Raw genomic sequence first — 72,089 nt, 5'->3', positions numbered from 1 at the left:
GTGGCTTCCTACTACATTAACTTAGCTAAGATGGAACTGCATTTCCCAGAATTCCCTTCCCAGTATGGTTCTAGATTAGGGTTCGTAAAAAGAGAAATTTGTGTGAGATTTGAAAGACAGAAGTAAAGCGGAAGACATTTTTATGCTCTGAAGATTATTGTAGGGCCAGACACTGATCTGCTGGCTCACCACGTAGGCATGGCCAGCAGCCTGGCCTGCAGCTCTCCAGCTCCCACCAGATCTCCTCCTTCAGCTCCTCTGAATTCTCAACTAGGTGCATGTTCAACAGTGTGGCCAAAGGTACTACCTTATCCTACAGGTCACATGTATCACCAAAGTTAGATACAATGAGAGACAAATGCAAGTCCCAATTTGTTCTCACAGGTTCTAGTTTGTCCTCATGGGTTCCAGCTTATCCTCAGCAATTCCAATCTTTTTTTAATCTCCCCCATTTCGTGACCATTTTCCTTCCTGACTGTTGTTCCTGTTGACTTCAGGCCCAACACCAGACATAGAATGCTTAAGAAGCCCCTACAGTTATGTAAGGGCTAATGCCCATAACAATCCCATAGCCTTCATCATTCATAAGGCTTCTGCTTCTCTAACTAAACTGTAACTGATATAGGACTAGTGGTTAAACCTAAGGTATTTAAATTTAAATTATTCTCTTTCAGGTTTAGTTAGATTTGAAGTCATATAAATTAAGGACTTGTGTGCTGCAACTATATTATAAAGACACATTAACACTCACGTTAGAGGTATGAAGACAATGTAATAGGAGTACAAGGAGAGGAACATTATTTGTAATGAGATGATTTGTCTGAATGCTAAGTAAAAAGGTTTGGGCTTTATTTGGAAGTTGTAGATGGTTCCTGAAGGCCTTGGAATAAGATGATGACCTGATCACTCACAGAGTATTATATTCTCCAGTACTGTATTCAGATGAGGTTCATATTTCACTACATGATAAAAAGAATCCATATTTCAGATGGCAACTAAAATCAGAGAAATTTCTGAGGGAGATGAAGGAAATCTACCAGATTAAAAGGGTAAGTGCTAGCCATTGGAAGGCTAGCCACAGGATGATTAATGTTACTGACAATGACAGCTGTTTATAAACTTTTGAGAGATGAAATGGCAAAGATACAACACAACTGATAAAAAGGTAAATTTGCTAATATGACAAATGAGAATATTTTGAGACTAAGCTATAGACAGATCACCCAAAAAGGAAATATAGCAAAACTCATCAAATCAGACTACTTGAAAACAGAGCATTTCAAATAATAGACAGCACACTGTCACCAATCTGCCTGGACGGTCTACAGGATTAAAGTCATACAATAGGACTTCCCATGTTTAATAGATGTGACCTCAATGAATAATAAATATGATAATAATACCCATGTATATAACATTATATATTTATGAATAGAAAGTTGATATTTATGTTATAATCATCTGACCTGCTCCTCTTATAAACATTTTGTAACTTCTTCTTTCTCACATGTATTAAAAATGAAAAATCTGGCATTGAAAACCTGAGCTAACATCTAATATTAGCATAAATAATTTGTACAGCTGAAAGAAATTATATTTCTGAACTTCGGTTTTTCATTGATAAAAGTAGGAATAATGATGATAAATACTAATAGAGGAAATTCCCATATTTTAAAAGAAACAATGGAAAAACTAAAATAAGAAAGATTTTTTGGTTTCCAAAAATTCTAAACTTTCAGTTACTTATCCAATTTCACTATTTTTCAAAGGCAAAATAAAATGTGTATTCTACAGACAAAACAATACTACTTGATTTTTTTTAAATGAAGACTACTGATCAATAAGCAAACTCTGAAAAGAATTGAAATTAGAGGATTTTAAGCAATGTGTGATAAGTTGGTTAGCCAACTCGACTCACACAAAGATTAATTTAAAATGGATTGCCTTGGACGAGGGAGTTCATGGCCATAGCACTACTGTTTGCCTCTTGCTCTGGAAGGCATCCTCCAGGACAGAAAGGCAGCTTCATGATGCTGAACTGGTTCTGAGTCTGATTTACTCCCACATAGCACCTCAAACATGTACTCCCAAGTGGATGTTTCAATGTAGGATCCAGTCCTGGTGAAGCAAGGGGCACATTTGGTCACACCGAGTTCTTCTACTACTCTCTCCAGCCTGGTGAGTGTCTTTATGATCATCGCTTTAAATTCTTTATCAGACATGGGAGAGGAGTTAAGATGGCGGAGGAGTAGGGGTCCCCTTTTTCAGCTGGTCCCCTGAGTCGAGTTGGATAGGTACCAGACCATCCTGAAATCCACAGAATAAGCCTGAGACACAGAAAGATACATCTGGATCTCTACAAATGAACATCTCCAGTGCTGAGTATTGAGGTACGAAGCGGGGAGCCGTGAAACCGTGCACAGATGTCGGAAGGTAAACAGAAGGGGGAGGGAGCCACCACGTTCAGGCGCTGGGAGGCGGTAGCCACCTGCATGGGGGAGCGAGCAGACTCACGGACTGACACCCGTGAGAGAGCAGACTGAGACCGTAAGCTGGGGAACGCAGGCGACCAGTCTGAAAACCGGAGCTCCGGAGTGCGCGTGAACCACACTGAAACGGACCTCCAGAGCACATGGGGGGTGGCTGGCAGTGTTAGAAACACAAAGGACAGAGACGCTCCGGCCCTGGAAGTGAGGGCTAGGACGACTGCTGTGGGGTGCACATCCCAGGACGCTGCAGGGTTGAGCAGCACCAACAGAAACAGAATTAAAGTGGCCAGAACATCAGTGGAGAAGGGTCCGCAATCCCTCTGTTCTGAGACAGAGGCTGAGATTCGGCCACTGCTGCTCTGACTCTCAGAAGAGGCACAGCAAACAGCCAGGGAAAGCCGCCAGAGAACAAAAGCCTGGAAAGACCTGCTCACAGTGTGCCCATCCCCATCCCCCTTCGCAGGGGACACGGAAACTCTACTCAAACAGGGTTGCCTGAGTATCGGTGCGACAGGCCCCTCCCCCAGAAGGCAGGATGAAAAATCAAGAAGCCCACATCCCTAAGATCCCTATAAAACAAGGGAGCACGGCCTGGGTCCCGGTCAGTAATTTGATAATGGATATGGATATAACCAAATTATCAGAAATGGAATTCAGAGTAACAATGGTCAAGATGATGTGTAGACTTGAAAAAAGTATTAAAGAAAATGTTAATGAGAATATATAATCTCTAAGGGCGGAAATGAGAGCGAATCTGGAAGAAATTAAAAATTCTATGAATCAAATGCAGTCAAAACTAGAGGCTCTGACGGCCAGGGTGAATGAGGCAGAAGAACGTATTGGCGACTTGGAGGATGGATTAGTAGAAGAGAACACTAAAATAGAAACGTGGCTCAAAAAAATCCAATCTTAAGAATGTAGGTTACAGGAGATTACTGACTCAATGAAACGATCCAATGTCAGAATAATCAGCATTGAGCCAAATGCAGGCAAAACTAGAGGCTCTGACGGCCAGGGTCGCAGAAGCAGAGGAACGGGTTAGTGAATTGGAGGATGGGTTAATAGAGGAAAAAATGAAAATAGAAGATGGTCTTAAAAAAATCCACGCCCACGAATGTAGGTTACGGGAGATTACTGACTCAATGAAACGATCCAATGTCAGAATCATCGGCATCCCCGAGGGGGTGGAGAAAAACAGAGGTCTAGAAGAGATATTTGAACAAATTGTAGCTGAAAACTTCCCTAATCTAGCAAAGGAAACAAGCATTCGTGTCCAAGAGGCAGAGAGGACCCCTCCCAAGCTCAACCACAACAAACCTACGCGACGTCACGTCATAGTGCAATTCGCAAATATTAGATCCAAGGATACAGTATTGAAAGCGGCCAGGGCAAAGAAATTTCTCACGTACCAAGGCAAAGGCATCAGAATTACGTCAGACCTGTCTACACAGACCTGGAATGAGAGAAAGGGTTGGGGGAGCATATTTAAAGCTCTTTCAGAGAAAAACATGCAGCCAAGGATCCTTTATCCAGCAAGGCTGTCATTCAGAATTGATGGAGAAATAAAGACATTTCAGAATCGCCAGTCACTAACCAATTTTGTAACCACGAAACCAGCCCTACAGGAGATATTACGGGGGGTTCTATAAAAGTAAAAAGGCCCCAAGAGTGATACAGAACAGAAAGTCACAGCCAATACAAACAAAGACTTTACTGGCAACATGGCAACATTAAAATCATATCTCTCAGTAATCAGTCTTAATGTAAATGGTTTGAACCATCCCATAAAACGCCACAGGGTTGCAGATTGGATAAAAAGAAATGACCCATCCATTTGCTGTCTACAAGAGACTCATTTCGAACCCAAAGATGCATTCAGACTGAGAGTAAGGGGATGGAGTACCATCTTTCACGCAAATGGACCTCAAAAGAAAGCTGGGGTAGCAATTCTCATATCAGATAAATTGGATTTTAAACTACAGACTATAGTTAGAGATGCAGAAGGGCACTATATTATTCTTAAAGGATGTATCCAACAAGTGGATATGACAATTATAAATATATATGCCCCCAACAGGGGAGCAGCAAGATACACAAGCCAACTCTTAACCAGAATAAAGACACATATAGATAAAAATACATTAATAGTAAGGGACCTCCACACCCCACTATCAGAAATAGACAGAACACCCTGGCAAAAACTAAGCAAAGAATCAAAGGCTTTGAATGCCATACTCGACGAGTTGGACCTCATAGATATATATAGAACACTACACCACAGAACCAGAGAATACTTATTCTATTCTAATGCCCATGGAACATTCTCAAGAATAGACCATGTTCTGGGACACAAAACAGGTCTCAACCGATACCAAAAGATTGAAATTATCCCCTGCATATTCTCAGACCACAACGCTCTGAAATTAGAACTCAACCACAAGGAAAAATTTGGAAGAAACTCAAACACTTGGAGACTAAGAACCATCCTGCTCAGGAATGACTCGATAAACCAGGAAATCAAAAATCAAATTAAACAATTTATGGAGACCAATGAGAATGAAAATACAACAGTCCAAAACCTATGGGATACTGCAAAGGCAGTCCTAAGGGGGAAATACATAGCCATCCAAGCCTCACTCAAAAGAATAGAAAAATCTAAAATGCAGTTTTTATATTCTCACCTCAAGAAGCTGGAACAGCAACAGAGGGACAGGCCTAATCCACGCACGAGGAAGCAGTTGACCAAAATTAGAGCTGAAATCAATCAAGCAGAAACCAGAAGTATAGTAGAGCAGATCAACAGGACTAGAAGCTGGTTCTTTGAGAGAATCAATAAAATTGACAGACCACTGACAAGACTTATCCAAAAGAAAAGAGAAAGGACCCAGATTATTAAAATTATGAATGAAAAAGGAGAGGTCACGACGAACACCATTGAAATTGGAAGGATTATTAGAAATTTTTATCAACAGCTATATGCCAATAAATTAAGCAATCTGGAAGAGATGGAATCCTTCCTGGAAACCTATAAACTACCGGAGATTGAAACCGGAAGAAATTGATTTCTTAAACAGGCCAATTAATTATGAAGAAATTGAGTCAGTGATAAACAACCTTCCAAATAACAAAACTCCAGGCCCGGACGGTTTTCCTGGGGAATTCTACCAAACATTCAAAGAAGAAATAATACCTATTCTCCTAAAGCTATTTCAAAAAATAGAAACAGAAGGAAAGCTACCAAACTCATTCTATGAGGCCAATATTACCTTGATCCCCAAACCAGGCAAAGACCCCATCAAAAAGGAGAATTACAGACCGATTTCCCTAATGAATATGGACGCCAAAATCCTCAACAAGATACTTGCTAATAGAATCCAACAGTACATTAAAAGGATTATCCATCACGATCAAGTGGGATTCATACCTGGGATGCAAGCGTGGTTCAATATTCGCAAATCAATCAGCGTGATACATCATATCAACAAGAAAAGACTCAGGAACCATATGATCCTCTCAATCGATGCCGAAAAAGCATTTGACAAAATACAGCATCCTTTCCTGATTAAAACCCTTCAGAGTGTAGGAATAGAAGGTACATTTCTCAATCTCATAAAAGCCATCTATGAAAAGCCTACTGCAAATATTATTCTCAATGGGGAAAAGCTGGAAGCCTTTCCCTTAAGATCAGGAACTCGACAAGGATGCCCACTCTCGCCACTATTATTCAACATAGTACTAGAAGTCCTTGCAACAGCAATCAGACGACAAAAAGGGATCAAAGGTATTCAAATTGGCAAAGAAGAAGTCAAAATGTCTCTCTTTGCAGATGACATGATACTCTATATGGAAAACCCAAAAGAAGCCACTCCCAAACTATTAGAAGTTATAGAGCAATTCAGTAACGTGGCGGGATACAAAATCAATGCTCAGAAATCAGTTGCATTTCTATACACGAATAACAAGACTGAAGAAAGAGAAATTAGGGAATCCATCCCATTTACAATAGCACCAAAAACCATACGTTACCTTGGAATTAACTTAACCAGAGACGTAAAGGACCTATATTCTAGAAACTATAAATCACTCTTGAAAGACATTGAGGAAGACATAAAAAGATGGAAAGATATTCCATGCTCATGGATCCGAAGAACGAACATAGTTAAAATGTCCATGCTACCCAGAGCAATCTACACTTTCAATGCTATCCCGATCAAAATACCAAGGACATTTTTCAAAGAACTGGAACAAATAGTCCTTAAATTTGTATGGAAACAGAAAAGGCCCCGAATCTCCAAGGAACTGTTGAAAAGGAAAAACAAAGCTGGGGGCATCACAATGCCGGATTTCGAGCTGTACTACAAAGCTGTGATCACAAAGACAGCATGGTACTGGCACAAAAACAGACACATAGACCAATGGAACAGAATAGAGAGCCCAGAAATGGACCCTCGGCTCTTTGGGCAACTAATATTTGATAAAGCAGGAAAAAACATCCGGTGGGAAAAAGACAGTCTCTTCAATAAATGGTCCTGGGAAAATTGGACAGCTACATGCAAAAGAATGAAACTTGACCACTCTCTCACACCATACACAAAAATAAACTCCAAATGGATGAAAGACCTCGATGTGAGACAGGAATCCATCAAAATTCTAGAGGAGAACATAGGCAGCAACCTCTACGACATCGGCCAAAGCAACCTTTTTCATGACACATCCCCAAAGGCAAGAGAAACAAAAGATAAAATGAATTTATGGGACTTCATCAAGATTAAAAGTTTCTGCACATCCAAGGAAACAGTCAGAAAAACTAAGAGGCAGCCCACGGAATGGGAGAAGATATTTGCAAATGACACTACAGATAAAGGACTGGTATCCAAGATCTACAAAGAACTTCTCAAACTCAATACACGAGAAACAAATAATCAAATCAAAAAATGGGCAGAAGATATGAACAGACACTTTTCCAATGAAGACATACAAATGGCTAACAGACACATGAAAAAATGTTCAAAATCATTAGCCATCAGGGAAATTCAAATCAAAACCACATTGAGATACCACCTTACACCAGTTAGAATAGCAAAAATTGACAAGGCAGGAAACAACAAATGTTGGAGAGGATGTGGAGAAAGGGGATCCCTCTTACACTGTTGGTGGGAATGCAAATTGGTACAGCCACTCTGGAAAACAGTGTGGAGGTCCCTTAAAAAGTTAAAAATTGAGCTAACCTATGACCCAGCAATTGTACTACTGGGTATTTACCCCAAAGATACAGACGTAGTGAAGAGAAGGGCCATATGCATCCCACTGTCCACAATAGCTACATCATGGAAGGAGCCAAGATGCCCCTCAACAGATGACTGGATTAAGAAGATATGGTCCATATATAATGGAATATTACTCAGCCATCAGAAAGAATGATGACACAACATTTGCAGCAATGTGGACAGGACTGGAGGAGATTATTCTAAGTGAAATAAGTCAAGCAGAGAAAGACATTTATCATATGGTTTCACTCATTTATGGAACATAAGAAATAGGAAGATCGGTAGGAGAAGAAGGGAAGAATGAAGGGGGGGTAAACAGAAGGGGGAATGAACCATGAGAGACTGTGGACTCTGGGAAACAAACTGAGAGCTTCAGAGGGGAGGGGGTTGGGGGAATGGGATAGGCTGGTGATGGGTATTAAGGAGGGCACATATTGCATGGAGCACTGGGTGTTATACGGAAATAATGAATCATGGAACATTACATCAAAAACTAAGGATATACTGTATGGTGCCTAATATAACATAATAATTATTATTATTTTAAAAATTAAGAGATGGGAAGATTATGCTGTTTCTTAAACTATTTGATCATAGAAGGTTTTCTTCACAGTATCTAGCAGACTTAGTGTTTTATGGTATGCATATTGAAAAACATATTATGCCATATTCAATAAATTCATATTCATATTTCATATGATACTCATATATCACATTCAAGAAACTGGGAATAAACTGAGGTTTTGGAAAGTATCATTCCCTAGTGAAAACAAAGCCCAAAACACTTCTCAAACCTCAATTTCTTTCTTTATGGATCCTTCTGAAACTCTAAAGTTGGAAGCTACTTAGGGACGCTTAATCAGGGAAGCACTTACATCTCTACAAAGCATACTGCCCTCATATCTTGTTCAGCCTTTCAAAAAAAAAATCTACTGAGCATCTACTGTTTGCTAACAGTTAAAAAGATAGTCAACCTCAAGAAGTTGACTGTCTAACAGGTTAAAAAGACAAGTAAATAGGCAATAACTATTTAGCATGATTAGCTACCACAGAATGCTATAGGATTCCGTGAAAGAAAAGAAAAGAAAAGAAAAGAAAAAAAGAAAAGAAGTGAGATCAAAACTGAGACCTAAGGAGGGATTATAGGAACAAAGGGAATGGAAGAAGAGTATATCATGCAAAACTGAAAAACATGAGCAAAGACCCCTTCAAACCATACACACATGGAATATGAGCAAGTTGGGGTGGGGGAGATGAGTATTAGGAAATAAAGCTGAAGAGGTAAGGAGGATCTGTAATGATTCCTTACTTCATTCTGAAATCGAGAAATTGAAGTATATTAAGCTAGGGATTGAGATGATCGTATCTGTATAGTATAAAGATCACTCCAACTGCAGTGTGGCAAATAGATTAGAGGAAGGAAGGATTAAAAGCAGCAAAGGGACTTTTTAAAAGACTCTTTCAAGGAAGGACTAAACCCTTCCTATTCAAGATGTTGTCAATGGAACAGCAGCAGCAGCAGCAGCAAATGGCAGCATCACCAGGAAGCTTGAAGTGCAGACCCATCCCAAACCTACTGAATCAGAATCTACATTTATAAGGTCCCCAGAAGATTTCTTGGTACAGTAGAGTTTGAGAGGCACTAGCCTAAATAGCACAGTAGATGCAAAAATAAAGAAGTAAACACATTTAAGAACTATTTTGAGGAAGACATGCTAGTACTTAGCATAACCGTTGATTGGATAGGGCAGGAAGGAAAGAGAAATCAATAAAGGTAAAGAAGCCTGATAGAAATTAATGCAATTTCCTAAGGTAAGGGACACTGGGAACAGAGAGGGAGAGGAAAGAGATGAGTTCTGTTTTGTACACAGTTGATCCTTGAACAACATGGGTTTTAACTGTGCAGATCCATTTATACATGGAGTTTTAAAAATAAATACAGTACAGTGCTGTAAATCTAATTTCCTTATGATTACTCTTCTTATGATTTTCTTTCTTTTTTTTAAGATTTTATTTACTTATTTGACAGAGAGAGACAGCCAAGGAGAGAGGGAACACAAGCAGGGGGAGTGGAAAGGAAGAAGCAGGCTCCCAGTGGAGGAGCCTGATGTGGGGCTCGAACCCAGAACGCTGGGATCACGCCCTGAGCCAAAGGCAGAGGCTTAAGCACTGCGCTACCCAGGCACCCCTCTTCTTATGATTTTCTTAATAACATTTTCTCTTCTCTAGCTTATTTATTCTAAGAATATAGTATATAATACATATAACATACAAAATATGTGTTAGTCAACTGTTGACAGTAAGTCTTCCAGTCAATAGTCGGCTATTAGTGGTTAAGTGTTTGGGGAGTCAAAATTTGTAAGTTTTTGACTTATATTTGACCAGAGGGTGGAGGGGCTGGTGCCCCTAACCCCTGTATTATTCAAGGGTCAACTAACTACTGATTTTTAAGTTCCAATAGGAACTTAATGAAGCTTTTCAGGAAACAGCTGGAAATAAAACTCTGGAGTTGAGAAAAGAGATCTGGAGTCATCAAAATGTGTTGAAATAGATTAGATCACTCTAATTAGATTAGCTGCACTCTCTAACATGGTAGCCTCTAGCGTCACGTGAGGACATGAAATGCGATTACTGTGACTGGGAAACTGAATTTTAAAATTTTATTTACTTTTAATTAATTTAAATTTAAAAGTTGGGGCACCTGGGGACATCTGGGTGGCTCAGTCGTTAAGCATCTGCCTTCGGCTCAGGGCGTGATCCTGGGGTCCTGGGATTGAGCCCCACATCAGGCTCTTCCACTGGGAGCCTGCTTCTTCCTCTCCCGCTCCCCCTGCCTGTGTTCCCTCTCTCGCTGGCTGTCTCTCTCTCCGTCAAATAAATAAATAAAATCTTTAAATAAATAAATAAATAAATAAATAAATAAATAAATAATAAAGTTTGGGGCACCTGGGTGGCACAGTGGGTTAAGCATCCAACTCTTGGTTTTTGGCTTAGGTCATGACCTCAGGGTCATGAGATTGGGTCTCACATCAGGCTCCTTGCTCAATGGGGAGCCTGCTTCTCCCTCTGCCTGCCTCCCTCTCTCTCTCTGTCAAATAAATAAATAAAATCTTTAAAAAATAAAAATAAGAAAAATTTAGCATCCAAATTGAGATGAGCTATAATTATAAAAACCAGATTTTGAAGACTTAGTTCAAAAAAAGTAGAATATTTCTTTTTTTTAAGACTTTATTTATTTGACAGAGAGAGAGAGAGAAAGAGAGTACAAGCAGGGGGAGCAGCAGAGGAGAGGGAGAAGCAGTCTCCCCTCTGAGTAAGGAGCCCGATGTGGGGCTCGATCCCAGGATCCTGAGATCATGACCTGAGCCTAAGGCAGATGCTTAACCGACTGAGTCACCCAGGTGCCCCTAAAAGTGGAATATTTCATTTTTTTTATAAATTACATGTTGAAATGATAATATTTTGCATATATTGGGTTAAAACATATTAAAATTAGCTTCACCTGCTTTTTAATTTTTTTAATGTGGCTACTAGAAAAAATTTAATTATATATATGACTCACATTATATTTATATGGGAAACCACTGCTTTAGAAGTATGCAGTGAGAAACATAGAGAGGCTAGGATAACATTCCATGGGATGCCATAGATAGACACGCCCTTGAAAAGAGAGACAGAGAAGGTCGTGTGGCACATGTTATGGCAATCAAGACAAAGCTCAATCATTTCAAGATGGTTATGATTAAGCATGCAATGCCGAGTAAAAGAAAGATTAAAGTGTCCAGAGAAGCCAAAGATGACTTTGTAGATTAAAGTCAGATTGCAAAAGGTTGAGGAGTCAATAAATTGTAAGGAAGTAGAGACAGCAATTCTATTGAGAAATCTGTCTAGGAAGAAGAGTGGACCAAGAGAGGGCAGGGGAATGTCATAGAAGGGCTTTTTGTTTAAGAGAAGAAAGAGGTGAATCTATTTAATTATTGTTGGGAAGAGGCCAAAAGAGGGATAAGATATGCTATTTAAAGGGAACATTGACGCAGGGAGAATCCCTGAGAAGTTAAACCAGGATGGGCTTTGGAATGAAGATGAGCCTTGGACAGGTAGAGAGAGTACATCCATCCATAGTGATAGGAAGAATGGAGAAAAGGATAGGTACAGATGTTGGGCTGCAGGAAGTGGCAAGCATTCCCATCTGATAACATCTACTTTCTCAGAAAGTGACTAGTTGTCAGCTGATGAGAGGGATTAATGAGTAGGAAACATATAAAGAGAGCAGGAGAATTTTAAAAATTGTCATGGGACTTCTGGTGTCCTTTTTGGGATGCAGAAACCTGGACAAAGAGATGCTGCCAAACTTACCATGAGCAAACAAACAGCAAATTCAGAACTTTCTTTAATCTATCCAAGAGTTGAGGTTGTTAGGGTAACCAAAAGAGAGACAAGATATGATACTGGCTTATCTACACAAAGCTGAACAAGAAGAGAAATTCAGCTAAGATGATTGGTTAGAAAGGGTGAAGCCTCTGGAGCTGCAAACACAGGGAGTCTCAACACGGTTATGAGCTTTTCCTCCATGAACCACACTGGGCGCTCACACAAAAGATTTGGAGAATACTGGGAAAGTCTCCTTATTGTGCAAAACTTGGGAGAGGGAACAGCAGCCCTTGCCGGAGGACTTGCTGCAATAGCTTGCTAGGACTCTCCACTTCTATATCTGAGGAACAAAAGCCTTAATTTCTGGCAGACAAAAACTGTCACTCTTAGGGCACTTGTAAAAACCCACTGCAGCCAAGAGAAGAGAACAGGAGGGGGAAAAAATCTATCCCAAGTACAGAGAAAAATGTGTTGGGCTCAGAACTATGCTAGTGGAGGTTCTGCCACCTGAGAGGCACTGAGAAAACCACATCCCCAAGACCCAGGGATGGTGACTGCCTAAGAGTGAGTCTTAATAGAATAGAGTACATCTCCACCCAACTCCCAATCCCCACTGCCAGTTAACTAGCATCAAGCAATAAGTAACTTGTAAGACTTTCTCTGAGGTGCAACAGAAACTGAAAATCTAAATGTGAGAATGGAGAAAAGTAAACCTCTGGTAAACTACCCCTACCCAAAACACAAAGTACAGCCAGGGGAATTTTCAGCCTGTGGTACACTAACAGTAATCTCAAACCCAGCCCAACTACTAACTCTACACTAAAGGCTTAGTAGAAGGACAGGTGTGCCTATTTTCAGGCACACAAACTATCTCAGTCTCTAGTCCTACAGAAGATGTCTGGCTTTCAATAAAAAAATGACAAAGAACACAAAAGCCTCAGAAAAAAAAACCCAATAACTTCCTAAAACAATAGCTTCCTAAGAGACAAAGTAATCATCAGAACTAGAGTCAGATGAACAGGTAAAGATGTGAAACACACACACACTCACACACACACACACACACACACACACACACACACACACACACACACACTGGAATCTTATGCAGCCATCAAAAAAAAAAAAAGAAATCTTGCCACTTGCAATGACATGGATGAAACTAGAGGGTATTATGCTAAGTGAACTAAGTCAATCAGAGAAAGACAATTATCATATGGTCTCATTGATATGTGGAATTTAAGAAACAAGGCAGAAGATCATAGGGGAAGAGAGGAAAAAATGAAACAAGATGAAACCAGAAAGGGAGATAAACCATAAGAGACTCTTAATCTTAGGAAACAAACTGAGGGTTGCTGAAGGGGAGAGGGGGTAACTGGGTGATGGACACTGGGGAGGGTATGTGTTGTAATGAGCACTGGGTATTATGTAAATGAGCACTGGAATTACAGACCTGTACCCCTGAAACAAATAATACATTATATATTAATTAAAAAAAAAAGAACTAGAGTCAGATAGGACATATATGTTGGAATTGATAGGGAATTAAAAATAAGTATGATTAATATGTTAAGTCTCCAATGGAAGAGATGGACAACATGTAAGATCAGATAGATAATGTCAACAGAGGGATGGAAACTATAGAAAAAACCGAATGAAAATACAGAAAAGGGGTGCCTGGGTGGCACAGTTGGTTAAGTGTCCAACTCTTAGTTTTGGCTCAGGTTGTGATCTCAGGGTTGTGAGACTGAGCTGCATGTTGGGCTCCATGCTCAGTGGGGAGTCTACTTGAGATTCTCTCTCCCTCTCCCTCTGCCCCCACCGTCTGCTCATGCAACGCTTTCTCTCTCTAAAATAAATAAATAAGTCTTTAAAAAAGAAAATACTAGAAATTTAAAACTCAGTAATAGAGATGAAGAATGCCTTCACCAGCTTATCAGTAGATTTGACAAGCCAAGGAAAAATTTAGTGAACTTGAATATAGGTCTGTTGAAAATAACCAAACTGAAACACAAAGAGAGAAAAATATGAAAACAAATAGAAAAGAGCTGTGAGGGAATACCAGTGGTCTAACACACACATAACTAGAATCATAAAAAGAACGAGACAGAAAAAATTGGAAGACAATAATGACCAAGAATTTTTCAAAATTAATTTCAGACGTCAAATCACAGATCCAAGAAGCTCAGAAAACATTAAGCAGGATTAAAAAACAAAATAAAAAACGACTTAGGCAAATCATTTGCAAACAGTTGAAAACAAAAGACCAAGGGAAAATTGTAAAACCAGCCAGAGGATAAAATAATGGTTGTGGTGAATGAGATAAAAGAGTTTAATCAAAAAAATATAAGTTAGAAATTGTGGTTACAGGTTTTCTTATGCAACACTCACTGGTCTTTTACCAGAAAAAAAAAAGGAAAGAAAGGAAGAAACAAAGAAAGAAAAAAGGTACATATATTGGACTTATTCAGAATTCAGGTTGATAGATGATAGAAAAGGAACGGAACAAGGGTACTCAGATATTGAATACGCCAAATAATCAGTTGAAATAAAAAATGTGTGAAAACATTTAACCCTACAGTTTACAATGTAATGCAAAATATTATCCCACTATATTTTGAGGAAACTATTTTTAGGGAGATTAATTTTTTTATTTCCTTTAAATGTTGAGCAAGAAAGGATGCAACACATGGTAAATTGTGAAGGAGGATAACATTCTATAGTTTTCCCAAAGACTAATTAAAGAGATTAGACTGATTTCAATATTTAAGTGATGAAAGGATCTTTTAAATCACACAAAAATTGGTAAGCGGCAGGCACAATTGTGCCAGAATTTCGCCTCTTTAAACATAGCCACCATTGAATAACAGTCCTTCTCTCCATTTTCATTAATGTAGGCCAGAGATCAAGTAAAGAAGATAAAGTACATAAGCCCAACAAATTTCACATGCTTTTAGTCTGGATTTAATATCTGACAACTATTGTAATGATCATAGGAAAAACCCTGAAATCAATATGAACTAGCTTCAATAACAACATCAATCTCAGTTAAGAAAAATGTAATCTATAAAGGGAAAAGTGCACATAATGAAACCAAAGGAGATATCCTCAAATGTCACCAACAAATGTTCATAATTCCATGACCTGATGCATTATTAAGATACAACTGAAAATCTAAACTAAGACTAAAATAATACCCAACAAAATATGCTAAAGACCATCACCGTAACTTATGCAATAAATGTATTAGTCTATAAATTTTGTCTTTTAAACTATGGATATTTTCTTGGGGTACTGAGAATTTAAACAGAAACTCCAACTAGCAAAACATATATACATGATTCTCAAGAGATAAACTGTATCAAACCTCAACATGCAAAACAAATTATCTAAGCTCATGCTGACCTATATATTCTAAGATAAGACCTCAAACTGGTGTAACATTAACCGTACCTGGGTTCATGTATACTAAAAACAACTGGCTTTTTTCCTCCAAATTTTTATTTAAATTTAGATGACATACAGTATCTTAGTTTCAGGTGTAGAATTTTGTGATTCATCACTTACATACAACACTCTAAAAACCTGTGACTGTTTCAACAATGTGTCCCTGTCAAGATAATCCAAGACTAATTCCAGCTCCTAAAACCCCTTCCCAATTCTTCCCATTTGAGATGCCCTACTGTCCCCTTAGTGCACACTCTCCCTTGCTACAGCACCCTAATAAACCTAACTTTGTTTGAATAAGAGTTTATGCCTAGTGGTCTTTGTATTATAGACCTTAACAGATTTAGGTTCCCCTGAGATCCCCTGAGATGGTGTGGACCATCAACTGGGTAGTAACATGCACGTCTGAACCCCCTTTAGCTTCCACTTGCTCAAAGTCAATCTTGTGCTGAAATTGCATTCCAGTTATTTCAATGAGTTCTTCAGTGTTGGGTTTTTGGTTTTTGTCCTGGGAAGAAACTCCCCTGGGGCTCTTTGGCTAGCTAATTAGACATTCAATCATTTTCCTTGGTGAATCTCTGACAAATCTTTGATTTACCATTAGCCATTTTGCCTGTCTATAGTACTGCTGCATGTCAAAAAAGAAGTTCACAGAAGACAAAGACCCATTAAATCTGTCTTCCAAACTTCCTTCCCAAAGACTCATGAATTCACAAGGTCTTAATGACCTGGCATCATTCAGGCAAACTTTTTACAATTTAACCATTTTAAGACCATTTAAAAATGCTCTTTAGTCTTGTCTGCATGTGAAGAATTGGCTTCAGGAAAGATATTCTCTTAATATTCCACCTGCCAGGAGGCTGTTGAGCAATGACCCTAGAGAGTCCACAAGCAATACTTTCCCTTTCAACCTAAGTCAGCCTGGTTGTCTTATGACTCATCTGCAAAACACTTGGGCTACCTCTTGGCAGAATTCTGACCTCTATTTTCTCATTTTTGCACATACGTTTCTCAATGACAAATTCACCAAAGGCAATCTGGAATTACAAGTGGCCATTAGGGAAATTTTTGACATGAACAAAATTATTTATTTGAGAAGCACCCTAAATCAGAAGAGGAATGAATCAGATAATAAGGGGAATTTTTTTTTAAACCTACAGAAGCTCCTGTGTTAATTGGTTTATATTATACACCCACATAAATTTAAAGAAATAATTCAAGAAACTCCAAAAAGGGGGGAAAATCACCTAATTCTTTATATTTTTGGTTCTTCTATGGAAAAACATGTTACATCTGTAGCCCTGAAAAAAACTTTTTAGCTGTCATTTGCTAAGCCAAGAGTTATGAGACAAAAAGCAAAGCAAAGCAGAGCTTTTAGCTATAAAGTCTTTTAAATTTGATTTATGAACACAGGTTTACAAATTGTATTAGAAAAAAATTCATTTATTCCTTAAATATAGATGATTTTGTACAAATCTGAGTTAATAATATCTCTTTTCTCCTTTACCACAATGTAAAAATATTCTAGTGGTGGTGGGGGGGGGGGTGGTGCGTGGATGGCTCAGTCGGTTAAGCAGCTGAGGTCATGATTCCAAGGTCCTGGGATGGAGCCCCGAGTTGAGCTCCCTGCTCAGCAGGAAGTCTGCTTCTCCCTCTGCCCCTCCACACCTCATGCTCTCTCTCTCTCTCTCAAATAAATAAATAAAATCTTTAAAAAATATACCCTAGTTGGTACAAGTTTAGGTTTTTTTCCCCCATGGTTTAAATTGTCTATTATATTTATTATACAGGTTTATTATTTATACATTTATATTATTTGTATTATTATAAATTTATTATACAGGTTATATGGGTTAACATTGTTTCCACAAGTCATCTAAATTACAAAAATCTAAAATTGTGTCTAACAAAATGTAATTATAATAATAAAAGTCTTTTTAGAGATTTTAAACTTATGGAATTCTTATGCTACAACCAAAAGGACTTCTAGCAGCTTAATTTGTGATTTCCAGGGTGTTAGTTAAGAATATAAATATTTAATTAATAAGTAATCTTGAGCAACTAGACAATATAATTTTGCTATACATATGCTCTTATTTTAAAATTTTATTTTTTATTTGAGAGAGAGAGCACATGAGCAATGAGGGGGGAGAAACAGAGGGGGAGGAAGAAGGGGGGGAAAGAACCTCAAGCAGACTCTGCACCAAGCATGGAGTCCAAAGCAGGGCTCCATCCCACAACCCTGAGATCATGACCTGAGCCAAAACCAAGAGTCAGACATCCAAACCACTGAGCCACCCAGGTACACCACATGTGCTTTTATTTAATAAATGGAGTAGATGCCTTTAGATTATGTTGGTATGCATATTCATTTTGAAGGAATATAAAAGAATTTGTGTGGGGGGGGGGTGCCTGGGTGGCTCAGTCAGTTAAGCATCTGCCTTTGGCTCAGGTCATAACCCCAGGGTCCTGGGATCAAGTCCTGCATCAGGCTCCCTGCTTAGCTGGCAGCCTGCTTCTCCCTATGCCTGCCACTCCCCCTGCTTGTGCTTGTGTGCTCTCTCTCTCTCTAACCCTCTCTGACAAATAAATAAATAAATAAAATCTTTAAAAAAAATAAAAGAACTTGTGTAGGATGTACATGTAGAGTAGTAATGAATACTTTTTCTACCTAGATAAAAAAATTGTTTTGTCTTAAAGTGTCTTGTTGTGCAAGGTTATAAAAGAGTACTTTTTTAGGGCACCTGGGTGGCTCAGTCAGTTGAGCATCTGCCTTCGGCTCAAGTCATGATCTCAGGGTCCTGGGGTTGAACCCAGCGTCAGGCTCCGTACTGAGTGGGGAGTCTGCTTCTCCCTCTCCCTCTGCTGCTCCCCCTGCTTGTGCTTGTGCTTTCTGTCAAATAAATAAATAAAATCTTTTTTTTTAAAAAGTACTTTTTTGAAAGACAAATTTGAGTGTACAGAAAGTGTAGAAGGTTTGAGGGGTAAACTTTATTCATACGGGTTTATAATGAGGTACAAGTAATCGTTTGGAAAGGATCAATGAATGTGTTAAAACTTTTGACAAAGTTGGTTAAATGCAATGGGTGTATTCACAAGGATGACAGGTTCATGAAGCCATTACTAGGTGTTGATACAAAAAAAATAAAATGAGTAAAACTATAATTTGGATTTTCTTTCTGGTAAAACAAGAAATCTATCACTGTGCTGAGATCAGTGAGGTTTTTTTTATCACTAAATATTCTATGAGCATTTGATATATATACTATTAAATCATTTTTGAAAAAAGCTACCCACTTTTTAAAAGATTAAAGTTCCTGATAATTCTAGTCACCTATTCTTTCATCCTTTACGCTTGTGCACCAAAATGAGCCAAAGTAGACAATGTTTCAACAAGTGGTGTTAGGACTACTGGATATCTACCTGCAAAAGAGTGAACTTGGAGGCCCTATCCAACACCATTCACAAATATTAACTCAAAATGGATCAACGATCTAAATGAAGAGCTAAAACTATACAACTCTTAAAAGAAAACATAGGAATAAACCTTTACAACTGTGGGTAAGCCAATGGTTTCTACAATATGACACCAAAAGCATAAGTGACAAAAGAAAAAAGATAAATTTGTCTATATTAAAACTAAAAACTTCTGTGCTGCAACTATATTCTCATCAAGAAAATGAAGTCAATCCATAGAATGGGGGTGATATTTGCAAATCATATATCTGATAAGGGACTTGTGTCCAGAATATATAATTCAACAATAAGAAAACAAATAACCCAATTAAAAAATGGGCAAAGAATTTGAATATTTTTTCAAAGAACATAAACAAATGGCCAATAAACACAGGAAAATACTCAACACCATTAGTCATTAGAAAATTGCAAATCAAAACCAGATGAGATACCACTTCATACCCACTAGAATGGCCACAATCAAAAGAGACAATAACTAGTGTTGACAGGATGTAGAGATATCAAAACCTTCATACACTGCTCATGGGAATGTAAAATGGTGCAACTGCTCTGGAAAACAGTCCAGCAGCTCTTTAAAAAGTTAAACAGAGTTACCATATAATCCAATAACTCCACTCTTCTTTTTTTTTCACCCCACTCTTCTATACCTAAGAGAAATGAAAGGATAAATCCACATAAGAACTTGTAGATGAGAGCGCCTGGGTGGCTCAGTCAGTTAAGCGTCCGCCTTCAGCTCAGGTCCTGATCTCAGGGTCCTGGGATCGAGTCCTGCACGTTGTGCTCTCTGCTCAGTGGGGAGCCTGCTTTTCCCTCTGTCTCTGCCCTCTGTGTGCTCTCACTCTCAAATAAATAAAATCTTAGAAAAGAAAAAAACCTTGTAGATGAATGTTCATAGCAGCACTGTTCATAGTAGCCAAAAAACAGGGGTGGGGGGATAGGGGGAGGATGTCCATCAACTGACATATGGATTAAATGTGTATATTCATACAACAGAATAATATCAGCAATAAAAAGAAAAGAAGTACTGATACACTATAACATGGATGAATCTACTGATAGGTATGGAACTTCTTCTAGGGAAGATGAAAATGTTCTAAAATTAGATTGATGGTGTTTGCACAAACGTGAATATACTATAAAACACTCAATTGTACACTTAGAGTGAATCTGATGGTATGTGAATTATATATCAGTAAAGCTCTTTTTTAAAATAGGCAAATGCTGAAAGCAGATGTGTACACAGAAGTTACAGAAAGAAATAGAAGACACAGAATGAAAAATTATTTGATCATTCTAACACGTAGTTATAAATCTAAAAATGAAAATGTCTTATAACTATGGAGCTAAGAATACAGTCATTCTATTTTCAACAAAATCATTTGCTGTCAGTTTTCAATTAATTCTTCAAGTATTTGCATTTTGCTGATACAAGTATAAGAACCAGAAAGTAATGATAAGGTAGACCCTATCAGAGATGTATTTGAAATCTAAAATCAACATTTATAAGATGGACATGTTCCAGGTTCATACATGAAATTGACAGTTACATTTAGAAGGCAATGCCCTTATCAGGTACATATATTGTCAAATCTATGAAAATATGAAACATAGTTTGCTACTTTCTCATTATTTAAAATTCTAATAAAGTTGTTTACCATCCTTTTACTTTTTGTTCAAGTAACTTAGAAGCATTTTTTAAAAAGATCCATGGGGCACAGATGGTAAATGGTGTCATTATTTTTTCCTAGTATAGTGAATATAGATATTGGCTGAGATTATTTCTTGCCTTTGGATATTTTTGACTCGTGTTCATATCTTGTTTCCTCTGACATCTCTTTATGATTTTGCCCTTCCCAAATTCAGGCATAGTAAAACTGTTGTCTTTTTTGCCTGAACACTTTGGGTTTCTTTCAGTTTATAGAAGAAATGATAGTAGGAAAAATTAAGTTTATTTGAGAGTTTTTAAAAATCAAAAGAAAAAAAGCTTACAAAACCAAGAGTTCAGCCTTCCTAGATTAAATTATGCATAAGTAAAATGTGTTAATAAAAATGTTTCAGTGTGTCTTAGTCCATTCAAGCTGCTGTAACAAAATACCAGAGACTAGGTAGATTATCAACAAAAATTTGTTTCTCACAGTTCTGGAGGCTGGAAGCCCAGTATCAAGGTGCCCAGTGTGGTCAGATGAAGGCCCTCTTGCAAACTTTTCCATGTATCCTAACACAGTGGATGGGGCAAAGGAGCTCTTCAGGGTCTCTTTTATAAGGGCATTAATCGCATGACCTAATCACTTGCCAAAGGCCCTAATACCATCACATTGGGCATTAGGATTTCAACATACAAATTTTGTAGGAACACACACATTCAGACCATAGCAAATGACTATGTACATTTCAGGTAAAAAGAAATATACTCATGCTTACATAAAGACTGATACAATAACTGCCTCCAGAAAATATAAACTTTATGGGATAAATGACAGGCCTAGAAAACTGACATGGTCCATAATACCTTTGTCGTCTCATAATAGTAATAATAATTTATAATGATCTTATAATTGTGCTATACCTCAACAGTGAATTCAACTCTCCTCCATTCTACAAAAACATCAATGTTCGTAACATCCTCAATCTTCAGCAAATATAGTCTTCTGGAAAAGACATCAGAGAAATGAAAATTGCCTTCAATGAAAAATAAGCTTATCAGATACTGTAACTAGCATGGCAATGAAAGTCCAAGACAATGACTCCTGGATTCATGTTTCCCAACTAAATGACAAATATCTTCTCCAAACAGCTGGACAACGACTCCATCAGGAGACTTTTCAGTGATTCTCAGGGATTCTCCAGAAGCCATTACGTTTCTTCTTCCAAATTTTTATTTAAATTCTAGTTAGTTAACATATAGTGTAACATTGGTTTCAGGAGCAGAATTTAGTGATTCATCACTTACATATAACACCCAGTGCTCACAACAAGTGCCCTCCTTACAGAAGCCATTATCTTTAAAGGAAGACTGCTAATCAAACCCTCAGGTCAAGCAGATGACAACAGAAAATGAACTGTTTCAGCCCAAGGCAAAAAACATGATTAATTTTCTGGTACCTTTGCTCTTTTCCCCTCTTTTTCTTATTACAGTTTGGCACCTCCTAGAGATAACCCTAAAGCTTTCTCAATGTTCTTACATACCTATATCATTAAAGGATTTTATTCTAATCCTCTGTGGGTTTTGGCCACATTAAGAAATGCAAAACTTTTCCGTTTTCTCAGACCACAGCTTCTCTTTGAAACTGTCAAATTCCATTTTAACAGATGTAATACCTATTCCTTCAAACTCTTGAGACCAGTTTCCTCCCAAAAGTCTCTTTGATACTTGAATTTTCCTCTTAATCAGTAGCCCCAGGGGCGCCTGGTTGGCTCAGTCTTTAAGCGTATGCCTTTGGCTCAGGGCGTGATTCTGGTTCTGGGATCCAGCCCTGCATTAGGCTCCTCTGCTGGGAGCCTGCCTCTTCCTCTCCCATTCCCCCTGCTTGTGTTCCCTCTCTCGCTGGCTGTCTATCAAATAAATAAATAAAATCTAAAAAAAATAAAAATTAAAAAAAATCGGTAGCCCCAGCCTTCATTCTTGTAAAAACTGAAAAGTTTACTCCAAGTCAACAAAATGCTTCTGCTATAATCATAACAGCACTGTCAGCAGAACCAAATTCAACAGGGAAGGGAACAAATGCCAGAGCTATTCTCACTGCACTAGTCATTTTCTCCAAACATCTTCCAAACTTCTATGCGGGAACTAAACTCCACTGACAATGTGCTCAGCTCAAGGAAACAATTATTGGCTCATTTCTGCTGTGATAAACACCATTTATATTCCTAACATTATCTGTAACTCACCAGAGATTACTTAGGTCTACACCAGGCTTTTGCCTACCTCCTAAACCCAAACCTATCTTGAGTACAGAGTAATTGTTAAGAAGCTTTCAGATATTTAAAGCCCTTTTCTATTTGGCGTAGCATGTGTCCTTGGAAAGGATAACCAGAGACTTCCAAAATGAACCAGGAATTGCTGCACAAGAGAGTTCTCAGAAGTGTTAACTCTCTTGAATACAACTAGAAAAGGTGGTTCAAATTTTGACTCACGCTGTGGAAGCCCAACAAACCAGTTTAAGTTCACTACCCAGAACTGTCATGGGGAATGACATAGTCTTCTATTTCCTCTTGGCAAGCCAAAGGGCAGTTTGCATTTATTATATTATATATAAAAGTCTATAAAAACTACTAGACAGGTACCATAGTCTTTGACTAAGCTAAAGAAAGAAACTACCTAATTCTATAGTATAGACCCACCTGGACTATGGGACATGTTTTCGTAGCTTGGGTTTTGTAACCTAGGCTCCTGGCTTTGCATTCTGGTAGAATACTCATTTTGCTTCCGACAATTTTATTACAGTTGGCAGATGCTTTCTGTCCTGAGCCTTAAATGCTGTTGTGTAGCCACTGCCAAGTCACATAATTCAACAACGATCAACCATTATTAACATGAAGTCCTGGGACTAAAGCAAGAACTACCATTGGATACCTGATACACAATTATAACCCAGTAAAGAGTAATACTAATCTGGCTTGATCACAACACCAGAAGATAATGGTCTGTCCTTCAACACAGACTGAAGAAAGACCAGAAGAAAACTGAGAATTGAAAGAGAAACTACAATTTGCAAAAATGTACAGCTTGCAAAACACCTAAGTCTACCAAACTTTGACAACACAAGAAATTGCCTAAGCTCAAACTCTTATTGCTAGCTCAATCAGATACATGCTTCAAGATAAAACCACAAACTGATGGAATGATAATTCTGCATAGGCTCATGTGTTTTAACGACACTAAGTGTACCAGCAACTCTCTAGTTTTCAAATTTTCACCAATCCTTGACAAAATGTTTCAAAACTAACCAGAGGCCCCAAACTCCTATATGTACCCTTCCTTTGGAGACACCCCACAGTTCCTCTGGTGTTTGTACTCGCTTGGTACAGCAAGCTAATAAGCCTAGCTTTGATTACTTGGTGATTTTTGGTCAATGGATGTCACTAGTATAAATGAGTCAAGGACTCCCTTATGAATGAGATACAATGGCTTCAACTTCATAGGCAAAGGTATTACACCCTATATTATACACACAAATGCCTCACAACATTACCAGTATTAAATAAAACCTCACCAGTTTTAACCATGGCAATTTTGTTAAACAAATAATGATGTATGAATTTGGAGATATAAAACTGACAGCCAACCTGTGTTAATGGAAAAACTTGTAATCTTAAGAAATACTAACTGAAAATAATTGCTCCGTATGTAAAAATGTATATTTGATATGTTTTTCAAAAAGTCCCCCAAATTTTGATATAGTTGATTTTAAGTTAACTACTCTAGCAAACCACTATAAAAACAAATGAAAGATTATAAATGCAATGGCATTTGGCACACTATTGTTGTGAATATGCTTTATTTTTAAGTAAAAAATGAATCCTAGCCAAAACAAAGTGTTTTGCCTCTGAATATTTTAAGCTTAAGGGAGAAAAACTCTTTAATAAGGAACATATTTTCATTTTTCATGTTTTTAATTTTTTATAAAGATTTTCATTAAGCTTCAGTCAATAAGCAGTTTTTAAACTTAGGCTTCATGATCCTTTTGACTTCGTACTTTTAAATGGAGGCATTTCTCTTCAAAACATGACAAATTTCAGAATCCATTAAAAATTATTTTATTCAAATTATGTTTTCCAAAAGAGAGGGTTCTGTGCTAGTCGTCTTTGAAAGTTTTCATACCTACAAAAGAAAAAACATATTTACAAGAAAATTAAATCTTTCATAATCTACCAAATGACTTATCAAAAAGCAAACAACTTTAGATGTCACTTCTAAAAAGCTAAGATAAAAAACCAAAAAAGCTAAAAAGTTACTCTGGAAGTTTAATTATTCTTATAAAAGGACAGCAAGCATAGTAATTTAGGTATGACTGGCTTGTATCAGAAAGCACAAATCGTAATAAATTTTATTAATTTTTTAACTTCTGCAAATCTGACAGCTAGACCTAAGAAAAAAAATCAAATCTCACTCCTCCTCCCTCATTTCATAGAGGAATAGACGAGAGGAATTTGCTCAAGGTCACGCACCTACATTTTAACAAAGCTTAAACCTAATACCTCCCAGAGCTATCCATGCTACACCATGCTACCACTGCTCAACGAATTCTCATGTATCCCCCACCACTGGGATATTCAAAGTGAAAAGAATACCTACAAACAGAATCATGGGAAAGCTAGGGAAATAAATTTTATTAATTATTTAAGTACAGGGTGCAGTATAAATAATCCTGGTGCTTTATGCATATCTACTTTAGACCAAGACTTTCTAAAATTACAAAAAAATATCGCTTTGTATTTCAAGACTCATATATGGTTACTTATAAATAAAAATATTAAACATTTACAGCCTTAATTGTGGTCCCTAAATACAAGCAATTGTATTTTCTTGTCTTTATAAATTCAAAATGGCTACTTATATAACAGAATATTTAGAGTAAGAACACTCCTTGATGTGAACTCCACAGTATACTTTTTAATGGCATGCCACTGTTAATGTATGCTGATGTCCACAACGAAAGAATATGTTTAAATGTCAAAGAAGAAAGACATTCACCAGCAAAAAATATATATGGTTACTAAAGGCCTTAATATTAGAGATACAAAATGTCCCATACCATTTCAGAACCACATTTGCTGGAATGAACATTTCAGATGGACTTGGTGTCATCTGGGCCTGAGAGACAGCAAATGATGAAGCAAAATTGTAGAAGTTGTCCAACATCTTTTGTGTGAACTGGAAAGTTAATAATGAATAGATTAATGAATTATACTGAATATTCCATTTAGACCTTAACATTTTTAATTAAAAATGTTCCTGCAGTATACTTGGTTTTAAGGACTGTGAGTTCTAAAACAGTCTAATGCTGTAAGTTAAAGAAAGTCATAAAATGACACCGTGGCACAAAATCTTAACAACCTGCCTTTAGCACTTTCTTCATAGCTCAAAGAATTTCTTTGGTTTTTAACTATTTTAATTTCCTAACATATTCATTTTGGGGAAAAAAGGGAAAAAATGTTTTTCCTTCAAAAGATCTTCTTTTATCTCTACCTCTACATTTACTATGTCCCCCTCCTCAAATCCCACCCTTCTCAAATCAAGCTGCTTTCTCATATAAAATAGTAGGAAGTCTTTTTCTTGCCAGAAAGATAAAAGCCTAAATATAAAGCGAGGAAATGCCTTATTAGCTTTTATCTTTTTGCTTAATAATATCAAGGTAGTTTAATCCAGGAGGCAACCATTAAGTTACCTGGACTAATATCCAGAGTTCAGTAAAATCACTAACTAAAAAAAATCAGTATTAGGAGGAACAAAAATCAACAGCAATGCTTAACACTAACAACACAATTTTAAAATGTAACTTGTATTTATCGGAAACTGGGGATGTACTGTATGGTGACTAACATAATAAAAAATCATTAAAAAAATAAAAAAATAAAAAATAAATAAAATGTAACTTGTATTTAAAAGATTCAATTCAGAGGGGCGCCTAGGTGGCTCAGTCGGTTATGTGTCTGCCTTCGGCTCAGGTCATGACCCCTCCCTGGGAGCCTGCTTCTCCCTCTGCCTGCCGCTCCCCCTGCTTGCGCATGCTCGCTCACTCTCCTTGACAAATAAATAAAAATCTTTTAAAAGATCCAATTCAGAATAGAAACAAAGTCTGTAAATACGTAGGAAAATATTTCAAGACTGTCTTGAGACAGGAAAGAAAACAATCTAAAGGACCTATATACCACATTCAGTGAAAAGATACAACATGTTCATAGATAGGAAGACATAATGTAATGGAAGCAATTCTCCCCAAATTAAACCTATAAATCTAATGTTATTTCCAACAAAATCCAATAAGGTTTTTCATGAAACTCAATAAGCTGATACTAAAATTATTATGGAGAATATGTAAGCTTATTTTGATGAGTAAGAAGAGGGACCTGGCCTAGCAGATATTAAGACTTTTACTGGCAAATAAACTAACTGGAATAGAAGAGAGAGACCAGAAACAAGTCTAAACATATGTGACATGTTATATGATATATATGATAAACATGACATATAACAAATATGCTATTAACTCTGAGTAAAAAAAAAAAAAGACTAGCTTTCAATTAAAGCTTTAATAACTATGAAACATAACACCTTCACACATTAGGATAAGATAGGAAGGACTTCTCCAATGCAACAAAAATAAAAATTAAAGAAACAACTGATAAGACTGTCAACACAAAAATATAATGTCTGCATGCAAAAGATACCAAAAACAATATTAAAAGACAAGCAACATGCTAGGAGAATTACAATATCTAGAACAAAGGATTATTACCCAGAACACATAAAGGCCTCTTCCCAGAAAGCTAAAATTAAAAAATGCCAAACAATACAATAGAAAATTGGGCAAAATACATAAATGGTCAATTCCAATTAAAAATACAAATGAGGTTAAAATGAGAAAAAATGCTCAACATCACCAGTCACCTAGGAATACAGACCAAAACAACAGTGATATTCAAATTTTACCTATCAGTTTGGCAAAAATTTAAGGTCTTAAAACAAATATTAGTGAGAATATCTATCAATATGGAAATGAAAAAACTGTCTCATTCATACAATGATGTACTATACAACAATTAAAATAGACTAGATTTATTCCATGTATCAACACAGATAAGTCTTAAAAATAATGCTGAGTGAACACCAAATTGTAGAAATTTTGTATAGTATACCATTTATAATCATTTTAAAAACATACAAAGGAGTAAGTCAACAAGAATGGAAAATAGAGGAAACAAAAAAAAGGACTGCAACAGAGAAGAGAAATAAAAGGAATTTCTACAACAATAGTTAAAGAAAAGAATACCTTGACTACAGTTATGCAACAGACGCAGAGAATAATCAGTCCACAGAAGAACAAAAAAGAGTTTCAAGAGGGATGTTTCCAAAACAAATTTAAAATTGCTTTTTAAAAACATACTGAATAGGAATTTATACTTGGCAGAGTTTGGGCATAAATTAGACCTGGAAATAGAAATCCATGCAAAGGAAAAAATGAAGCACTTATTAATCAAGAAAAACAAAGTCATACAAGAAAGGAAATGTAATCATAGTACTACACCTGGCTCAGTTCTGAAAAATATTTACCTGATCATAATACTGAAAATTCTGAACATTAATTTCGTGAAAATCTATAATAAAAAGGTGTGGGGGCGCCTGGCTGGCTCAGTCAGTAGAACATGCAACTCCAGGTTGTGAGTTTAAGCCTCACGACAGATGTAGAGATTACTTAAAATATTTTTAGGGCACCTGGGTGGCGCTGTTAGGTGTCTGACGCTTGGTTTCAGCTCAGGTCGTGATCTTGGGGTCATGGCATTGAGCTCCATATCAGGCTCTGCACTCGGCCTGCTTGAGACTCTCTTAGCTCTCCCTCTGACCCTCCCCATAGCACATGCGTGCTCTCTCTCTCTCTCTTCCTCTCTCTAAAATAAATAAATAAATCTTTTAAAGAAATAAAAATAAAATCTTAAAAAAAAAAAAAGGTGGGGAGAAAAGACAACTCTGTATGCCGGGGAACAGAGGAGTGAGAGAGCTAATTCACATTAGGTATTGGTAAGTCAATGGAAAACACCTATAACAAATAAATTGGTTAAGAACAGATGAAGCAAGTTTTTTTCTGACACATGGAAGTAAACACAGGAAGAAATAGGTAAAGAAAAAAAATGAGGGAGAGGTTGAAAGTGACTGCTTTTGAGGAGCAGAATAAGAGCAGAATATAAGAAGTATAGCAGGACAACTGTTCTGCATGTAAAACCATCTGATGCTTTAAGCTATGTACATGTACTATTAATAAAAACTAAATGAAATAAGGATATACTAAGAGTATATATTAGAAACATGTTTAAACAAATAATGCTATACATGTTTTGTGGATATATATAAATGTTTCTTTTAGAGTACTAACATAGGATGGCAAAGATATATGAAGTTAGAAGAGTAGCTATCTGGGGAAGAACTGGAAGGAGAGATACAGTGAGGCCAGCAAGCTGTACCAGAAATACATTTTTTTTTTAATTAGTAGCAAATATGGCAAATATCAGTTAAATGTAGGTAGAAGACACTCAGAAGTCTTCATATATATTGCACTAGAAAGAGAGCTCTATAAGGATAGCTATTATTTTGTCTACCTATTTTTATTTGTGCTTAGAAAACTGGCACACAGCAGGCATGCAGTAAATATCGGTGGAATGTATTTCCTATATATGTAAATATTTCATAATAAGATGTTTAATAAAAAATACATATGCTTTATTTTAAAAGCTCAAACAATTTATAAATATATAGAGTAAAAAGTCCCCTTGCCCCTTTCCAGGGATAATATCACTTTGGTATGTATGTTTCAGACATTTTTCTAATACAGTCTATATGGGATACTATTAAATGCTGCTTTACAACTTGCTATTTTCAGCACAGCAGTTTATTTTTTTAATTACTGGAAAACAAAAACAAAAAACAGTAAGACCCAGACTCTGTCATTCTTAATTCAGCCTATTCTCAAGAGATCATGTGACAAGTCTGACTTTAAATTCATGGCCACAACCCTCAAGAGTACGCTGCCCAGCAAACTCATAAGGGGTTCCCTAGTCCATTCACCCTCCTCCCCTCCTAGAGGACTTATTTAATAATCCACTTTCTTTAAATTTCCAATACTCCTTTCCCCTCAATCTTAGCCGATGACCTTGATTCCTGTTTGAGCAAAGAGAGAACATGCACAACTTCTCATCACATTTATCAACCCCCTGCATCTGTACCCATATAGCCATTACTGTGAATACTGTCTGTTATCCAATCTAACATGCTCCCATTTCCTATTCAAGGAGCTCAGCAACTCTCCCCACTCTCCTGCATCATCGGTTTTTCTTTAATGCTTCATTTTCATCAAACATGATGTAATATCTCCCATTAAAAATAGTAAAAACAAAAAAAATTCCTTGTCCCCACTGCCCCCCCCTTAAGCAACCAAACCATTTATCTGCTATCCTCTGTAACTATATTCAAGAGTCATCTATATTCCCTGTTTCCATTTCCTCCTCTCCAACTCACTCCAAACGCCACTTCTACTCTCTGAACTCTTATCTAACTTTATAATGACTTCCATCTTGCTGAATCCAGTGGATACTTCTTAGCCCTCATCTTGACTCAGCAGCAGTGTGATACTACTGAGGCTTCTTCCTTCTTAAAAACCAGTCTTTGCTTGGTTTCCAAAACACCACTTTTTGGGTCTCCTACTTCAGGCTGCTCTTTTTCTTTATCTTTATCTCTTAAGGTTCTCAAATTTGAAATGGCCCCGAGCTCAGTCACTGGCCAACTTTTTCATTTAGTTACTTCTGTAGTAATCATACACCCTTCAAAACTTAGATACTATCTTTACACTGATGACTCCCACATTTTTATCCATAAACCAGACCTCTCGAACTCTACACTTGTCATCTCCAGCTGGATGTCTAGCAGGTATCCCAAACATAGTACAACTTGAAATCCAACTCCTGATTCCACTCCCAGCCCATACTTGCTCTTTTCATAGCATCTCTGTGTTCAAGTTCCTCAAGCCAACATCCTTGGGCTATAATTGATGTCTCTCTTTAATCTCAGACCTTTCATGCGATCCACATCACGAAACACTATTGGCTCCATCTTCACATTATCTCCAGAAATCAACTACAGGCATACCTCAGACATATTGCAGCTCAGTTCCAGACCACTACAATAAAGTGAGTCAAATGAATTTTTTGGTTTCCTAACACACATAAAAATTTTGTTTACACTATACCGTAGCCTATTAGGTGTGTAAATAGCATTATGTCTTTAAAAAAATGTACATACCTTCATTAAAAAATACTTTATTGCTAAAAAATGCTAAACATCATCTGAGCTTTCAGCGAGTCGTAATCTTTTTGCTGGTGGAGGGTCTTGATGTTGATGGCTGCTGACTGATCAGGGTGGTAGTTTCTGAAGGTTGGGGTGGCTGTGGCAATTTCTTAAAATAAGACAACAATGAAGTTTGCCTCATGGATTGACTCCTCCTTTCACTTGAACCCTTAGAGGCCATTGTAGGATTATTAATTGGCCTAATTTCAATATTATTGTGTCTCAGGAAATAGGGAGGCCCAAGGAGAGGGAGAAAGACACGGGAATAGTTGGTAGGTGGAGGAGTCAGAAAACACACATCAATTAAGTTCTTCATCTTATTATGGGCACAGTTTGTGGTGCCCCAAAACAATTACAATAGTAACATTAAAGATCACTGATCACAGATCACCGTAACAAATACAATAATGAAAAAGTCTGAAATGTTCCACGAATTACCAAAATGTGACACAGAGACACCAAGTGGGCAGATGCTGCTGGAAAAATGGCGCCAACAGATCTGCTCCATGCAGGGTTGCCACGAATTCGGTATGTAAAAAACACAATACCAGCAATGTGCAATAAAACGAGGTATGCCAGTATTTTCAATCACCTTCACTTCCACCTCCCCAAACTTCCCTGGTTCAAGTCACTATCATTGTCATGTAGATGTTCACAAGAGCCTCCTAATTGATCTTCTTCCTTCCCACTACAGTGTCTGTCCAAACATGCAAAAGTGATCCTTTTAAAATATGTTAGGTCCTACTACTCTTCTGCTCAAAACTCTCTGATTTCTTCTCTTCCAAACAGAATTTGAGTAAAAGTCCTTACAGGGGGACCTGGGTGGCTCAGTCAGTCAGGTGTCTGCCTTCAGATCAGGTCATGATCCCAGGGTCCTGGGATCGAGCTCCACTTTGGGCTCCCTGCTCAGTGGGGAGTCTGCTTGTCTCTCTCCCTTTGCCCCTCCTCCTGCTTGTGCTCTCGTGTGCACGTGCTCTCTCTAATAAATAAATAAAATCTTTTAAAAAAAGTAATCGAAGTCCTTATAAAAGCCAATGAGGTACCATATGATTTTATCCCGCAGCCCCCTCCCCAGTTATCTCCCATCTCATCTCCCATCTCTCACCCTTGCTTACTCACTCCAGTCACAAAGACCTTCATATTATTCTTCAAACAACAGATTTCTACCTCAGGGCCTTTGCGTTAGCTACACCTCTGCCTACATCACTCTCCTGTTCAGACCTTTGTCATACAGAGGTTAAAAGTCAACCATCATGGAATTATGTCACTTTAAGCTCCATGAAGACAAGGATCTTGCTTATCAGGTTCACAACTACATACCCACAGCCTAGCATACTAACTGTGGGAGGGGAAAAAGAAAAAGCTAATATTTGGGGCGCCTGGGTGGCACAGCGGTTAAGCGCCTGCGTTCGGCTCAGGGCGTGATCCCGGCGTTATGGGATCGAGCCCCACATCGGGCTCTTCAGCTATGAGCCTGCTTCTTCCTCTCCCGCTCCCCCTGCTTGTGTTCCCTCTCTCGCTGGCTGTCTCTATCTCTGTCAAATAAATAAATAAAATCTTTAAAAAAAAAAAAAAAAAGAAAAAGCTAATATTTAATCCCATTTTTAAATTACGTTGAGCTATTTCATCACTATAAAAACAAGTCTCATCAAAACATTTACAAATTTTAAAATACCTATAGAAGAAAACAGGCAAGCTTAAATTATCCATGGAAGCCAATAACTTACACCATACATGTTTACCTTCATTTTTACATGTTTTTTACCACCAGGCTAATTTTTAAAGTATAGATTTGGAGGGCACCTGGGTGGCTCAGTCAGTAAGGCGTTTATCTTCAGCTCAGGTCATGATCCCAGGGTCCTGGGATAGAGTCCCACATCAGGCTCCCTGCTCAGCAGGGAGCCTGCTTCTCCCTCTGCCTCTGCCCCTCCCCCACTCGTGCGAGCATGTGGGCGTGCGCACGCACTCTCTCTCTCTCAAGTAAATAAAACCTTTAAAAAATATATAGAATTTGGTTTTAAGATTTTTTTTAGAAAATAATGTGTGTACTGCATACCTGAGTGAATGAGTCAACTGAGGATACAGCAGCGTTGCCTACTGGAGTCTGCTGAGCCAAACTGTCCAATAATTCCACTGAAATTCCAATCTGAGCAACAGATGGAGTTCGGACAATATTCATGGCTCCAAAAGGGTGTTGGCTTCCTTCTCCTGAAAAAAATTAACACGTACCACAAATTTCAAATTTAACTTGTAGCCATACAAATTCCTTTGTAAATACTGAAAAACCTCTGATCCACATGCACTAAAAAGTTGTTATATGAACATCTGTCTCTTTTCGAAGAAATGTGGAAGGCTAGTTTTTATCACATTAACAAAGAATAAGAAAACTAAAATTTTCCCCACCAGAAAAACAGCTGTTACTTCTCAAAAACTTATTAAAATTACTGTGGGTAGAAACGGAAAGTAATAGAATGAGAAAAATAAATGAATAAGCATTAATTACATTTAAAAATTCTCGATGCTAACTCCAAAGGAAGGGTATTTTTTAAATATTTTTTTAAATTAGTTTTAGCATTTTCTCATTATTCCACTAAAGAAAGATCTTAAATTACCATTATTACTGATAAATGACATGGCATATTCTACTAAATGTCATGGATCACCCCATGTAACACTTGATGTTATGTTATCAAACAGGCAATACAGAACCTTATCATAGAAAATACTTAGTAACTTCTCCCCTTTAAAAATCAAGGTGTCATTAAGTATATACCTGAGCCTGTAAATGCCATTTAACTTCTATGTGGAAAATAGGGGCCAATTTCTTTAATCCACATAAGACAATCAGAAAAGTTAGTCTGAAGGAAAAAAATCATACAACAGATTTTTGGTTATCTGCTATTTTCATAGACTATATTTAATCAAATACTGAAGAACAAAAATCTGGAGCAACACATATTCCTAATAACTAGAACACTTCTTACAAATACCCAAACTCTCCTTAAATTTTCAAGAATATGAATAAAAAACTTACAATGTATTCTTCAGTGATTTAAAAATATACACACACACCTCTCACTAAATAGGGCTAGTTTAAAATAGTTTTAATATTTTTACATTGTTTTATTAAACTTCCATATATCTGTGAATTTTCCAGATTTGTTATTTCTATCATTGTGGTCAGAGAACATACTTCGTATAATTTGTCTTTAAATTTATTGAGACTTGTTTTACAGTAGCCTAATATATGGTCTATCCAAGAAAATGCCCCATGTGCAGTTGAGAAGAACGTGTTCTGCTGTTGTTGGGTACAGTGTTCTGTGTAAGTCTGGTAGGTCTAGACGGCTTACAGTGTTTGGTCTTCTACTTCCTTGATAACCTTCCGTCCAGTCATTCTATCCATTACTGAAAGTAGGGTATTGAAGTTTCCAACTATTATTGTTGAACTATTTTCTCCCTTCAATTCTGCCAAGTTTTGCTTCATGTATTCTGAGGTTCTGTTGGTAGGTGCAAACAAGTTTATAACTGTTATTACCTTTCTGATAGATCTTTATCTATCATCATTATATAATGTCTTATCTCTCATAATAATTTGTCATACATCTATTTAGTCTGATTTTAGTCCATCCACTCAAGCTCTCTTTTAGTTACTGTTTTCATGTATCTTTTTTCAACCACTCTGTGTCTCAATAGTTGAATCACGTTTTTTTAATCCATTCTGCAAATCTCTGCCTTTTAATTGGAAAATTTAATTTTGTGTTAAACAGATACTTGCTAGTATACCATTTTAATTCTCTTACGTTTCTTTTACTATGTATTTTTTATTATCTCCTTAATGGTTGCAGTAGGGATTAGCATAAACATCTTAATTATAACAACCTAGTTTGGATTTACACCAACTTAATACCAGTAGTACACAAAAACTTTGCTATGTAATTTCTCTCCCTATGCATTGTCATAAATTATTTCTTTATACATAGCATGCTCATGAACATAGCTTTACACTTTCCATTTTTTTAAGGTTTTGAGAGAGAGAAAGAGCAGAGTGAGCGAGAGAGAGAGCAGGAGTGGGGAGAGAAGAAGGAGAAACAGATTCCCCACTGAGCAAGCAGGGATGCCAATGTGGGGCTTGATCCCAGGACCGTCGGATCATGATTTGAGCAGAAGGCAGATGTTTACCTGACTGAGCCACCCAGGCATCTTACAGTTTCCATTTTATGAAGGTGTCTTTTATATCAAATGGGGGGACGGGGAGAAGAGTTACAAACAAAATGTACAATACTGATTTTTATGATTACCTAGTTACCTTTACCTGTGTTCCTTTTTCCTTCATGGCAATTCAAATTACTGTCTCATGCCCTCTCTTTTCAGCCTGAAGGGCTCTCTTTAGTATCTCTTGTAGGCTAAGTCTTTGAGTAATAACTCTCACAATTCATATGAGAATGTCTTCATTATCTCCTTCATTTCTTTTCTTTAAAGATTTTATTTGAGAGTGACAGAGAGAGCATGTGCATGTGGGGGGAGGGGCAGAGGGAGAGACATAATCTCAAGCAGACTCCAAGCATGGAGCTCAATGCAGGGCTGGATTTCACCACCCTGAGATCATGACCTGAGCCGAAATCAAGAACTGGACATTTAAACGACTGAGCCACCCAGGCACCCCTCTCCTTCATTTCTGTTGGATACTTTCAATAGAGAATTCTTGGCAGTTTTCTTTCAGTGCCTTTGGACTCCACTGTTAATGGAAACCAGCTGTTAATCTTACTAAGAATAGTTATTTGATGAGTTGCTTCTCTTGCATTTTCTCTTTGGCAGTTTGATTATGGTATGTCTTGGTATGGAGCTTATTCTACGTGGAATTTACTGAACTTAAGTGTGTAACGTTTTCATCAAATTCAAAGTTTTAGGGCATTATTTCTTCAGATATTCTTTCCACCCCATCTCTCTCCTCCTTCTGGGACTCCTATTGTGCATATGTTGGTATACATGATGGTATCTCAGAGACTGTTCATTTTTCTTCTTTTTTCAGCCTTTCAAACTAGGTATTTCAATTGACCTCCCTTCAAGTTCACGGATACTTTCCTAAGCCTTCTCAAATCTACTGATACCCTCTAGTGAACTCCATTTGCTGCTGTACTTTTCAGCTCTATCATTTATGTTTAGTTCCTTTTTATAATTTCTCTATTAATATTTTCTATTTGATGGCATATAATTCTCCTGGCTTCCTTTAACTCTCAGTAAATCCAATCTTATATGTTTCCAAGAGACAGTTTCTGTTCATTTCTTCTCTGAAAGGGCCTTACATTCTTATTCCTTTGCATGCTTCCTTTTTGTTGAAAACTGGATGCTGAATATTATAATGCAGCAAATCTAGAAATCAGATGTTTCTCCCTCCTCAGGTTTATTGTTAATATTTGTTGTTTCCTTAATAACTTTTCTGAACCAATACTTTGAAGTCTGTATTTTTGTCATGTGTAACCAGTGATGTTTCTATTAGCTTAGTGGTCAGCTAGTGATTGAAAAGATAGTCCCTTAGAAGCCTGGAACCCAAAAATTCTCCCAGTCTTTGCAGATGGGTTCTGTGCTTGGGACATTCCTTTAACACTAGCCAGGTAGTTTACAACTCTGCCTTAGCCTTTACTTCCTGCTTATGCAGAGCCCCAACATCAGCCAGAGTGAGAACTTAGAACCTTCTTAGTTCTTTCCTGAGCATGTGCACAGCCCTGACTGTATATTGTCTTTAAGGCTTCCAAAAATTTGCAGGTCCAAGAACTCAAAGCCTTATTCCCCAAAGTATCTTATTCCAGGGTGCCTGGGTGGCTCAGTCAGTTAAGCATCTGCCTTTGGCTCAGGTCATGATCTCAGGGTCCTGGGATCTAGTCCCACATTGGGCTCCCTGCTCAGAGGGGAGTCAGCTTCTCCCTCTGCCCCTCCCCCCTGCTCGTGTACTCTCTTTCTCTCCCTCTCAAATACATAAATACTCTTTAAAAAAAAATACAAAGTATCTTATTCCCAGCCTTCCCTCCCAAGCTTTGCAGTCAGTCTGTTTTTGCCCCAATCGCTGTCAGTGCATCAGACAGCAGTGACAAGTACATTAGCAGGGAAGTATTTCTGACAAACACTCCCAGGTTGTTACTTTACTGAGATAAAGGAAAGTCTTTTCAATTAATCTTCAAGGGAACCACCAGAGAAACCAAAACAAATTACAGTCGACCCTTGAGCAACACAGGCTTGAACTGAGTCCACTTACACACAGATTCTTTTTATAGTACAATATTGTAAATGTATCTCCTTATGGTTTTCTTAATAACATTTTTTTCTCAAGCTTATTTTGTCTCTAACTTTTACATAAAGTATATGTAACACATTTAACATATAAAATGCATGTATGTTACATACATAACTTTTATGTTATCAGTAAGGCTTCTAGTCAACAGCAGACTATTAGCAGTTATGTTTTGGGGGCATCAAAAGTTATATGCAGACTTTCAACTGCACAGGAGATTGGTGCCCCAACCCCATATTGTTCAAGGGTCAATTGTAATTATAATTTGTTGTGAATGAGGTCCATTCTGCTCCCTCTGGTACCAGTACCAACAACATGAGCTATTATTTCCAAGGCTACCACTGAACTGAGGAACAGGAGATGGATCCAGGGTAAGTTAAAATGTCACAAAGCTCACGGTTCTCACCAAGATTCAGTGGTTTTAATTAAATGTTCCCCTGGTTACTACAAAGTTTTGGTTAGTTTCCAGAGTCCTGAAAAAGATTCTGATGTTGTTGTCAGTTTTTGTTGCTGTTGTTGCTTTTATGGAGAGATGGACTTGTGAAGTTCCTTACTTCACCAAAACTTTGTTTTAAACCTAATTTGTCTGTATAAGAGGCTCCAATGACCTCAATCAAGGAAAAAGGTTTAATACAATCTTTTATTGCCTTAGTTTTAACTACTCAGGGAGGGATCTGCCCAAGCAGAAAGCCTTGTCATCTCTAACCTCCTCTTTATCAAATGGAAGCTCCTAGCGAATTACTAAGTAAAAGTGGCTAAGGCCCATTGTAAAAGATGGGACTACGGAAATTCTGACTTCATTTTAAAGTTCTCTGGGACTAAGACAACTTAAGAGAAAAAAAAAAGACTCAAAAGTCTTCGACAATCTTTATATTTCAAAGGGATCCACTGTGCAATTACATCATTCTTTCGGTTACTCTTATTCTCAAAATGGGCTCGACACAGTAGTTGATAACCTTCAAGTACAAAGTTTCTTATTTGTAAACCATAAAATACAGGAAAGAAACACTGGAACATAATATAGAAACTTAGTGTTTAATTTTGGATCTGAATTCCTGACAGCAAAAGTAAAAAGAGAAACATGATCAATTACACTGAGTCTTAGTGTCAAAAAATTAAACAAAAACAGAGAAAGTAAAACATCTGACCTGGTCTTGAAGAAAAAAATTAGATAAATTCCTCGATAACATTCTAATAGTAACAGCAGCAGAAAATCTTTCAAAGGTGTTCCTCAAAGTGTCCCTCCTTAATGCAAGCCAAGAACCTAACACAAGGCAAACCTCAAAGGAAGAAATCCTACAAACTAGTCTTTTACTGCTGGTACACAAGGAAAAGCAGCCATCATCATTTACTGTCTGGGTCTAATGGACTCTTTAAAAATATATACATTTTAAGTCATTTTACAAAAAAATTTCACAAGAAGAAAGAGTGAAAAACAACTTTATTAGAATTTTTAGTAAGTACTGAAGTTCAACAAATGCAAATATTCATTGCACATTTCCCAGGTTTTTAAGTTATAAATAGCCAAAATAAGCCACATTCTCTGAATACCACTGTTCACTATCATGAATAAATATGGAATATATCCATCTTATAAATCTGACTCTTGATTTTTAACACATCTTCTAATAGCTTCTAACTTACCACTACTTCTGGTTCTTTTTCTAGCAACTGCATTATCAAAATTCAATATTTCAAGCTTTAAAATTTTAAAAACTTTTAATGTCTCATAATTTGGACAGGCATCTTCTTTGATCCATAATTTGCAAAGCACTGTCATTTTTAGATTTATAAAATTATGCAGAATAACCAATCCAATGAATCTGTTTTATTTCTACACCTATCGCCTTCTAATTGCCTGTTTACACATACCCATTTTCAGCAGTGTCCACTTACAAGCTGTATCCAATTTTAAAGCAAAAACATGAAAAAATACAGCATAAAGATGGTGTCTCCAGTCTCCTTTTACCCTTCCTGAAAGATGACATAATCTTTTAAGCAATGCAATATGAAGACTCTAGGATAATGCAATGGTAACTAAGGTGCACAGGCCAAATTTGGCCCACAACCTATTTTCATATGACCTGTGAGCTAAGAATAGTTTTTTACATTTTTAAAGGGTTGTTTAAAGAAGAATATGCTACAGAGACCAAATGTGGCCCACAAAGCTTAACATATACTATCTTACCCTTTACAAAAACGTGTGCCGGGGGACCTAGGTGGCTTAGTTGGTTAAGTGTCTGCTCTCAGCTCAGGTCATGACCCCAGAGTCCTAGGATCGAGCCCCATATCAGGCTCCCTGCTTAGTGGGGAGTCTGCTTCTCCCTCTCTCTTTGACCCTCTCCTCCCTGCCCCCGCTCATGCTCGTTCTCTCGTGCTCGCTCTCTCTCAAATATTTTTTTTTTTAAGATTTTATTTATTTATTTGACAGAGAGAGACAGCCAGCGAGAGAGGGAACACAAGCAGGGGGAGTGGGAGAGGAAGAAGCAGGCTCCCAGCGGAGGAGCCTGATGTGGGGCTCGATCCCAGAATGCTGGGATCACGCCCTGAGCCGAAGGCAGACGCTTAACGACTGTGCCACCCAGGCGCCCCTTCTCTCAAATATTTTTTTAAAAGAAGTTTGCCAACCTCTACTCTAAGTAATTCCACCATTCTTTCATTTTCTTATTATTTCAAACTTTTTTTTTTGCATGATTGAGAGCAAATGATGAGTAATGATGAAATAATTCCTTGGATGAAATAGCAAAATGTTTCACAATATAGGAAAAATAAGATTACTAGTATCATCAAATGCATCTTAGATTTGTAAGATGGTCCAGTAGACCCATATGGTAATTGCAAGATAGAATGACTTTTAAAAATATACAAGCAAATGTTTTCTCTATTCTTTAGAAGACTTCCACAAAAGAATGAAACTCATGAAATATCAATCTTCTAAGAGTTATAAACACCCTAAAAAGAAACTAAAAAACTAAAAGTGAGTCCACTGGCGAAGATGTGTGCATGGCAACAGAGATAACTAAAGAAAACACTTATGACAAAAATAAGTAATTCACTATAAAGTGGCATTTGAACACGACATATGCTAAAAAGCTACATAAAACAGCTTAATTATGCCTGCATAAAAGCCTTCTTGGTATTGAATTAGAAATCAAATATATATTTCTAAAACTGCTTTACTTCATTTCTATTGATAACCTGACAAGGCTGAAATTACATTTTTCACTCATGCATAGTTCAAGAGCAATGTAACTACCAAAGGTTTATCAAAAATAAATATTTTAAACCAGATAAAGATGATAATGTATCTGACATTACAATATGTCTTGAATTTGAATGTCTAAAATGTATTTAAACAAGCAATATTTACCAAGTATCTAAGATCCAGTACTGTGCTCTATACATTCTACACAAACATACAGTAAAAGATACAAACAGCCCCTACTCTCAAGGAGCTTACATTCTAATGGGAACAGTAACAGTTACTTAACCTTTCTGAACAGGCTTCATTTTCTTCCTAAGATCTTTCCTAGATCTGTCTATGATTTTATAAAAACATACTAACTATTCCTTGAGTACCAACTATATACCAGGCACTACTATACATTTTGCATTTGTTATCTCTAACGCTTGCAAAAACACTTGCACTATAGGTATTATTAAATCCATTTTACCTGAAATCCCCTCGAAGGTGAAATAACTTGGTCAAGACTACACAGCTAGTAACTGGGATTCAAAATAGGTCTATCAAGCTCTAAAGCTGATGCTCATTCTAGTTCATTATCCTCAAATTCCATCATATGAACTCCTCACTGATCTTATGCATTACTTGCTTCACAATAAGCCACTCAAGAAAGCAAGCCAAGAAATGTCAGGAAGTAAAAGGTTCCCTCCCATTCTGGCTCACTAGCTGGTTCATGTGAATAGACTGAGCAGCATCTTGAACTCTTGTTGTCCTTCCTAATCCCCTTGACAAGCTCAACCCAATTTTAAAACAAAAACTAGAATTTAAAAGTTTCTTCCTAGCAACTGAGTTAAATGAAATTAGAGGAGACTGTATATGTCATGTGCAGAGAAAGCCAAAGTGATGACATTAAAATATGGCAGCAAGCCCAAAAAGAAAAGAGCAGAATTATAAAGAAGAAATTCAAAAGATTATTTATAATAAATTCTAATTTTAACATTTCTTAAAAATTCCTCTTGGGTGCTAAGTCTTTTTACATGGTTATTTTTAACATCACTGTCATAATATACAAAGAAAGGCTGAGCAACTGTGCCAGATTAAAGACTAAAGACGATTAAATGTAATGCACGATCCTAACAATCCTAGATGGAGGGAATAATGCCTGTTACTAATGGCATTATTAAGAAAATTGGCAAAACTTTAATGTATACTGTATATTAGACAAGAATATTGTATCAATACTAAGTTTGCTGAATTTGATAATTATACGATGATCATATAAGATACTATCTTTGTTCTAGGAAACATATTCTGATGTATTTAGGAGTCAAGAAGCATAATGTCTACAAGTTATTCTCAAAGTTTCAGGAAAAAAATATATATACACACACGCACATATATAGATCTTAGAGAATGATAAATAAAAGATAGCAAAATTGATGAATGTGGGAGAATGTAAGAATTCTTCGTATTATTCTTGTCATTTTTCTCTAATTTTAAAATTATTTCTAAATAAACAAATAAGTAAATAAAATTATTTCAAAATAAAGTTGCTTTAAATCCCTAATGCAAAGAGAATTTTTAAATATCCGAATGGGGATACTTTTAGAAATAGCACTACCTCACACTAGGGCCAGGGAGAAGAGGAGAAGAGAGGAGAAGAGAGGAGACGGGAGGAGAAGAGAGGAGAAGAGAGAAGAGAGAAGGGAAGTGGGAAGGGAAGAGGGAAGGGAAAAGAAGAAGGAAAGGAAGGGAAGAGAAAGGGAAGGGGAAGGGTAGGGAAGGGAAGGGAGAGAGAGGTAAAACCCTACCATAAGGTGCCCAAATTACTCTGAAGGCCTGAAACATTAAAATATTACCTTTTCTCATAACAAGAGTATTCTACAAAGCTCTACTACATTTAATACTCTATTTTAGTTATATAAAGATATGATCCCTCTTCTTTATACCACAGGTGATTTGAAGAACTATTTCTTATTCTTCTACTAAGTACAATCACATGTTAAAGTGCTACAGACACAATAAAAAATACTTGTCAAGTTCCACATAAATTTTTATTACATCTGACCTAATGTCCTACTCCCCCACCTGCTCTTCCAATCTTGGCCTCTTCTGTTTCCCATTCTCCAAATAATTCTCCACTGCAGATGTCACTGGAATTCTCCCTGACTGAGGCATTGAACCATTTCCTCATTGTCTCGTGAAACACTTTACAAATAGTTAACCTACAGAGAAAAGGAAGGTTTTAAGTTGAACTCTGTGTGTATGAGAGTATGTGGATGTGGCTTAAACTCTTCAAATAGTACACGAATTCCACAAATATTTACCTTTGACAGACATATGTATATAAGTATACATAAATGTGCATAATATAAATTCTTTCGGCTCCATATTTTTGGTAAGAAAAACTGCTTCCACCTTCCAAATTCAGAATCAAAACTTTAAGCCTTTATTTAAAAGATACTGTACTCCTGTTCCTTATATATTGTGAACCAAAACTTCTTAAAGTTAACATTACATTACATAAAGTTAACAATAATGTGAATCTCATTATTCACACTTGTTACAGATTTTAACAGATGTTTAAGTTATTATAAATGGACACAAGCACATACTATATGAATGCTGAGTTTTCTTAGTCATCTTACAGTTTAATGATCCTACTAAGGCTAGATAACCCTTTCAGAATTCAAATAAGACAATTTAAGAAAAAAATTCAAAAAGCACTGTGAGATCTGATGGTATTAATACAGAACTAGAAAGAAATACTTTAGTATATGTGGAAAATGGGATTTCCAATGAAATGGACACACATCAAAAACATAAAAATAAAAACAGCCTATCTCCCCATAAGACTTCATTGAGAAAATTAAAGATGCAGTCTACTGAAAAAATTTCCAATATTACACTATATGTTAACTAATTTTTTTTTTTTAATTTGGAAGGAAAACAAAAAAAAGAAAAAATTCCCAGTGCAACCTGGACTTGATCATGAAATACTTTGCTTTGACTTAATCTGGTTGTGAAAAGGTGAGTAAATAATCCTGTTTGCCTCTGCTATTCAACTCTGAAAAATGTGAAAATTCTGAACTCTGGGGAAAATATACAGAGTATTTACAATAGACCTTTTGGCTTCTAATTATCCAGCTCTGAGTCACATTCTATTAAGAGCTGCAATGTTGGGCATGCCTGCGTGGCTGCCTTCAGCTCAGGTCATGATCCCACGGTCCTGGGATTGAGTCCTGCATCAGGCTCCTTGCTCAGTGGGGAGCACTGTCCCTCTGCCTGCTGCTCCCCCCGTTCATGCTCTCTCTGACAAATAAATAAATCTTAAAAAAAAAAAAAGTTGCAATGTTGAACTGTGGTATGAAGATGATAAAAATGGGAGATAAATATCTTTAATTCAAAATAAATCACCAAGGGGCACCTGAGTGGCTCAGTCAGTTTAAGCATCTGACTTGGGCTCAGATCTCATGGGTGGAGGGATGGGGCCCTGCTCAGAGGGTGTCTTCTTGGATATTCTCTCCCTTTGCCCCTTCCTCCCCACCCGCAACAGGTAAATAAAACCTTTTTTTAAAAAATTACCAAAATGTGATTTTTGCCATATGGTTTTTATCATTACATTCAGACTTTCATTAATTAGACCAATATAGCAAAGAAAACTGGAGATGAAACCCTACAAAATGGCAAGATCCAGTTTCATAGCTGTCAAATTATAGATGTTTATTTTGTTAATATTAGTTTATGGTACACTGTGAAAAGTTAACAATCCGTATCATAATCTCTAGAGGAAACACTAAGAAACTAATACACCTAGGGGCTCCTGGGTGGCTCAGTCAGTTAAGTGTCTGCCTTTGGCTCAGGTCATGATCTCGGAGTCCTGGGATGAAGCCCCACATCAGGCTCCTTGCTCAGTGGGAAGTCTGCTTCTCCCTCGCTCATGCTCTCTCCCACCACCATTAAATAAATAAAATCTTTAAAAAAAAAAAAAAAAGAGGAAGAAAAGAAACTACTACACCTTTGCAAAAAACCAACAGAATATGGATTTTTTAAAAAAAACCAAAAGGCGGCCAAAAAACCCCCAAAGAGCAAGGTAAAAATTTAAACCTAGCATATCTATAATGTTAAATATTAATGGACTAAGCATCTCATTTTAAAGGCAGAGAATGTAAGAACAACTTTTTAAAAAGCAGCACCTAACTATATACTCTTTACAAAGGGCACACAGATTTATGTCAAAAAGTAAAAATGGAGAAAAAAATACAGCATGTGAACACTAACCATGAGAAAGCCAGAAGAATTATACAAATTTTAGACAAAATAGACTTCAACAGAGTAGCATTACCATTTGATAAAGGGCATTTTTGTATAGATGAAAGGGCCAATTCACCAATCTTATGCACTCATAAAACAGAGGAAGAGAGAACAATTGTTATGTCTTTTATTTCTTTTTCTTGTCTCACTGCACTCTTTACTACCTGTATTCAACATGGTGTTTGAAGGCCTGGGCAATGCAGTAAGGCAATAAAATGAAATAAAAGGCATCAAAATTGGAAGAAAAAAAGTTAAAGGTCTTTTTCAAAAGCATCATCTATACAGAAAATCCTGAGCAGCACCAGAATAAGGGAGTTTAGTAAGATAGTCAATATACGTTACCCTTTCCTTCATCCTTCAGGATACAAAGTCAATATACAAAAATCAGTTGTGTGACAATGTGAAACACTGTTGAGTATGAGGAGCAACAGAAACTCATTCCTTGTCGGTGGGAATGTAAACATATAGAGTCACTTTGGAAGAGAGTTTAGCAGTTTCTTACAAAACTAAACATACTCTTACCTAAGATCTAGCAATCACGCTCCTTGGTACTTACGCAAAAGAGATGGAAACTTCAGTGCACACAATGATGGATGTTTAAAGCAGCTTTATTCATAAGCTTTATTCATAAATTGAAAGCAACCAAGATGTCCCTCAGTAGGTAAATGGATAAACTGTGGTATATCCAGACAATGGAATATCATTCAGCACTACAAATGAGCTATCAAGTGAAAGAAGCCAAACTGAAAAGGCTACATACTGTATGATGCCCACTACATGACACTGAGGAAAAGGCAAAAACAGAGAGCGAGTAAAACTTCAGTGGCTGCCCAGGGTTAGGGGGAGTGTGAGATGGGGGAGATGAATAAGCAGATTTTTAAGGCAGTGAAATACTCTGTGTCAGAGATATAGGTCATTAAACATTTATCCAAACCCACAGAACGTACAACACCAAGAGTGAACCCTAAAGTAAATTGGACCTTGAGTGATTATGATGTGTCTGTGTAAGTTCATCCTTGGTAAAACAAAACAAAATAAAACAAAACAAAACACACACAAAAAAAACATTCTGGTGAATGATTCTGAAATGGGGGAGACTACGTCTGTGTGGGGACAGAGATATATGGGAAATCAGTGTACCTGCCTCTCAATTTTGTTGTAAAACTAAAACTGCTCTAAAAAAAAAAAATAATAAAGTCTTTTTAAAAAAACCAGTTGTACTTCCACATACTAACAATAAAACAACTGGAAATTTACAGGATGTCCAGAGACTTATGGAAAAAAAAAGCTGAAACGTCCAACAAGGACTAAGTAATCAAACCATAACTTATCAACAAAATGTAATACTATATTATCATTTAAAACAAGTTAAAAAAAAAAAAAAGAACCATATCTTCTACACCAGTGTTTCTGAGAGCCTTTTAACTCATGTCACCTTATCCCTTTAAAGAAACATAAAAATCTCATCTTCTATTACCAGTTCAGCCCATCTGAAGATCAGAAGGTGTCTGTTTCTCACTTTACTTGGTTACTAGGGAAAAAGGGATGGAAAAGAAGGAGAAACTAAACACTTAATACATTTGGAACACATCAAAATTTCATAACCCATTATGAAATAATACTAAAGAAAAATGGCAGAAAACAGTTGTTACAAGCATATGAACTATATATACATGTAAGACAATGGAAATTTGAGTGTATTTTTCTCTTTAAATTTACTTTGGGAGGAGAAAAGAGTTTGTTTAGAACAGTGAACTAAAAATCTGAGTACCTAGATCCTAATTCTGCCTCTATTTTAGAAACACTATAAAATCTAAATCTCAAGATTCTCAGCAGTAAAATTAAGGAGTAGATTATTTTTTAAGTAGGCTCCATGCCCAGCGTAGAGCCCAATGAGGGGCTTGAGATTAAGACCTGAGCTGAGATCAAGAGTCAGATGCTTAACTGACTGAGCCACCTAGACACCCCAAATTAAATTATTTTTAGGGCCTTCCCTTCTAATACCCCATGGCTTACTCTGTTATTATACTTGGCAAGGTTATGTTCTATTAGTTTTTTTATGTAGTACCAAGTACACTGTACCTTTATTACGACTCTCTAAAAACTGCCATGAAAATCATGATCCATTATCCACATTGAGTACCCTTTCTCCAGGCCTCCTATACCATTTGTTTTAAAGGCCATTTTAATCCAGGAATTCAGTTCCACTTCTAGGAGTTTCTTCTATAGAAATACAGTGCTAGAAAATATGTACAAAGATATGTGTAAGAATATTTATTGTAGCATTGGTAGTAAAACAATTTAAAACAATGGAAACAACCCATATTTCCATCCACTGAGAATTAGTTAAACAAATGATGGTATTGCCATACAACATTCAACTGTTTCAAAGAGGCTGATCTACACATCATACCTAAAAGTTAACACACTCTCTTCTCTGAGCAAAATATTGTAACTTCTCTTAAACCCAGCCTCTTAAAAACCAGATACTAATAATACCCCCTTCTAGGCTTTCAGGTGTATTAACTATTTAAACAATCAAAGCCTAGTAAAATGCACCACAAAAGCAGATAATTCAGTATATGATACCCTTTCCTTTATCCTTCAATCATTATAAAATCTTCCTAACTGTTTTTTCTGGCTCTAATCTCAACAGATTCTCCAAGCCATTCTGGACAATAATTTTTCTAAAACACCATTTTAAAAAGTATCACTCTCTTGCTCAAACACTTGCCTACCAGAAAAAATGTAAACCCCATATAGCTTAACCATCACACAACAGCTCCACTTTACTTTTAAAACCTTACTCCCTCCATACCTTCCAAATAGGAGCTTATCATGCCACCCTTAAATGTCTGCCTCCTCACTGCCATTTGGAGATGCAGTGCATATTACCTTTATGACTTTGATCATTTCCAAATACAATTCTCATCCTCCCACTGCCATCCAAATCTATTCATACTTCAAATAAATACTGCAGACTAATTTTCCACAAAGCCATTTTAAATTACCTCCGTTTACTAATCTGTTTCCTTTGAACACTGTCTTGGAGTGATTCTGATATTCACACATTCACACACACACACAGAACCTAACAGAACAGTCATCAACTTGACACTCTGCTAAGAGTGAAGTAGATTTCAATAATCAGTTGAGGGATGGGATATACAACAAAGTTTAAACTACATACGCAGGTACTTTCCTCTTCTGTAATTTATTTAATAGAAATGCCTAAAGTAATTCCTGGTATATTTCCCAAGCTTTCACAATGTAAATAGACAACTTGAAAATCATGGTACAGAATTATTGACTATATGTTCCCTACCCTGTACTTTTCATCTCTGTGACCTACCTATTTTATAACTGGAAGTACGCACCTCTTAATCCCCTTTATCCATTTTGCCCATCCCTCCACACACTTCCTCTCCGGTAACCACCAGTTTGTTCTCTATATTTAAGAATCCATTTTGTTTGTCCAGTGTGTGCTTTTTTTAAGATTCCACATATTAGTGAAATCATACGGTATTTGTCTTTCTCAGTCTTATTTCACTTAGCAGAATACCCTCTAGGTTCATCCATGTTGTCACAAATGGCAAGATTTCATTTTTTTTACAGCTGAGCATTATTCCATTGTGTGTCACACACACACACCTTTATCTACTGATGAACAGCTGGGTTGCTTCCATAAGAAGCTTCTAGATGAAAAGAACAGCATAGGGAATATAGTCAGTAATGGTGACAGATGATGACTGCACTTATCATGGTGAGTACTAAGTAGTGTGTAGAATTGTCAAATCAGTATGTTGCACACCTACAACTAGTACAGTATTCAATTTAAAAAAAAAGGAGAAAAATACAAGATAGTCCCTGAGAAAAGAATTGCAAGCCACAGTGTGAAATGGGAAACAAAAGGAGCAGCAGCTACCTTAAGCCTAGACATCTACAGAGTATGAAGGAGAAAGGGGCAAACATTGAATGAACCCCTAACATGAGTGAACAGCCTAGATTAGTGAGAACACTACTTCATTTGGTGTTCTGCTTTGGTTTGATTTACAGTGTTTGGTTTCTGTTTATCAGGGAGCTTCTGATCACAATCTGAAATATTTTATTCAGTCAGAGTTGCTGGTGGGGATGGGGGGCATGATTAAAGAGATAAAAAGAGGTGCCAAAGAGGAGCAATAGAAAAATGACACTAGGAAATGCTTTTAAGTTTATATTGCACATATATAACCAATAGTTCACTGAACCCTCAAATCAACATATGGAGACAGGGAAAAAAATCATGGTATAGCAAAAGACCTATACCCACTTTTAATTTAAGTTCCATAAAACAAGTTTTAATTTTATTAATGTCCTTGTTTGTGTTAATTTGAGTTGGCATATACTTCCTACGAAAGAGAAGAATCTCTTTACATAGAACTCCCAATATTTCATAATTTTTACTAATTGTTTGGTTAAATAGCTCTTTCACATTATGAAGACCAAGGACAGCATCTAAAGACAAAATTGCAAGAGACTCATTTAAATAAACTTCCTAAATTCTCCAATTCTCCAACTACCAAATCATATCTCCTAAGCTTGTGTCTTTTTTTTTTTTTTTCAGGATTTCTAGATCCCATGTAGGTAGGAATGAAAGGAGGAAGAAAAGAAAAAGAAAATTCTTTTTGTTTCTTAATACCAAACCCTTCATTTCATATTTTCGAGTTTAGTCCTATCCTAGTTGTTAACCATCACCCCCAGACTGTTCCAGCATCAGCTTAAAAATGTATTCGCCATATAACTAACTCCTTTCAGATTCCAAGAGCCACAAAGAATCTTCTCTCAATCAAAATAAAACTCACAGTAATTAACTTCAAGACTCCCTATCAACCACAATTCCCCAATTGAGCTCTCTTAACCTTCCCCAACCAAAACTGTTCTTTGCAAATAAATCTTTTATCATCTACCAGAAAACTGCTAGAACACTGCCAAAAGTTCTTAAAATGAAATTTATTTCACTTGAACTAACTTTCTACCCTCCTTGCTTCCATACAATTCTACTTCTTAACTTCTCAGTTCAATCACAACAGCCTAGAGTTGCTTCAGCAAGTCTCTCTCCCACCCTGAAGTGCTCCTTAGCTAGATTTGTCCAATATAATAAAACTTACGTCCTTAGGCTTGAAAGGGCATCTCAAAGGTTCAAAAATATACACCCATTAAAAGTCAACTTATTCTTATACTTTAATATTACACTATTCCCTAATATGAATAACATTTTTATATATAAATTAAGAATTCTGATACCCTAGGACTGACAAGAGTCCAACATGGCAGAGGAGTAGGAGAGCTTAATTTTGTCTGGTAACAGGAATTCAGCTAGATAGCTATCAAACCATTCTAAACACCTGCGAACTCAACCAGAGATTGAAGAAAAGAATAGCTGCAACTCTATGAACAGAAAAGCGACCATTTTCCACAAGGTAGGAGGTGCAGAGAAGTGAATCCGAGGCAATGTATGGGAAGATAGACCGCAGGGGGAGGGAGCCTCGTCAGCCAGCTACTGGCAAGTGATAGAGCAGAGGAGCACAAAATCGGAACTTTTAGAAGTCTGCTATGGTGAGGGACCCTTGCTGGGACACTGTGGTCTCAGGACCCTCAGGGTCAGAGAAAGACTGAGGGTGCCTGAGTGCGGCAGAGCTCCCAGGTATCAGAGCAGGGAAGCCGGCTGCAAAGAGTGAGCCCGAGGAGTGGGCTCTCAGCTCGGGGTTGCTATAAACCTCAAACTGCGGCACAGTCAGGCGCTGGTCTTCGAGCAGGGGCCCAACATGCGGCAGATCCGGGGAGACTCCCCTTCCTCCCCCAGAGGAATGGTGTGGGAACACGCTGCAGGAACCTGCTGGGTTTGGAGACTCCAAATGGGATCACGTGCCTGAGACAGAAATGCTCGATCACAGGCCAGGTGAGAGTGGAGTACGGCTGGAGACCAGGGAGACAGGAGTGATTGACTGCTTTTCTCTGAGGCCTCACTGAGAAGTGGGGCCCCAAGCTTTCAGCTCCAGGGCCAAAGATTGGGAGGCCGCCAATTTCATTCTCATCCTCTTAAAGCTGCTCAGAAAGCCTTCACGGAACAAAAGCCACAAAGAGCAAACCAGACCAAATTACTTAGCCTGGCCTCTGGCAAGGTCGATGCAATTCCACCCGAGGCAAAGACATTTGAATCAACCCAACAGGCCCCTCCCCCAGAAGATCAACAAGAACATCCAGCTAAGACCAAGTTTACCAACCAATGCGAACTGCAAAACTCCAGCGCTACGGGAATACGGCACATAGAATTCATGGCTTCTCAAAATATGGAAAGACCCCAGATGTCCACTGACAAATGGATAGAGAAGATATATATACAGTGTGTGTGTGTGTGTGTGTGTGTGTGTATGAATGTGTGTGTGCATATATATGTGTGTGTGTGTATATGTAGTGTGTGTGTATACACACACAATGGAATATTATGCAGCCATCAAAAAATGAAATCTTGCCATTTGCAAGATGGAGAGTCTAACTACTAGGATAAATGAGGCAGAAGGGAGAATTAATGACATAAAAGACCAAATGATGGAGAATAAAGAAGCTGAGAAAAAAAGAGATAAACCACTACTGGATCACAAGGGGAGAATTCAAGAGATAAGGGATACCATAAAGCGAAACAGTATTAGAATAATTGGGATCCCAGAAGAAGAAAAAGGGGGGGGCAGGCAGAAGGTATCCTGGAGCAAATTATAGTGGAGAACTTCCCTAATCTGGGCAAAGAAACAGGCATCAAAATCCAGAAGATGCAGAGAATCCCCCTCAAAATCAATAAAAATAGGTCAACACCCTGACATCTAATAGTAAAACTTATAAACCTCAGAGACAAAGAGAAAATCCTGAAAACAACTTGGGACAAGAAGTCTGTAACCTACAAAGGTAGAAACATTAGACTGGCAGCAGTCTAATGGAGACCTGGCAGGCCAGAAAGGACTGGCATGATATATTCAGGGTATTAAATGAGAAAAATATGCAGCCAAGAATACTTTATCCAGGACGCCTGGGTGGCTCAGTCATTGGCCGTCTGCCTTCGGCTCAGGGCGTGATCCCGGCGTTCTAGGATCGAGCCCCCATCAGGCTCCTCTGCTGGAAGCCTGCTTCTTCCTCTCCCACTCCCCCTGCTTGTGTTCCCTCTCTCGCTGGCTGTCTCTGTCAAATAAATAAAGGAAAAAAAAAAAAGAATACTTTATCCAGCTAGGATATCATTCAAAATAGAAGGAGTGATAAAAAGCTTCCAGGACAAACAGAAACTGAAAGAATTTGTGATCACCACACCAGCCCTACAAGAAATATTGAAAGGAGTCCTCTAAGCAAAGAGAGAGCCCAAAAGCAACATAGGCCAGAAAGGAACAGGGGCAATATGCAGTAACAGTCACCTTTAGGCAATATGATGGCACTAAATTCATACCTTTCAATAGTTACCCTGAATGTACATGGGCTAAATGTCCCAATCAAAAGACACAGGGTATCACATTGGATAAAAAGCAAGCCCCAACAATACGTTGTCTGCAAGAGACTCATTTCAGACCCAAAAACACCTCCAGATTTAAAGTGAGGGGGTGGAAAACCATTTATCATGCTAGGGGACATCAAAAGAAAGCTGGGGTGGCAATCCTTATACCAGACAAATTAGATTTTAAACCAAAGACTGTCATAAGAGACGAAGAAGGACACTATATTACAATTAAAGGGTTTATCCAACAAGAAGATCTAACAATTGTAAATATTTATGCCCCTAACATGGGAACAGCCAATTATATAAGCCAATTAACAACAAAATCAAAGAAACACATTGACAATAATACAATAATAGTAGGGGACTTTAACACCCCCCTCACTACAATGGACAGATCATCTAAGCAAAAGATCAACATGGAAATAAGGGCTCTGAATGCCACGGTGGACCAGATGGACTTCACAGATATATTCTGAACATTCCAACCCAATGCAACAGAATACACATTCTTCTCTAGTGCTCATGGAACATTCTCCAGAATAGATCACATACTTGGTCACAAACCAGGTCTCAACTGCTACCAAAAGACTGGAATCATTCCCTGCGTATTTTCTGACCACAATGCTTTGAAACTGGAATTCAATCACAAGAGGAAAGTTGGAAAGAACTTAAATACATGAAGGCTAAAGAGCATCCAACTAAAGGATGGAAGGGTCAACCAGGAAATTAAAGAAGAATTTAAAAAATCCATGGAAACAAATGAAAATGAAAACATAAGTGTTCAAAATCTTCGGGATGCAGCAAAGGTGGTCTTAAGAGGGAAGTATATGGCACCACAAGCCTTTCTCAAGAAACAAGAAAGGTCTCAAATACACAACCTAACCCTACACCTAAAGGAGCTGGAGAAAAAATAGTAAATAAGGCCTAAACCCAGCAGGAGAAGAGAAATAATAAAAATCAGAGCAGAAATCAATGAGCTAGAAACCAAAAGCACGGTAGAACAGATCAACGAAACTAGGAGCTGGTTCTTTGAAAGAACTAATAAGATCAATAAACTCCTGGCCAGACTTATCAAAAAGAAAAGAGATATGACCCAAATAAATAAAATCATGAATGAAAGAGGAGAGATCACCACCTACACCAAAGAAAAACAAACAATTAGAAGAACATATTATGAGCAACTATATGTCAACAAATTAGACAATCTGGAAGAAAGGGATGCATTCCTAGAGACGTATAAACTACCAAAACTGAACCAGGAAGAAACTGAAAACCTGAACAGACACATAACCAGCAAGGAAATTGAAGCAGTAATCAAAAATCTCCCAATGAACAAGAGCCCAGGGCCAGATGGCTTCCCAGGGGGATTCTACCAATTTAAAGAATTAATACCTATCTTTCTGAAGCTGTTTCAAAAAAATCGAAATGGAAGGAAAACTTCCAAACTCTTTTTATGAGGCCAGCATTCCCTTTACCCCAAACCCAGACAAAGACCCCACCAAAAAGGAGAATGACAGACCAATATCCCTGATGAACATGGATGCCAAAATTTTCACCAAGATACTAGCCAATAGGATACAACAGTACATTGAAAGGATTATTCACCACGACCAAGTGGGATTTATTCCTGGGCTGCAAGGTAGGATCGACATCCACAAATCAATCAATGTGACACACTACATAAATAAAAGAGAGGACAAGAACCATATGATCCTCTCAATAGATGCAGAAAAGGCATTTGACAAAGTACAGCATTCTTTCTTGATTAAACTCTCCACAGTGTAGGGATAGAGGGAACATACCTCAATATCATAAAAGTCATCTGTGAAAAACCCACACGGAATATCATTCTCAATGGGGAAAACTGAGAGCTTTTCCCCTAAGATCAGGATGTCCACTATCACCACTGCTGCTCAACATAGAACTAGAAGTCCTCGCCTCAGCAATCAGATAACAAAAAAAATAAAAATAAAAAATAAAAGGCATCCGAATCACTCTTTGCAGATGACATGATACTTTATGGGGAAAATCCAAAAGACTCCACCCCAAAATTGCTAGAACTCATACAGGAATTCAGTAAAGTGGCAGGATATAAAATCAATGTACAGAAATTAGTTGCATTTCTATACACCAACAAGACAGAAGAAAGAGAAATTAAGGAGTCAATCCCACTTACAATTGCACCTAAACCATAAGATACCTAGGAATAAATCTAACCAAAGAGACAAAGGATCTGTACACAGAAAACTATAGATTACACATGAAAGAAATTGAGGAAGACACAAAGAAATGGAAAAACAGTCCATGCTCATGGACTGGAAGAACAAATATTGTTAAAATGTCTATGCTACCTAGTGCAACCAACACAATCAATGCAATCCCTAGGGGCGCCTAAGTGTCTCAGTCGGTTGAGTGTCAGCCTCTTGGTTCCGGCACAAGTCATGGTCTCAGTGTCATGAGATCGAGCCCTACATCGGGCTCCGCACAGAGTCTCCTTGGAATTCTCTCTTTCCCTCTGTCCCTCTGTCCCTTGTCCCACTCGTGTGCACACTCTCTCTCGCTAAATAAATCTTTTTAAAAAATGCAATCCCTATCAAAATACCATCAACTTTTTTCACAGAATTGGAACAAATAATCTAAAATTTGTATGGAACCAGAAAAGACCCCAAATACCCAAAGGAATGTTGAAAAAGAAAACTGAAAATGGTGGCATCGTAATTCCAGACTTCAAGCTCTATTACAAAGCTGTAATCATCAAGACGGTATGGTATTGGCACAAAAACAGACACATAGATCAATGGAACAGACTGCAGAACCCAGAAATGGATTCTCAACTCTATGGTCAACTAATCTTCGACAAAGCAGGAAAGAGTATCCAATGGAAAAAAGACAGTCTCTTCAACAAATGGTGCTGGGAAAATTGGACAGACACATGCAGAAGAATGAAACTGGACCATTTCCTTACACTATACACAAAAATAGACTCAAAATGGATGAAAGACCCAAATGTGAGACAGGAATCCATCAAAATCCTTAAGGAGAACACAGGCAGCAACCTCTCTGACCTCGGCCACAGCAAATTCTTGCTAGACACGACTCCAAAGACAAGGGAAACAAAGGCAAAAATGAACAATTGGAACTTCATCAAGATAAAAAGCTTTTACACAGCAAGGGGAACAGTCAACAAAACCAAAACACAAGTGACAGAATGGGAAAAGATAGTTGCAAACTACCTATCAGATTAAGGGCTAGTATCCAAGATCTATAAAGAACTTATCAAACTCAACACCCAAAGAACAAATAATCCAGTCAAGAAATGGGCAAAAAACATGAACAGACATTTCCCCAAAGAAGACATCCAAATGGCCAACAGGCACATGAAAAAATGGTCAACATCACTCGGCATCAGGGAAATACAAATCAAAACCACAACGAGATACCACCTCACACCAGTCAGAATGGCTAAAATTAACAAGTCAGGAAATGGCAGATGTTGGCGAGGATGCGGAGAAAGGGGAATCCTCTTACACCATTGATGGGAATGCAAGCTGGTGCAGCCACTCTGGAAAACAGTATGGAGGTTCCTCAAAAAGTTGAAAATAGAGCTACCCTATGACCCAGCAACTGCACTACTGGGTACTTACTCCAAAGATACAAATGTAGTGATCCAAAGGGGCACCTGCACCCCCATGTTTATAGCAGCAATGTCCACAATAGCCAAACTACGGAAAGAACACAGATGTCCATTGACAGATGAATGGATAAAGAAGAGGTGGTATGTATCAATGGAGTATTACACAGCCATCAAAAAAGAAAGCCTGCCATTTGCAATGACATGAATGGAACTAGAGGGTATTATGCTAACTGAAATAAGTCCATCAGAGAAAGACAATTATCACATGATCTCACTGATATGCAGAATTTAAGAAACAGGGCAGAGGATTATAGAGGAAGAGAGGAAAAAATGAAACAAGACACAACCAGAGAAGGAGACAAACTATAAGAGACTCTTAATCTTAGGAAACAACCTGAGGGTTGCTGGAGGGGAGGGGAGTGGGAAAGATGGGGTGGCTGGGTGATGGACACTGGGGAGGGTATATGTTGTGTTGAGCAAGACTGATGAAACACAGACCTGTACCCATGAAACAAATAATACATTATATGTTAATTTTAAAAAATAATAATTAAAAAAAAAAGAATTCTGATACTTTAGACATCCAAAAGGTGCTTTTCCAAACTTACTAGTAAAAAACCAAACTAAACATTTAACAGCATTTTTCCATTTGCTTAATGTTGATATACACTAAGTCTCTAAACATTTTAAGCTGCTTTATTTTTCTTTAATAAACATTTTGCTTTACCTGTCATAAATACTGCCTTGAAAATGTTTTAATGGATAAAATTATCAATAGTCATGTTATAATGGAAATGATGACAGATCATTTATTTTTAAAAAGGCAGGAGAATAAAGAACTAATCTTATTATCATAATGGAAATAAATCCATTTTCTTATACTGAATCAGGTATTATTCTGGGATTGAGTTTTAGACTATTTTACCTAACTCCACAACAGAAAACATATCGCACTGAGTTATTACTGTTCCAGTTATAGCAACTGGATTAACCCATTTTTGATTGTTGAATATTCTCCAAATTTGATGAAATAAGAGAGTAAGGAAATGTCCAGGTATGACCCCAAACGCCACCCTCACCCAAAGCTCCAACCTATTGGGTAGCATAAGAGAAAAGGGAAAAATCAGCCAAAGGCAATGCAAAAAGGATAGAAGAAAACACTTTTCACTATTCCCAAAACCATGTCCTGCAAGGAATACAGTGATGATCACAAATGAAAAAGAGACACAAAATGTTGGCAAAGTTGGGGCAAAGAGAAGAGAGAAAAAGGTGGGGATTAAACTGACAATATAATTGGTATGTCTCCAAAAACAAACAATGGGTCCTGGTCTACTGGCTCATGGCTAATATTTACCTTAATCAATGCATATGAGTCTGCGTACAAAATAAACCCGCACTTTCCAACTATGCAAACGGTTAACAGCTGGCTACTAGCCTATTGCTACCCAAACAAAACCTACCACTTTATATTTGAGGCACTGCTATCATGTCCCAGAGGCTCCTCAAACCCAAACCAAAAACATCACCTCTCTTCCCCTCTTTCTATATTGCTAAATATTTACCAGTACCCATCTAATCTTCTAGCATGTCTTCAAACTAGTAATTTATTGTCTAAAAAAAAAGTAATAGTATCTATTTCCATTTCTTTGTCTTTTTAAATCAATATATAAATATTCATTTATGTATGTTACATTTTAAAATGGAGCACTTTGGGAGCCCCCAAATGAATATCAAAGTGAACATGCTTGATAATGGATTCAGAAAAATGTGACATTACTTTGTCTTTTCTACAAATGGTACTAGAACAGTTGGCTATCCATTTGAAAAAAAAATTGAACTTCAATCTATACCTTGCAGTAGATACAAAATTAATTCAAACTGGATCCCAGATAGAAATATAAAATCTAAAACTAAAAAACAAAGAGAAAAACTTGGTGACCTTGGATTAGGTAAAGATTTCTTAGGCTCAGTACCAAAAGCACAATTTGAAAGTACCAAAAAGAACAAATTGAAAAATTGGACTTTATCAAAACGAAAAACTTCTGCTCTATCAAAGACACTGCTAAGAGAAAAAACAAGTCAAAGACTGGGAAAAAACATTTTCAAATCGCATATCTAATAAAGAACTTGTATCGAGAATATATACAGAACTCCCAAAACTCAATAATAAAACAACCCAGTAAAAAAAACAGAAAGACAGACATTTCAACAGGAACGTATACAGATACGTAAATAAGCACATGAAAATATGCTCAATATCCTTAGCCATTAGGGAAATGCAAACTTAAAACACAGTGTATAACTCTACACACCTACTAGAATGCCTAAAACTGACCAGACCAAGCACTGGCAAGGATGTGGAGAAACAAGAACTTTCATACACGGCTGGTTGAATGTAAAATGGAACCACCACGTTGGAAAATAGTTTGGCAATTTTTTAAAAAGTTAAACATACAAGTACCATATGATCTAGCCATTCCACTTCTAGACATTTACCGAAGAGAAAGGAGTGCATATGTCCATACAAAGACTTATATACAAATATTTATATCAGTTTTATTTTTATGAATCAAAACCCCTAAACAATCCAAATATCCATCAACAGGTGAATGGATGAACAAACAGTGGTACATTCATACAATGGAATACTACCCAGAAATAAAAAGGAATGAACTACTGATATATACTGTAACATGAACGACTCCAAACATAGTAACTCAGCTGAATGAAAGAAGCTAGGCAAAAAAGCATACGGTATGCTTTCATCCATATAAAACTCTAGAAATGCAAACTATTTTTTAGGGAAACAAACTAGATCAGTAGTTGCCTAGGGTAGGAGAGGAGACAAGGAAGGATTACAAAGAACACTAGGAAACTTCGGGGCTGATATGTTCATTATCTTCAGTGTGGTGTTTCACAGGTGTGTATACATACATCAAAATTCATCAAACTGCACCCTTTAAATATGTGCAATTTACTGTATGTCAATTATATCTCAATAAATTACTAAAATTGTTAGCAAAAAGTAAATTTTCTCTGTTCTTTAGAAGATTTCTTAAGAAAGGATAAAAATTACAAAATATCAGCTTTTACCTAGAAAATGAAAAATTAAAATTAGGGGGCACCTGGCTGGCCCAGTAGGTGGAGCATGCAACTCTTGGGGTTGTAAATTCAAGCCCCACGTTGGATGTAGAGATTACTTTAAAAATTTTAGGGGCGCCTGGGTGGCTCAGTTAGTTAAGCATCTGCCTTCGGCTCAGGTCATGATCTCAGGGTCCTGGGATGGAGTCCTGTGTGGGTCTCTGCTTAGCAGGAGTCTGCTTCTCCCTCTCTCTCTCTCTCAAATAAATATTACAATCTAAAAAAAATTTTTTTAAATTAGGTCCAATGGATTCTGAGGGTATACCAACGGTTCAAATACATCAAATATAAACAAATACATACACACATATCTCCATGATTTTATAAACCTTTAAAAAAAAACTTATTACTTTAGGAAAATGTTAGGGAATCAACTCATTTTTTGAACATCGGTATATGAAGAGGAACAACAAAGTATTATCATGCCTTTCCTATGATCCTACCTCTGGGTAACCAAATAGTATATTCAAGAGTCTCTTTATAGCTAATAAATGAAATAACAATTTGAATGTGATCATTTGAACCCCTACTGAATTAACAAATATAGGCATGGCATATATATGTCTACTAATTTCACAAAAAGAGAGAACTATATATATACTTCCTGATCAAAGAACATACCATTATCTATAATAATCCCTCCAAATTTTTTTTCAAAATAAACTCAAATGAAGTCTGATCAAATCTCTAAGACCAACTAATTTACTGGAAATAGAGGACAAAGAATACATTGTACCTTTAATTTTTATGAAAGATACTTGAGACATCAACCAGTTGCAATGTACAATGTTGACTAAAAGTACTTACAACTTTAAAATATATAAACAAAAAACTCAGATCACTGGAAATCTGAACACTAATCAGACATTCAATTCTCTATTAAGGAATTATTATTTGTTTTTAGACGTGATAACATTATAGATACATTTAAAAAAGCAGAGAGGAAAAAAAGACCTTGTCTTCTAAAGACACATACTAATGTATTTATGGATTACATGTTATGATTCTGGAATCTGTTTCTAAATAATACAAGAGAGAAGTGAGTGGGAACATAAAAGAAGTAACATTGAGGCACCTGGGTGGCTCAGTCCGTTATGCGTCCAACTCTTCATTTTGGCTCAGGTGATGATCTCAGGGTAATGAGTCCTGCCTTGGGCTCCACACTAGCTCAAAGTCGGCTAGGGATTCTCTCTCCCTCTGCCCCTCCCCCTGCTTGTGAACACGATCGCTCTCTTTAAAATAAATAAATAGGGGCACCTGAGTGGCTTAGTCAGTTAAGCCTCTCTACCTTTGGCTCAGGTCATAATCTCAGGGTCCTGGGATGAGCCCATCAGGCTCCCTGCTTCTCCCTCTCCCTCTGCCCCTACTCTCTGCTCTTTCTCTCTCTCAAATAAATAAATTCTTTAAAAAATAATAAATAAAATAAAATAAATAAATAAATAAAATCTAAAAAATAACCCAAAAACATTATCCATGAGTTGTCATTTTGAGTGATGAGAGAGTGGTTCAATATTCCATTTGGTCTGCTTTTGTATACACTTGAATTTTGTATAACGAAAAGTAAAAAAAAAAAAAATAATAAGATACCTTGTTGAATTTACTTTGTAACTATTTTATGTACATCGATATAAAAATCCTAAATAAATAAAATTGGCATAGGTCAAATTTCTTCTATTGTCCTTGTCCTTTTGGGTATGAAGATTATATTAGCTTAGAAATATAAACTGGGTAACTATCTTTTTCTACTCTCTAAAAGTTTATATAAGATATGAACAGTTTGTTTCATAAAGGTTTAGTTGAACTTTGTAAAACCATCTGGGACTGACTACGTGTTGAAGGGAGGATTCCTACACATAACAATGTTTTATCTTTTACCTGTAATTACATAGCACTATAGGCTGCATACTGATTAACTGCCATTTACTGCAACTTGCTTCATGACTTAATATGTGGTCAAATTTCATAAATGTTCTCTGTACTTAAAAATGTATATGATCTGGGGCGCCTGGGTAGTGCAGTCGTTAGGCGTCTGCCTTCGGCTCAGGGCGTGATCCCGGCGTTCTGGGATCGAGCACCACATCAGGCTCCTCCGCTATGAGCCTGCTTCTTCCTCTCCCACTCCCCCTGCTTGTGTTCCCTCTCTCGCTGGCTATCTGTCAAATAAATAAATAAATCTTTAAAAAAAAATGTATATGATCTAATAATTAGGTGCAGGGTTCTATAAATGTCCATTGGCTCAAACTTGCTAACTCTTTTATTCAAATCTTCCATTTTACTAATATTTTATTGTCTTATCAAGAGGTAAATAAAATATTAATAGCATTTATCATTCTAAATGTCAATTTTTTAAATATATTGAAGTTATATATACACCCAAATTCATGACTTATCTTTTCCTAGAAATATTTTATTTTCCTGATGAATTATTTCATTTCTACTCAATAAATTTCTTAATCCCTGATGTTTTTGTCTTAGTCTAATTTTTCTTAGAATTAATATACCTATGACAGCTATTTATTGGTTGCTTGTGTTAAAATGTTTTAGACCCATTACTCTAAGCAGCAAAGTAATTATTTGTTTGCTCTCTTTAAAAGAAATCCTATCCTGGAGTCTCCATGTTTTCTCTGGCAAGTGTACCCTGTTTACATTTCTCCTGATAACTGATATAGTTGAAATTATTTTCACCATCTTATTTTGTTTTTAATATACTATGCCTATATACTATGACTTTACTTTTCCTTTCTTTTTTTAACTTTTCCTTAAACTTTTAACAAGATTACCTGAAAGTAGAATCAGTATTGTTATTCTCTTTCTAAACAATAAGACCTCAGAAAGCTTTAACTCTGATCAGTACCACTCCTGTCTTATGCATTATTTTCTAGTACAATATTTAATTCTTGTGCATTTAAGTTATTTATTGTGTTGTTTTATACAATCAGGTTGCCGGATTAGGCTACATGCTTACCAATTCTTTTTTTTTTTTTTTTTAAGATTCATTTTTTTGACAGAGCACAAGAATGGGGAGAGAGAGAAGCAGGCTCCCCGTAGAGCAGGGAGCCTGATGCGGCCCTCGATCCCAGAACCCTGGGATCATGACCTGAGCCAAAGGCAAATGCTTAACCAACTGAGCCACCCAGGCGCCCCATGTTTACCAATTCTTTAACTTTGCATCCTGCATGCTCTTCTACATCCTGGGTTCAATTTCCTCTTACAAAGTACAACTACCTTCAGTAGTTCTTTCAGTAATGGTCTATGAGTAGTAAACTTTCCATCCCCATCTGCGAAATATATTTATTTCTCCATCACTTTAGAATAACAGTTTTGAGAGTTATTTTATTTTTCCTTGGCACTTTGAAGATATTAATCTATTGGTTTTGGTTTCTATTCATACTCATGGTAAGTATGCTAAACTAACTGCCATCCAGTTGTAACTGACTTGTCTTTCCAGTTCCTTTATTACTTTCTCTTTACATTAAATGCCCAGAAATTTCATTAGAATGTATTGAATTGTCCATTTATATTCTTTCTAATTATAGATTATTTATTTTTAGGCACAGTCACATAAAAGAGAAAAAGTGATGAGAATGACTATCTTCTTAATTCTCCCAAAGATTATTCAAAACTAACTCCATGCTAAAGGTATAAGACATTAATTCATTACATGGAGTGGATGACCTAGGAGTGGTTCTCTAACTTAAGCATGCAAAACACCTGGGGAACTGGACTCCACCCATGGTTTCTGATCCAGTAGGTTTAGGGTCCTGCCATGAATCTGCATTTCTAACAAGTTCCCAAGGGATGCTAATGCTAATGCTGATTCTGGTGGTCAGGTAATCATGCTTTAAGAATCACTGTCTTGGGGCACCTGGGTGGCTCAGTTGGTTGAGTGTCTGCCCTCAGCTCAGGTCATGAGCCGGCTCAAGTCATGATCCCATGGTCCTAGGATCAAGCCCCATGTCAGGCTCCCTGCTCAGTAGGGAGTCTGCTTCTACCTCTCCCCCTGGCTTGCACACGCTCTCTCTTGCTCACTTCCTCTCTCTCAAATAAATTAAATCTTAAAAAAAAAAAAAAAAAAGAATCACTGTCTTAGGGATTAGGGATAATTATCTCATGGAACCCCAGTTGATAAGGACCACAGGGATTTGTCCTGTTTCTTCATTCTAGAGATTAGTATTTCTCATTAATTCTAAACAAAACTTAGCTTTAAATATTGCTCTTTCCTGTTTCTTCTTCTAGAATTCCAACTACATAACATAACAGCACCTAACAGTCCATCATCCAGCCAGAACTGCTCCAGTTCATTCCTCACACAGTCCTCAGGCTAAAAACAAACTTGTTCATATCACCTCCCCTACCAAAAAGTGTTTACTGGCTCCTCTACACCTATAGGAGCAGTTCTTTATGGGGAGGGTACATGGATGGGCTTCAGAGTACATGCGAACTTTTGAGTATTTACATTATGTTATACTTATTTTTTTAGAATACCACCAAACAGGTCTGTGAGATCACTTAGATAAGTACATTAAAAATTGCTGACTTAAATTCAAATGAGTTGGTATAGCACATAAAGCTTTTCCTGACCCATGACTGCCTAACCTACTCTTGTACCATCCTCTGCACACCAGGCTTTCAAAATTTCTTCATTGTACACGTACTACCTCCACCTAGAAAAGAATGCCCAATAGGCCTCTCACGGGCCTAACTAAACTTCTCTTCCCAAGAGATCCAATATCACCTTCTCCAGGAAACCTTCTCAACCCACTTGAGAGTTGCTCCCCTTTCCAATCTCTCTCAGCATCTTGTACAAACATCCACTATTACATTTCACCCTTCAAATTAGTGGTCTACAAAACTATCTTCCTTTATAAGAATATGAGTTTTCTCCAGCAAGAATTTAATCATTATCTTTAAATTCTCATAGTAGATACATTATGTCTGTTTTAATGTAGATTTTCAAGGGAACCAAAGATTCAATGGGAGTAAATGGCACCTAATCTAGTTTTGTTCTCACATTTCTACACAAAACACTTCAAAGCATCAATGCAATGATTATGCCCCTATAAGGTCTAATGCTTGCACTGGCAATAAAACCAAGAGAAAAACATCAGAGGGATAATCAAATCTAAGAGTTCAAAAGCACTGGAGGGGTGATCTAACGTGAGAGCTCAAAAACCTTCATTTTAAAAAAAAAGGACTCTCATTTTAATTCCTACACAAGTCTACTTGCTTTATCTGTTTATTTAATACACAGATGTGCATGTTACAAATTCTGAGAAGATTCCTTGTCATTATCTGTTAAAACACCCAATAAAATCCCTACAGAAAAGTAAATGGCTCTCTCCAGGAACAGAGGGTGGAAATGTGAGGAGCCAAGGAGGTCTTTTGCTTATTAATTTTCAAATATATCAGTTTATCATCTGAATTTTTAAAAAATCATATATCACTTTAGAAACCAGTAACACATAATGGAAAGTTAAAAAAAAAAAAAAAGCCATATCCTATGTTATGTTATTAAGAAAACAGCTCAATTATGTAATCATTTTAATATTATTTCTTACCAGATTTAAGACCTGAAATTTTGAAGATGGCACTTGGTTTCCCATTTGTGACAAATCCTAGGAGTTGCCATACAGGCATTCCATTTGAATCAGGATAGGAAAAGTAGACAGATCCTCCCATTCCCTCAGGAAATGGGATTGTTCCCAGCATAAAAACCACAACATGGTTGATACTTTCATAATCAGGCAAGTCAAAAACAAATTTATCCTCTGCCACTTGCTGTGCAGCTGTTTGCACCTAGAAAATAAGAAACTTGTCTTAGTTCAATAGTTTGATGAGTTTCTATAACCCTTACAGTATTCCTGTAAGCTGTTATCAAGTATTGTCAATTATAGTCATTATACCCAGTATAACCCTGGGTTAATCTCCAAATATACCAGTGTTAAATTTAAAAAGAAAATCCAAATGCACATATTCAGACTTAAAATGGTGACTTAGTTAATGTAACCTTTAAAAAATAGAATTAAATCATTTCAGAAGTGCCCATTAATGGGCCCATTAATTTCAGAAAGGAATTTACTTACATAAGTAAATCACTACAGCTTCAGAATGTTAAAGAAATGAAAGGTTGTTCAAAATACCACACCACCAGAGCCTTATCCTCTAGTATGCAAAGTACGGGAAATTAAAATGGGTAAGCAATCCAAAAGAATTAGTTAATCCTCATTGTTTGCAGATTCCGTATTTATTAACTTGCCTACTCACTAAAATTTATTTGTAAGCACAAAATCAATAGTCATTGCAATTTGGTGGTCATTCATGGACATGTTCATGTGCAGAGCAGCAAAAATTTTGAGTTGCCTAATGCACATGTTCCCAGCTGAGGTCGAGAAAAGTTAGCTGCGCCTTCTTCCTTTCAGCTCTCATACTGTAAACAAATGTTTCTCCCAGTCAATTTACTGCCACATTTGTCTGTATTTTGTGCTTTTGTCGGTGATTCTGATGTTTAAAATGGCCAAGCCGAAATGCAGGCTAGTATACCTAAGTCTGAAACAGTTGTTATGTGCCTTACCAAGAAAATGTTATATAAGTTTCATTCAGAAATGAGTTACGGTGTTATTGACTGTTAACTTCAATGTTAATGAATCAACAACACATATTAAATAAGATGTCTTTAAACAGACACATACAGAAAACAAGGTTATGTAATGATAGGCTGATAAAAACTGTCATCAGAGGCTTGAAAAAACCTAACTATTTCCCCTAAGGTCAACGACTCAGTATTTACCAGTTGAGGAAATGAGCGTTCACACTAACTTCACAGAACCGAAATACTGTGAATAACAGAATCAACTGTATATAAAAAGCAAAAATCCTACCTTGAATGTGCTAAGTGGGAACCTGTAAAAGTTTCCTCTTGACTCATTTCATAATCTAATTTTCTGTTCTAGAATTGAATGTCAGTTTCTAGAATGAGATCTTATCTTATTTTGAAGTTTGAGAAATCTACTTCCAAAGAGAAAATTCCTTTTATCCGCTTTCAGAAAATTACTGATAACTGCTATTATCACATCCATTAACAAAAAGAAGTATTAATTCTGAGGGCACTCAGATCAAAGGCTATGAACAGTTTACGTTTTAACAAAGTTTTTTGGTTTTCTTTTTAATTGCTATTGCCACTCTATTCACCAAAACGCCAAATCTAAATTACTACCAGTATTTTAAGACTCTAAATGGTCAAATCTTATTACCTAGAATGTAACTTCTTTTCCTTTGCTAATAGTTGCTGTTGTTATTAAAATGCTCACTTTTTTCTTTTAAAATATCCTAGCTACTATTACAAGGAAACTTAAAAAATTTATAGCTGTGAATTATCAATAAATATGAGTTGTCCTAAATTTATTCCCAAGAGACCAAGAATGAATGTTCTTAAAATCAAGTTCTGATTCTCTCTTCTGAAGTTTTCCAACCTCATTAAAAACTGTCCAGTTTAAAAATAGAATAAAACAACAGAAAAACATAAACATAAAACCAAACTGCCTGTATCAGTGTTAAATTCAATTTCACCAGTTTTGGGCATGCACATAATCTTAAAAAACATATAAAATGATGGTATTTACAAGCCATGAAATAACCATCAGACAAAATAAATATCTGTTAAATGTCAACTCTAGCAAGCACCAAACATTCTATAAATCTGTATTATGATACAGTAATCCTTAACCTTAGGGAAAAAGATAATTCTTTTATTTAAGAAAAAATTTTCAAGGAATGAAACTAAGTTCACAACTTTAGATAAGTGGACTTTTCTAGTTAGAGAATAATAAAGTTAAGTTTTGGATATCTCCAGGTCTAGTTCCCCTTTTGATGAACACGTTCTCTGGTTAACAGAGTGAAAACACCTCCTAAAAATCTTATCTTTAAAGAACCTCTACTGATATCTATTACAGAGGTTAGGTGTTAGGTAAGTAGACACAGATATTGCTATAATTAAATATCCTTCCAAGTTAGTTGACAACATGAGATACACGGAATCCATGTGGCCTTTTCTTTAAAAAACAGACATAGGGGCATCTGGCTGGCTCAGTCGTTAAGTATGAGACTCTTGATCTCGGGGTTTGAGCTCGATCCCCACGTTGGGCGTAGAGATTACTTAAAAATAAATAAAAATAAAATAAAACAGACGCACACATTTTAAATGTCATTCATTAATGACACTCACTCATCCGAGTCCCACACTGGGGGGACTGGTCTTTTCATTATCCCAGACTGGTCTTTTCATTTTCCCTGCCAACAGCAGGAACAACCCAAAGCTATCTCACCAATATTACCAATTACCACCCACCAAAGTGGCCTCCCAGTGACTGAAGAGACAAACTTTCTGAGGTTAGTCGTCTCCAATTTATCTTTGTGGTTTCTTAACTGTGCAGTGAATACATTACCAAAAGTTGATGAAAAATTTAATTCAACAATTGGGCTGCAAAATTTAACAAAGCAGGGAGAAAAAAGAAAGAACGGAACTCTGGGTGAAAAGTGTTAAGTCTGAAAAGGATTTCTGGGTGGTTTCTAAAGAGGCAAGCAAGATTCGTCCTCCAAACTATGCCTCAACAATTCCAGGTGCTGATCTAATTTAACTCTAATAATCTAGCAAGGCAGGTTATCTCTTCTGACCAATAAAGATTTTCGCAGCTCATACCCTTCTGGGGTATCTCGGCCATGACTCACACTAAAGTTTAGGCGTTACTATCAGGCAACTTCCAATTAATTTAAGCATATTTTTACACTGCCCCAGCACCTTTACCTTTTAGAAACAGTATGTTACAGACTAGATTCAAATGCCAGGTTTACCTCTAAATTACTGTGTGAGCTCAGGCAAGTATTTAAACTGACGATTGAGCTTAAGTTCCTCGACTACAAAATAAGAATTATAATAACCATCTCACAAGTTCGGAGGGTTAAATCGGAAGTGCCAAATAAGCGGCACCTAGAAGGCTGAAATTATCAGAAATGGACAAAAGGCGTGCACTGCCAGGCGTATAAATAATGCACACTCGATAAATAGTAGCTAATGTGGCTACTATTCAAATGACTGAAAAGAGCTGAGGGCAGAGGAGAACGAACACCACAGCACCCACTCTCCACCCTCACACTGAGGTGGAAAGTACACTTGGAGGGTGGGGGGATTTCCCCACATCTCCTGCACCGGAGCACCCTCCCCTTCCCGGGACCTCGCCCTCGGGTGTCCTGCCCCCTTCCTGATACCACCCGGCCCCATCCTCACCAGCCTCCCTGCCACCAAGCAGCCAAACATGGCGGCGACTCCACTCAGCCGGCAGGCACCCGAAGCCGGCGACTACAAGTCCTGGGGCTACTGCCCTAGTTGAGTCCAAGAACCTTCCAGAACATGCAGGAGGACGCCAGTCCTTCCACTACATAGCGACTAGGCCAGCGGCAGGAACGCCTTCTGCCTCGGCGACCTCTGACCCCACTTCCTAACCAGCACGCCCCTCAGGAAGCGAGTACTTCCGGGGCTTACACGAGCCTCCCCAACTAAGGGAGAAAGTCAGGCCAGAGCCAGCACGAGACTACAAGTCCCAGACTACCCTGCACCGGCTTCCGGGAGGAGAGTCAAAATGACTTGCCTTTCGGGATTGACTGTCCAGAGTCCAGATTTTTCAAATTCAGTGCTAGTCGATCTTTCTCACATTTGTGTAACATTTTAGAGATTACAGTGCGCTTTACAATAATCACTTCACTAGGTCCTGGCAGAAACCTTACAAGGTATGCGAGGAAATTGCCCAGAGCGACCAGTTTCCAATATTTACACGGCACTAAATGTTGGAGCCAGAATCCAAGTCCTGATCCAAATCCAGGGCTCTTTCTGCTACACAGTATCTTAAAAGTACTAATTTTTAATCAGCCATTTAGTACTTACTGACAACGTTATTGTGGTTCTTTTCAGCTTCACTTAACTTCCCCATTTATTTTCTGTAAAACTGTAAGCAAGATACGTAACTTTAAAACTTCGTGCTTTAATGTCCCCATTTGTAAAACAAGAAAAATAATTGTACCTATCTTATACAGTTGCTGAGATGATAAAATGAATTAGTATATATAAAACAGAACAGAGTGGCAGCAGTTAATTTATGGGGTTTTTAAATGTCTTATTTTTTTTCTATATGCATCTGCAGAAAAGTTTCATAGGAAATAAACAATAGCCAAAAGAACTAGCATCAACTACTGACAGACACCAATACTCATTCTCCTTTCACAGCTTTAATTATCTTCTTAGATAGAAAGGTAGGATATCCCCTCCCCAAGAGTCTCTGCCCTACTTGAAATATATGAGTTTAGGGCACCAGTCATCAGCAGGTCTGTCCTTCCAAACCCAGGTTATATATGGAGGATCAAAAAGTTTGCAACAATCCTCTGGCTGACACGCTGTTTCCATAAACTGCAACCATTTATATTATTTCAGATATTCCTTTTAGAAAGCCAAGCCTAAGGTGAAGAGATAGAAGATGTTTCTATCGATGTCTTCAACTTTCTACCTAAAAAGTCCTAGGACCTTCAAAATACAAAGACCATTTATTATAAGATCACTTCATGAGGGGCAGAAACATTGCTTGGGTTCAAAACCCATCTCTGTCATTTAGTAACTATATAATCTTAGGTTAGTTAACCTAACACTCCCATTTCTCCTTTTCCCCATCTGAAAACGGGATAATAATAGTATCTGCATCATACGGTTGTTATGAAGGTTCTTGAATGAGAAGTACTAAATAGTAGCCAGAATATAGCTTAATAAAATGTTAGCATTTAGCATTATTACCTCTCCTGACAGATTTTCTATGTCTTCATAACCACCGTGTAACCTATAAAATAAAAAATAAATATATTGGTCTCTGCCCCTAGTTCCTGAAACAGGGCACTGAAACCGTTGTAAATCCCCAAGTGATAAGGGTACTAGGAGCATCTTTTGTTCTAATGAGGTGACTCTGGGTAGACTCCTGGTTGGAGGCTGGTCACCAGAAAGACCCAGCCACGATTAGAGGCTTGGGATGTTCAGACACCCCCCCCCCATTCTCCAGAGAAGGAAAAAGGACTGGAAATGGCATTAATACTTGATTATGCCTATGTGAGGAAACCTCCATAAAACCTCAATAGTAAGGTGATGCACCCCAACAACTCCATAAGGACAGAAGCTCCTGCGCTTGGGACCCTCCCAGACCTTGTCCTTTGTATCTCTCCATCTGGCTGTTAATCTGCACCCTTTATCATATCCTTTAAAAAACTGGTAAACATAAGTAAGTGTTTCCCTGACTTCTGTGAGCTGTTCTAGCAAATAATTGAACCCAAGGGGGAGGAGGTCATGGGAACCTCCAGTTTGTAGCCTTTTCAGACAGAAGTTGTGGGTAACCGTACCTATTACTTGTAATTGGCATCTGAAGTGGAGGGGGCAGTCTCATGGGACTGAGGCCTTAACCTGTGGAATCTGATGCTATCTCCAAGTAGTATTGGGATTGAGTTAAATTGTAGGACACCGAGCTCATGTCACAGAATTGTTTGGTGTCGGGGGAAAAAAACCCACATATTTGGTGTCAGAAGTGTTGTGAGCATGGTAGTAGTGTGAGAGTGGAGGAGAAACACAGAAGAAAGACCAGGTTTTTTTCTTTACATACCCTTATTATGCATTTGATTGTCTGAACAATTCATGTTTTTCAATCTTTTTGTGCTTACACAACTTATTTTACCTGCCTATAATATTCACTTGGCAACTTCTTATACAACCTTCCAGTTGACTCAAAATACTTTTTTAAGATTTCATTTATTTATTTGAAGGAGGGAAAGTGAGCAAGTGAGAGAGAGAGCACGAGCAGAGGGAGAGGGAGATGCAGACTCCACGCTGAGCAGGGAGCCTGATGCAGGGCTTGGTTCTAGGATCATGACCTGAGCCGAAGGCAGACACTTAACCAACTGAGCCACCCAGTCACCCCAAAATATTTTCTTCAGGAATCTTTCCCTGATCTACCTGTTAATTAGTCACACATTATCTTACACAACAATTAATCGTCCTAGCCTTTGTTATGTAGGATTTCAGCCTTTTCTCCATTTTGCTGGTGAATAGTCTAGTTGTAACATTGGACAAAGAATTAGAAGCACTGGGTTTAATATCTTTTCTCTAGACTATAAAAGCCAGCCTTCCATTCACCAAACTCTATTATTTCTACATGCAACAGTTTTTTATAACTAAAGAGAGCAGAACTAGGGGCGCCTGGGTGGCTCAGTCAGTTAAGCATCTGTCTTTGTCCCTCTCCTGGGGCCCATCCCCTGATTATGCACTCTGTCTCTCAAATAAATAAATAAAATCCTGAAGAAAAAGGACAACTCACAGAATGGGAGAAAATATTTGCAAATTATATATCTGATGAAGGAGTCGTATCCAAAATACATAAGGAATTCTTACAGCTCAAAAACCTTATAAAAAGCAATTTTAAAATGAACAAAGTATCTTATATTATTTTCCTAGGGCTGCCAAAACAAATTACCAACAACTGAGTGGCTTAAAGCCACAGAAATGTTCATATAAAAGCTTGTACATAAATGTTTATAGCAGAATTATTCATTATATCCAAAAGGTGGAAACCGTGAAATGTCCAATAATGGATGAAGAAATAAACAAATGCAGTATATGCTTACAATAGAATATTATTCATCCACGAAAAAGTGAAGTTCTGATATATGCTACAACATGGATGTACCTTGAAAACATTATATTAGGTGAAAAAAGCCACAAAGATCATATATTATATGATCCATCTGTATGAAATATTCGGATAGAGGAATCTATAGAGACTCAAAGTAGATTAGTGTTTGCTTAGGACCAGGGTGGGTGGGTATGTGGAGAT

General features: G+C 37.2%; 1 protein-coding gene across 1 annotated transcript; it reads right to left on the bottom strand.

Moving 5' to 3' along the window:
* Window positions 1-24,792: 24,792 nt before the first annotated feature.
* On the bottom strand, window positions 24,793-68,674 carry HIKESHI (heat shock protein nuclear import factor hikeshi). Its single transcript, XM_008704420.2, has 5 exons — window positions 68,462-68,674; window positions 64,740-64,977; window positions 33,163-33,314; window positions 25,807-25,925; window positions 24,793-24,872 (listed from the first exon to the last, which is right to left on the bottom strand). Exons 1-5 carry the CDS (start codon window positions 68,489-68,491, stop codon window positions 24,818-24,820), a joined length of 594 nt encoding a protein of 197 aa, XP_008702642.1. The 5' UTR covers window positions 68,492-68,674; the 3' UTR covers window positions 24,793-24,817.
* Window positions 68,675-72,089: the final 3,415 nt, after the last annotated feature.

The sequence above is a fragment of the Ursus maritimus genome, unplaced genomic scaffold (genome assembly GCF_017311325.1).
Source record: "Ursus maritimus isolate PB19 unplaced genomic scaffold, ASM1731132v1 scaffold_16, whole genome shotgun sequence".
NCBI lineage: Eukaryota > Metazoa > Chordata > Mammalia > Carnivora > Ursidae > Ursus > Ursus maritimus.
This window is presented reverse-complemented; position numbering and strand designations above follow the sequence as displayed.

Coding starts and splice junctions, on each gene's coding strand:
- HIKESHI (XM_008704420.2), bottom strand. CDS start 68,491: ATGTTTGGCTGCTTGGTGGCAGGGAGGCTG. Junction 64,978..68,461: donor GCTTGGTGGCAGGGAGGCTG/GTGAGGATGGGG, acceptor CTTATTTTCTAG/GTGCAAACAGCTGCACAGCA. Junction 25,926..33,162: donor CAGTTGACTCATTCACTCAG/GTATGCAGTACA, acceptor TTAACTTTCCAG/TTCACACAAAAGATGTTGGA.